This window comes from Patella vulgata, chromosome 8, assembly GCF_932274485.2.
Source record: "Patella vulgata chromosome 8, xgPatVulg1.2, whole genome shotgun sequence".
In the NCBI taxonomy this organism is placed as follows: Eukaryota; Metazoa; Mollusca; class Gastropoda; family Patellidae; genus Patella; species Patella vulgata.
The window spans coordinates 16529424-16587434 of NC_065886.2; the positions used below are offsets into that span (position 1 = coordinate 16529424).

Genomic DNA, 58011 nt, shown 5'->3' on the forward strand with positions numbered 1-58011 from the left:
GAATTACGTGCAGAAATTTAATAAGAAAAACGTGTACGATCAAAGGGTCCAAACGAGTTGAGCGAAGATTCGACTTATATGAATCCGACTTATGCGAGGTTTACTGTACCAAGCTTTTTACATTTTTGTAATTTTTCTACATTAATCAATTTATTTCTCCTTTAATATGCAAAATTTTCTAAACAACATAAAAATATGTCCCAAAATTTTTTGTTAAAAGATTCTGTTAGATAGAGCAATACCAGGAGAGTGAACTTAAAATACAGATTATTACCAACAACAATATGTTCCTACATAAAACATTGTATTAAAAAAAAGAGACGACAAAATAATTTTTAAACAAATTTTTTCTCACAAAAACAAAACAAAAACAAGACAAAATACCATAAATAAAACATAACATACATGTAGCCCAAAAGATGATTTTGAAGAAATTGGTTAATCAAAACTTTATTAGATTGACAAACAGAAGTAATGGTTCACTCTATGACTGGAATTCTACAATCTCAATCCCCAACGTATAAATGAGGACTATTCTTTCCCCATACGATTTTTTTTTAGAAATTGCCCAGACCGTATACCAACACCAATCAAAACAACACATTAGATCAGCACAATTCAACACGTTATTTTTAGTATCATTTTAAACATAATCATCAAATCATTTTTTAGATTTTTTTATTAACTTGCCAAATCGATTTGAACTTAGTGGAGATATCATGTGACAGTATAGTCATTTCAAAGGACTTAGATGAATTAGTTAAATGCGCCGATTAGCTGTGAACAATTCTTGTGGCTGGACATAGTTTGATAAAAAATGTAATCACCCGATAAAATTGTCAAACTGCACCTAGCGGTGATTTTGCTATTTGTGGTAATCACTTTGGAAATCGGTGTCGATAATTTGTGGATTAGGGTAATCAATTTGAATTAGATTGATGTTAAAGATGAAAATGTGATTGAATGCAAATCACTTTGGCTAATTAGTGGCCGATAAAAATGCCTTTAATTTAGTATCATTTTAAACTCATAAGCATTTCTTATTTAGTACTATTTCACACATTATCATCAAATCATCATTTCCAATTAGTATCAATTTAAACATAATCATCATTTCTTTATTTATCATCCTTTTACACATAATTACACAATCATTTCTAATTTAGTATCATTTTACACAAAATCATCCATTCATTTCCAATTTAGTATCATTTTAAACATAATCATCAAATCATTTCTAAATTAGTATCATTTTACAAATAATTAACTAATCATTTGTCATTTGGAATCATTTTAAACATAATCATTAAATCATTCTAATTTGGTATCACTTTACAATTAATCACCCGATCATCATTTCTAATTTGGTATCATTTTACACATAATCATCAAACCATCATTTCAAAATTAGTATCATTTTACAAATAATTATCCAATGATCATTTCTGTTTTGGTATCATTTCAGACATAATCATCTAATTTTTTCAAATTTAGTATCATTTTACACATAATCATAATCAAATCATTTCTTAATAATTATCATTTTACACATAATCATCACATCATTTCTAATTCAGTATCATTTTACAAATAATCACCCAATCATCATTTCTAATTTGGTATCATTTTACACATAATTATCCAATCATTTCTAATTAAGTATGATTTTAGACAAAATCATCAAATTATTTCCAATTTGATATCATTTTTTCACAAAATCATCCAATCATATCTTCTAATAAACAAATTTTCCAATCATATCTCCTTATTTGGCATTATATTAACTCAAAATCTTCCACTCTTCGATTCTAACGCATTTTGTTTGGATGTTCAATTGTTAAGTATTGTCTTTGACTTAGGTTTAAATAAAATAATTGTAGCAACAATTCACATGATAATATTATCCTCTCTCATCTATATGAACATTTTAAGACAATTTATCATAGAATAATAAAGCCAGCTGATATCGAATAGTAAAAGCTACCATACTGCAAAATATCTGAAAAATATAAAATTTATTTTATTTTAGCTGGACCCCATAAAAATGACTGTCTTGTGGAATTCCCGAAGAAAAGTACAAGTTGTGAAAAACACAAACTATGCTAATGATGGATTGTCTGATTGTTTCATTGTCCCTCAAGCTTACAGGGTTTTAAGTCTACCTGTAGAAGTTAATGCAGTGTTCTATGAGGTGCTGCTCTGTCTCATATTTTGTTTTCAAACTGTCAGTAGATCTTTAACATGCTATCAATGGTATACATTAGACCCATTTTTGTCCCATCAATTAACTAGACACCTATCTTTGCCAAGCCCTCCATCCTGAAACCAAGTTGGAAAGATCCAACCTAATACCTCCTGGTTAGTGAGCCAGTGCCACACTCACCGAGTTACCCTCCACATTGATTGAGACTCACCTGAAATACTATTATTATTGAGACCAGAGTCCGCTCATGTAAGGGTCCTAGAAATCTTATTATAAGATTAATTAACGTGAAATTATTACACTCCATATACTGTTTATCTTCTCCTTTCTTTTCCCATACTTTTATAACACCAAATGTTTTATATATAGTAATAAATAATTTCCCTAAAATACTCAATTCTTGATATTTAAATTTTGTGATGCTCAGTTCAAGTTTGTCTGTTGATGAATTAAATCTGAAAAAGAATAAAATATATATATATATATGAATACATATGTCTCAATAAAACTTTGTCCTGTAGCACTGACTAGGGGAACAATAAAACTCTAATTTGCTTATTTTGTGATTTAAAGTTAAAGCAAAGAATTGACTTTTGAGATCTGCTGGCAAATAGGGTCATATACTGCAGCACATAACCACCAATCCCAAACAAAATAATTTGCAATGTCTATTTTAATATTTACAGCTTATAAAACATTTAGAAATTTGAACTAATCCTTATTCATATTATAAATGCTATTGATTGGTTCCGGGAAATGTCAGGAATTATCTACAGATTAATCATGGGCATGATGTTTAAATTACTGTGATTTCATGATTATATTCATAGGACTGCTACATTTTGCTTATTGTATCTGAATAACTAGACAATTTTTTGCTAATCTTGGAGATATTGTCCAAAAACATGTGAGTCCTAATTTTAAGATCAGATCAGACCAGTGTTGGTTACTTACTTTGGTAGCCTATGTCTTGGACATGGAACAAACCTAAACAACTGAGGCACAGAATAAATAAAGTTGAGAATTTGTGGGATAAAAAACAATAACATAGTTTTACTAAAATGACCCAAGATGGCAACCACGGCAAACGTCATTCCAGCAAAATAACAAAATGTATCACCAACAAAAACCTGTGATGGATACCTGAAAAAAAAAAAATATTTTCAGATAATTAATGATTTATGTACTGTCATGAGAATCTAAAGTTTAATAACAACTTAAAGGGACAATAACACTCTTGCTGGCTTGAAAGCTCCAGAAAATAAATAATATCTCTATCTAAGTACTAGATGTTTAAGTGTCCTACCTGTTGTGTAAATTATCCATTACATCCTATTTTACTTGTCCAGAGGGTTCGAAAATATTTTTAAATCGAAGTTTCATTTGAAAAGGTTTACGTTAGACGTTTCAAACCATTATGTTGAATTTAAATAAGGTGTGTTACGATGAAATTTGCATCATCAATTAATTGAAATATTCTAAAATAGTACAATTTTTTGACCAGAATAAAGATTGGTACATATTATCCAGTTACAACAAGAGTGGTATTGAGCCTTTAAGTGAGAGAGAAATGAGATATAGCATAAATGAAATGAACATGAAATGGGGTTTAATGTCCTACTGTTCTGCTCCGACTAAGCTAATGAAGACAGAGATACGCCATACAGTTTACTATCGAATTACAACTGCCAAGGGATCTGTGTACACAGGATCTACACCACTGACAAGGATGAACCACGCCAGAAAATCTTTCTTGGCCAATAAAAGGTTCAAACACAGGACATCCAGGTAAGCAAACCAATGTCTTACTCACTGAGTCACTGTGTTGTAAATACTGACATACTCACCAATTATAATATAATAAAGCTGTTGTTACACTAATAAATGGCATCATAAAATAGCTAGAGAAAATATGGGCTGCTCTCTGTTCACCTTTAAGAAAATAAAAAAATATCATGTTACATGTATGTTGTTTCAACCTTTTGCATATTATATAAAGTCATGTTAAACTTATTACCAAAAGATTGATAAACAATTATATATTTGCATTTGTTGGCATTGGAATTAGGGTAGACACTTTTTATCACTTGAACAATCCATTTCCAGCAATTTGGTATATCAGATTAATGACATGTAAAATAGCCATCTTTATTTAGTAATTTTGACACCTGTTTACAGTATCAAAGTATAACTAAGGCGTTAACTTTGCATTTAAGCATATGCATTACAATTAACACATTATTAGTCACTGCTAGTCAGTCAACCAGAAGGGGTTTTATAAACTATTGTGAAAATTGCAGACAATAAACAGTAAAAATACCATACCTGAGAGCTCGATGAAATTGAAGATGAGAACAGATATACCAATTACCCAAGATTGCCCAACCTCTAAACCATTTACACCAGCCAATATATTAATAGCATTTGTACAGAATACAGCCAACATTCCCATATACACATAGTATAAAATACCTGTATCATAATAATAATACATGTAATCATATTTATAAAGCACTTCAACTCGACATCATGGAGGAATTTAAAAAAAAAAGAAAAAAGCACTAATGAAACCGGGCTTATGAAGACAGGCATCTGCCATATATAGTGTCCAATAAAGATTTTTTTTCCAAGACAACAGAATTTCTGACAGCTCTTCAGTGAATTGAAATTGTCAAGGACTCTGTCTCAAATTTGACATCCAATCTGGAGCAGAAGGACTTTGAAATAAATGTGTTTAAATTATGTTTGCAGACATTGAGAACTCTTTCTGGAATAAAGCTAGATACAAGATCTTTCTCATTTGATCAATGACCTGGAAACGTAATGATTTAAACTTGTTTTCCTCTGGAATCTAAATACAATGAAGAGACTTGATGATAACATGTAAGATAATGTTTTTTATTATGTGAGACTGTCAACAATCGCAAAGCAATGAGTTGGTTTTTCTGTTGTCTCTAGATAATCGTTGGACACACATATCAATCCAGAGAGAGAGAGAGAGAGAGAGAGAGAGAGAGAGAGAGAAATGGGGTTTAACCTCCACTCGACACAAACTAGGCCATTTCGGGACTAACATATGGTTTTTAATTTTATTTCAATAATTCGCTTGTGCGTAGGGGTCTTTAGCAGTGGGAGGACCCGGAGAAAACCCACGAGGCTGGACAGGCGACCCTACTCCTTGTCACGTATAACCGGGGATTCGAAACCACGCCAGTTGACTCAATGACAGGTCTTATGATACAGCACGCACGTGCTAACCATTCGGCCATCCAACCCCCCGTATCAATCCAGATGAACTAGAACCAAGAAAGAGACATCAGTGGAAGCAGCATAAAAGCTGTTCACCTTTTTATAAAACAAAGTCACGGATTTTAATTTCAAAATCAGTGCAACATACACTTCCACACAACCCGTGCATACATGTATATGTTTATTTAATCTAATGCTTGTAGTTTGTACACTCTTTAAACATATTTTGTAAATAGCATATTGCTCTGTATCTATACCTTTGTATCTATGGAAAAAGCTGATATAGGTTTCAAGCCTGTTGCTCCATCCCATTTGTTTATGAATTAAATATTGTTTAAATATAAATTTCTGGAAAAAGAATATTGATACAATGTCCCACTACAGTTAACTTGAGTGCCTACCTTGATTGACTAAGAAATTTGTGTGAATTCCTTTTATAACCTGAATATTCAAGATTTCTCACCTGTCAAGACATTCTAATCCCATTAATATCGACCTATGGCATGAAACAAACAGTCAATCTGTGTAATTTTGATTCTGGAGGATGATAAGTGAGCGTTACTTACCTAAATTAAGATCAAAACCAAGCAGAAATCTCAATGGATGAGGTACTATAATGGTAGTAGAATTAAAGTTAACAAAATAAACCATTAACAAAGGTAGTGATGCCATGGTTGGTAAAAGTAATTTGTGGCGCCATCGTAGATCGAGAACATCATCAGCAAAACCAAGAAATACCATGCAACATATTGACAATAGAGCAGCCAAATATTCCACATACTGCAATATACAATATAGTAACATTAATATCATTTAAGTTATATATCATTAAAGACACTGATCGTCATTTGCGAGATTTTGAAACCCTTGAAAACTACAATATTGTGATAAATGATGAATATCTACTTAAAATATCAGTTTAATTCTGATCAGTATTTACAAGTACAAAGATATAAGATAAAAAACTGATCACATTCCATTAGTTTTAATAGACATCAAATCAATTATGAATACTATGTTAATGTTGTTTTTTTTTTTAACTTGTATTTTTATTTCCTTTCCCATATGGTATCCTTGTAAAAGTGGCACAGAGCAGCTGTTCCAGCTCGATTCCAGTGTTATAAAAGTTAAATAAATTATTATGAATGATTATTATTACATAGCTCTGAAAAACTATTTGAATTCAAATACATGTATATCTGAAAGAGATTTGGATCAGGATGACATAGCCAATCAAACTAATAATAGTAATAATAGCTCTGGTTTGTCCATGTCACAAGGAACTTTATAAACTGACCTCCAACAGAAACTACACAAAGAACTTTTTTGAAAACTCTGTTTAATTAGAACAATGGAAATGAAACAGTGAGCTAACATGTCTAAATACAACCAAGTCCCATGACTTAAAACCTATTCCAGTTTCAAATTCCATATCTTTTCAACATGCAATATGCAATTGAAATAGCTTTAATATACACACCTTATCATGAGGGAAATCGTTATTATTTTCAGCCAGGTGTTTGTAAAATGGAATAGGAATAAACAGAAAAAGTATCATTAAAAAAACAGCTCCACAGACAACTCCAAGTGCTTCTGGTCTGCAAATATATCAAAATAAAAATTATACACATTTTGAACAATTTATGAACTTTGAAGAAACATGTTTTATGGTTCAAATTTCTTTAATATGAAAATGTACCATAAAGTAAGTGTATTCTAGTCAATTTTTAAGTTCTAAATTTCATTTAAAATTTCAATCATTTCATTTCCCAAACAATTTTAATATGTATGAATGTACAAGGAATCATGCTACTGCCGTCCGTACTTACTTAATATCTCTATCGTGATAGATCAATGTTAATCACCTGCCACTTAGGTTAACATATGGTATCCATTGGTTCTGACTAGACTGGTCATGCACATACTGGAGCTGTTTATCAAACAATCTCCAATGCATGAGTGGACAATTTTTGACTTGTTGCATTCAAGCTACCGGTAGTAGTTGCATTATTATAAGGTGAGCTGCTTTGGCTTAGTGAGAAAGGTGCTGGCTCGCTAACTTAGCGGTCAAAAGATGGATCGAGGTGCTGGTCGAGAAAGTTTCCGACGTGGTTTTCTCCTGTCACTGGTGCAGAGAACAGCAGCTAGACCAGGCTTCGAAATGTTTATAAAAAGCTACCTGTCGTACCAAGGGACAGGTAGCTTTTCTTCAGACCTGTCGCTTCAGTAAATAACCTGTCACTCTCAATTATCAAACTCAAAGACTAATCACATCACACTGGTGACTTGGGGGTGCGTTTTAATTTATTTAGATATAATACTGCACAATGCTATAAACTAGTGTGGTGAAGCAGATGAAAACAAGCGTAGATGGGGTGAAATTCATTGTTATAAAATTGTCTACTTCCCAACTGTGTGAGTAACTGTAGCCTACGACAGAGCGAAATGTCAACAGTGCAAATGGCGGCTTTTCGCGGTATTTCCGTGCTTAATTCTTGCATTTAGAAACGAATAATTAAATGTATGTATTGTGGTCATTTTACTAAACATCAAGTAAAATTTAGTCCCCCTGTCGCAAGTGACGGGTAGTTTTATTTGCTACCTGTCAGACTAAAAAATTGCCTGTCGGCGACAAGTAGACAGGCAAACATTTCGAGCCATGAGCTAGTCACTCGGATGGTACAAAACCCGAGGTCCCGTGTGCAGTTAATAAACCTAGTGAATGTCATCCATAAAGCTGTCTGTTATTATATATCACTTTCACTAAATGCCTTTCAAAGACAGTGTACTAGAACCTAAGATATTTGGAATTCAAAATATGAGTAGGCCATAGAGCTACTTCCCGATTGGAGCAGAAAAGTAGGACATTAAATATGATTAACAATATTAACATATTTCATTTTCCATTATTATTCACTGTTCCCAAAATCCAAACAAGTGTAATTTTTATTAAATTATTATTAAATTGAGTGTAAAATTAAATGTTCAATTGTCAATATGCTATTCCTGAACTGTTTCAATAATAACAAAACATGATGCAATGATAAACTAAATATAAACCTGGATCGACAGCCAAGGCAGCTGAACTTACACTTTCTTTTTTGTAGTTTTACTCATGTCGACTCCGAACAAGTTGGCCTTGATAAACATGTCTTTAAACTTTGGTATTATACTCATACAGATCGCAAAACCTACTGCAGACATTGCAGCGTTGATTAAAAGTGTTGTCTTTGTTTCGCCCAGTTCCATTTTAACAATTAATGTAAAACTAATCCCTGCAACGATTACAAAGAAGTCAAATGTCGGCCATGTCTCTTCACGCGAGATCTAACGAGATATTCGGAGGTCTCGTTCATTTTCGTCGTATAGCCAGCTCTCGATTGTCGGAAAGAACTCGATTTCGCGATTGAAAAAATTGTTTGAAAGAATTTTGTCCTGATTTGACTTCGTATATATATTTTTTTAAAACTACATGTAAATGCACCTGAGTATATATCAGTTTTAAACATTAATAAACACATTATCTTACAATGAATCACTTTTGAATTCTTTCATTCTTGAAATCGAGCTTCTTAGCAAAAAGTCCTATAGAATCCCACAAACTTCTATAGAAACCTGTACTTTTTCTATAGGACTTTTTCATAAGGAACATACCCCAGTGGTCATTTGCATCTGTTACACGGGTTGGCTCGGTTCTTGTGCATTAGTGTCTTCTCAGTTCTCACGGTTATGAAACGCATTTTCTAACACCCGAGAATAAATTTGTCACGATGGCTTCACTTTTTCTTCACTTTTATTGGAACACTTTTCTTGAGATCTTATTTAGATATTTTTGATTTGATGATGTATTTCTTAGTTCTTTAAATAGTTTTCTGTATATTTACTTATTATGTTTTCGGCATGTTTTGAGTAATGTATTGTATAGTATCTAAGGCTAACATTTGACACTAAAGAAATGTCAATGCTAATTTAAGGCCTCTTTATTTTAAACGTGTGATCATGGGATTCCTCCGTGCGCCAGTGCTATCAACATTTTGTTCCTTTTTATTTTTCCTTTGCTGACCCCATTTCAGCAATAAAAATGATTTACTTACTTACTTATTATTTTGGATTAAAGACATTTCTTTGATTTGTCAACTACAAACCAATCTTCCAATCAAAATCCGTTTGACCAGCTCAGCAAATCAAAAAACACTCAACGATCGTGGAATAAACCAATACAATCTCGATTGGTGTCTACCAATTTAGAGTTACTTGAAATACATTAGATATCACCATCGACTAAAGGAAATCGAAAGCTTTGTGGATTTATTAGATATTTATTATTTCATCTATAGCCTAATCATATCGATCAGGCCCGTAACTAGTGGTTGGGGGTGCAACCCCCTCCCCCACCCCCCGTGACAAAAAATGTTGACCATAAAAACAATAGATATACATTGTCCATCCATTTTACAGCACCACTGAGAACATTTCCCACCCCCTCGTTGCTCTGAGCTAGTTACGGCCCTGATATCGATGAATTAGAAATATATATATATACATTATTTACATAAATCATTCAGTAAATGGACATGGGTATGGTTATCTACCCTTATAAAAACGAAGGCGAAACGACTGGTTTGTAAACTGTTTTTTGATTGGTTCGTAGACTTTAGCTACAATTAATGTGAAATCGTGGAAACCCTATGGATTAATCCAGGGTATAGTCGAGTAGAACGGAATGAGGACACTGGGGATACCAAGGATGAGAACTACAATAACGATGAAAACCAATCGCCATTCCTCGTTTAATCCGGATACTCGAACGTGCTTTACCTAAGATCCAGGCGCATGTCAAGGCTATAACATGATGGTTCATCACAGTGATGTCTCCCGCATTCCGGGATCTGATCGATTATCAAATATATGAACAATCTGAAACAGCTTTACGTACAATTAGTGGAATCCCGTGTACGAATACTGTATATGAGAGAATGGGAGTAAGTCAAGAAAACCAAATGCCAACGAGTCAGCAAATACAATAATCGAATGCAAAAGTCAGCAAATGTAATATAGACAACTAATTCAAAAATAAAATGCCTTCAGATGTATTAATTAGTAACTGCTTAACAGTTGTCAGGCGGAGTATACAGCAGAGTTCCGAATTTAGTAAACAGACAGTTTTCTTTGGAATTCGCAATTTCAAGGATGTTTTACACATGGACACACCCGACAAAACATGTTGAAGATTTTATTTCCACAACTCGAAATACATTACGAAAATTAAAGATACATTAGTTAAGAGTTTTATAAAGAGTTGGTCATTCTTGCTATAATACATGTAATTCAAAAATTGATGATAAAAAAAGAAAATGTTGAAAATTTCAGTCAAATTACTTTGTTCTGAACGGAATTGTCACTGTTGGAAGTTGTGTGTCTGCACCGTCTATGAGAATTGGCGATCGTTTGATTGACAGACGATAACTCCACCCACATATTCTCAATTATCAAGTAACATGCTCAATGGCTATGGTAGACTCGCTTGACAAGCTTTTCCTCACCAGTTTCCGGTAGTGACATCAGAGACTAACGTTAAACGTTAGCGTGGTCCGCCATTTATTGATTTAATTTTAAATGGACGACTGTTTAAATCCAAATTGTATCCATGCCATCCGGGGGTCTACAGAGTTAATATTTGAGCTAATTAATAATTTCTATAACATCTGAAGCCTAAATAAAGACTTGCGATAGGCAGATTTAGCTCTTGCATAATATATGTTTAGCAAATTCCAATTTTATACTTGACAGTAAGAAAAAAACTACAATAATAAAGTACAACTTGAGCCTATATACTTGTAACCTCACAGCCACAAGTTACATGAAATGAAATGTGGTTTAACGTCCCACACCATAAGGTAGAAGTTAAACCTACCACTAAAAGCAGTCAATAACAATGACTGTGAGTGTGGTACTTAGATGTCTCTAAATGGTCTGTTCTTGAGGTAATTGGCTATCTTTGGTAGAGCTTCTATCTTCTTTCTGTGTTCTTTAATAACTTTATAGGGTGTCAAAATTGACGGGTCACGTGATATGATGTCACACACGTCCATAAGAACCAGATCTCCCCACGTCATCTGAAAATATAATTTTAAAAAAAGATATACAAGAGCTGAAATACGCTAAGCCAAAAACAATTTCACCATCTAAATTCAACAAAAATAAAGTCTGATAAGGTGTTCTTTAGCGCAATGGAGTTCTTCGCGGGTCGGTGAAAAAGTAATGTTGAAGTTGACCGGAGTTGACTATCAGTTAAATATGGCGGTTCGAATTAGATTGTAAAATTAGCCAAACCAACTTTCAATTGATGGACCGTGCCAAGGATGTTATTCTAAATATGATATACATGTATGTAAAATTAATTACATTTATTTTATGGGTAAGGGATTCTATCCCCATGTTGCCGTAGTTCCCCCTTCTCGGTGATGCAGTCCAGTGTCAAACACGTTGGCGTGCACGTGAACTAACCCATTCACAGTTGGAATTCAAAATAAGAGTAGACATTAGTACCGCTTTCCGGACAGACGCTTCACCATTGTACACTGTATGGCGTATACTCGTCTTCATTTAATCTGTTGATGCAGAAGAGTACGACAATTAGCCCCATTTCATTTTATTTCATTTAATGGCGAGAGTGATAACGCATCTTTAATCGAATCAACATTTTCATTTTTTACAAAAGTCAATTAAAGTGGTTAATAATTGACGTGTTATTAATATTCACCACAAAGAGTGGGTATTCAAATCAGAGGTGGTGTGACCGCTGGTATGCATGAAGAACACAAAAACTAATATTTATATTGTTAGGGAGTGTCCAGAGGGCTTCTGTCCGAGAAAATAATGAGAATCGGATTCCATCATTAGCATTGAAAATCGAATTGAAATCCTGTGATGTTTTTCCATTTGAGAGGAGACGGGGAATAGGGCACAACAACTCTAAACCCATGAGGAAAATCGAGCCATTGACAATTGTATCCCTTTCACTTAGCGCCTCCTTCAAATCAAGATTCAAAGAGAAGACGAGATAAACAAACAATAAAAGAAATCTCTAACCTGATCACCAACCACAAATCCACTTCCGGTGCTATTCCCACTAATGACTTTTTCAACATAACCAAATATTCTGGGCAACGTTTCATCTTTAAACTTCCTGTGCAGTTCAGTCTGTAAAGAATTAAAATATACAACTTGTATATTATAATGTATGACTATAAATCAATGTGATAAAAAGGTCACTGTTTCTTTAGTTAGAGCTATCATTTATTGAAAAAGACATAGTCTAGAAGCTCCCTCGAGTCTACTCCCGGTCACTCAGAACCTCCTAGTTTTCAACGTACATTTGTAGAATGTTCGGAGGAATGATAGCCACAAGACCTAGCCTTTCTTCTGTGACTGGAAAAACAAGAATACAACAGATTACAAGAGTTACAACACTTGATTCTGCAACACATGTTCTAAGCACAGGATAGTCTTTCCTCTTCCCACTCCCCAAAATAAACCACTAGCTTACCTGTTTGGGCTTGTCTTCCTCAAAATGAGCATCACAAAAAGCTTCTCGTAAAAAGACGCACTGTTCTACAAGAGCATCTATCTGTAAGTTTTCTAAATTGGTTTTACCCTGTAAACCTAGAAAAATAAAACACATTCATTATCATGATAACAACATTAATTGATTATAATAAAATATATTCATAAAAATGCTAATTTTATCACTTAACATTTTTAGAATGGTAATGAAGTCTAGAATTAATTAACTATTAATTAATTTTATTTTTGACATATACCACACACAATACATGGGAAATATTAATTAGTTATACATTATAACTGTACAAGTTACATTTTAACTTCATTACCATCTACGTGGCATCTGTATGGCATCAGCTGAAAATTAACTTATTCTATCCAAAATGCGCCCTTTTGATTCCTCGCCTCTGAATTCAATAAAATACTAATTAAAACAAAATATCATATAGCAGGGTATGGGTATGTCAAAGTGTAAACAAAGACTTAAGAAAGGATTAGTGTGCATTATAGCTTCTGAACTGAAATAGAATGTGGTATAACGTCTTACGCGACGACACGCCATAAAGTGTGCTTGGGTGGGTTGGCGTTGGGTGGGTTGGCGTTGGGCGGCGGGGGGGGGGGGTAGCCCTGACAGCGACCCTACGGCCTACTATAAGGGGTTCATTTATGTACACACCATCTGAGCGAATAGACACTGTACCCTGCCAGACCCCAGTCGTACACCACTGCAAAGGGGTAACCAAGCCTGGATATACCGGAAAACTTTCTCGGACAACACATGATGAATTGAAACTTCCCAACATTCGGCATGCACTGTAAACGATAAGAACAAGCCAGCAGCAAATATACGTGTTGGGTAAACCAATGTGACGAACCCCTTGGTCATCCCATTGAATCGGGAGATGAACTATCGTTGATAGTTTGTTTTTGATTCAGTACATTTTCACAACCAGCGGTTATAAGCAGCATGTAACCCATTATGTCGTGAAACATACTGTTATTTAAGTAAGCCGGCCATCATAGGCCATTTGCTAACATCGGGGGTGGTGGGGTGGATGGCCGAATAGATAGCGCGTGTGCGCTGTATAATAAGGTCTGCCATTGAGTCAACTGGCGTGGTTTCGATTCCCCGGTTGTACGTGACAAGGAGTAAGGTTTCCTGCCCAACCTCGTGGGTTTTCTCCGGGTCCTCCGGTTTCCTTCCACTGCTCATTATTGAAATAACAAAAATGAACCATATGTTAGTTCCGAAATGATATAAATATTAGAAACGTACCGAATTCTGCTGCCAAATATCTGGATATAGAAATACTCTCTGGAAACGGTTTACCATCGATCTCTAATACTGGTAACTGTCCAAGAGCATGATCTATAAAATAATAATAATCTTGTAAAAAAACAAATCCCAAAGATTTTAAACGCATGTTTGCTTGAATACTACAGATATGCACACGGCATCGAAATTTGAAATTAGATTTACCGCTTTGGAAATTATGCTTTACCACCTGTTGTTACAGCCAAATTTACCAAAACTACGTTTACTGTATGAACGTATCAAGTGTAAACAGGGCTAAACTTAATCTAACGTTTCTTTTTGTAAGAGGGAGAGAGGGGTGGAGGGTGTTGATCCGAGACGACCGTTTGCCAAGTAGCCCTATGATCTGGGTATGATGCTCGTCACTGCTTGTACCAACATATTTATGAAACGTGGTGATATAACGGAAATACTACGAATAATAAAAGGGACTTACTGGGTTTTTGTGCCGGCCAATCAGGTAATTGCACGACATTTTCTCCGTATTGAACGCCACCAGCCGCAAAGAGAAATCTAATGATCTCTCCTCTTCCCTTCATATCAAAATAATGTAAGAAATATTTAGGCATCTTGGTTGATTAGTATTCGGTATCTGGAAAAACAAATAGAACGAGGATAACACGAAAACGTTTACATAAATATTTAAAAGTTTACTAATAAATAACAAATGGTTATAAGAGACAGAGAAAAATGAAATGAAATGAAATGGGGTTTAACGTCCTACTGTTCTGCTTCTAAACTGGGCTAATGAAGACGCCATACAGTGTGCTATGAGGGAAATTGTGCCCGGGCAGCGGCACTACGGCCTACTCTTATATCGAATTCCAACTGCCAAGGGATCTTTTACGTGCACGCCAATATGTACACGGGACATCGGTTTTTCGTCCCATCCCAACGACTAGACAGCTCTCCTTGTCAGGCCCCCTGCATCACTGACAAAGGAAATGAAATGGAATGGGGTTTAACGTCCTACTGTTTTGCACACTGACAAGGGGAAACCACGCCGGAAAATCTGGATGAACTTTCTCGGCCACTGCAGGGATCGAACACCCGACCTCCAGGCTAGCGAGCCAGTGTTACGGCCTACCCTTATATCGAATTCCAACTGCCAAGGGACCTTTTACGTGCACGCCAATATGTACACGGGACCTCGGTTTTTTGTCCAATCCGAACGACTAGACAGCTCTCCTTATCAGGCCCTCCGTCCTGCATCACTGACAAGGGAAAACCACGCCGGAAAATCTGGATGAACTTTCTCGGCCAATGCAGGAATCGAATACCCGACCTTCAGGCTAGCGAGCCAGTGTCTTACCCACTTAGCCACATGATCCCCCAGAGACAAATGGGGTTAACGTTTACTTGACACCAACTACGTCATTTCGGGACTAACATAATAAGGTTCAATTTTATTTCAATAGAAGTAGGGGGTCTTTAGCTGTGGACGGAAACCAGAGGACCAGAGAAAACCTACTACTAGTCACATACGCGGGGAATCAATTTACTCGATGACAATCTTGTGATCATACGCGCACGCGTTAAACCATTCAGCCACCCACCCCGCTGCCATGTCTATCTTGCACATGGGCCCTCAACACAAATCCAATAACACAAATTATAGTATTGTGAGGGGGTGAATTTGCCCCGGCTTTAAATTTTAACAGCGACTAGCCTTGTTATTTCGTCCCACCGACGGGGATCACGCGGCTAAGTGGGTAAGACGCTGGCTCGCTAGCCTGGAGGTCGGGAGTTCGATCCCTGTATTGGCCGAGAAAGTTCATTCAGATTTTCCGGCGTGGTTTCCCCTTGTCAGTGATTCAGGATGGAGGGCATGGCAAGGACAGCTGTCTAGTTGTTCGGATGGGACGAAAAACCGAGGTCCCAGTTGTTCGGATGGGACGAAAACCGAGGTCCCGTGTACACATTGGCGTGCACGTAAAAGATCCCTTGGCAGTTGGAATTCGATATAAGAGTAGGCCGTAGCGCCGCTGCCCGGGCAAAATTTCCCTCATATAGCACACTGTATGGCGTATGTCTGTCTTCATTAGCCAAAGTTAGGAGCAAAACAGTAGGACGTTAAACCCCATTTCATTTCATTTCATTTCATTTTCGTCCCACCGAACAACATTTGCTATCAGTCGCACACATCCCTGATTACACCGGATTAACTTAGTATCTTACTTCGCATAGTTATAAAATAAGTAGATATGGCAAGGTTTGGGGGCGTTTGGAAAAGTGGACCATGAAAAATTGATGAAATATTTTCTTTTTATTTTGTGGAACAATAATAGTTTATCCTATCATCTTGTAAGATGTGGGGAAAATATATTCTACAAAATTTTATTCTGTGGAATGTATTTATTTTCAGAAATCCAAAATCTTGTGGAACTCTTGTGACCCCCAAACCTACCATATATAAGAGTTCTACACTTTAAACATTAATTTAGCAAGTCAAATGACAGTTGTACATAACAAATAATACAGTATACACCAGGTGAGTAAAGATAAAGAGACAATGAAAAAAAATCATGTAAGAACGGATAGATCAATTCTCAGTCGTTATAAATTAGGTATCTAAGGTTACCGAAAACGTTTCACCCGAATCTTGTGTACAAGGGACCGAGCGAAACCGGGTACGGCATCTAATACATATGAATATATAATAATGTATCAAAACTTGTATAAATATACGTTAACATAGATTAAATATCGAATCTTTGCGTTTTATATAGGCTACTCTACAATTACAACTTGGCTGATATTTAATATTAAAATGTGTTTTAAGTAAATATATCGTAAATTCTTGATTTAAAAATTAACGATTTGTATTCCATGAGGCGAAAACAGTAATCTAAATAAATGCCATCTCTTTTAGACGCTTAAATATATTTGAATATATTGAAGTATATATATATAAAATGAAATAGGTTATATACTTACTATACCTGCGTTATATATTAACCTCGGAGGTGGTCTGCACTATTCGTTCGCTAGCTCTACAAGTACTTATTCTATAGACTATGTCTATTGATCATGTATTCCGCGCGCCTTCAATAACCCGGGCTTTATATACGTCCACTGAAAGAGAAGTAGGTTGAAAGTTCATTTGTTAAACAAATGGCTGTTATATGAACGCCAATGAACGACTCCACCTCACATCAATTACACTATGGATAGTGAAATCCACCAAAATTATATTTACTAAACCTACGTCTCATCGACACATATACCAAGCAAGGACTAGTATGGGACTTTTGAGGCTGTCTGTAGGTTGTCTGTAAATACTAAAGCTACGTGTGAAATGAGAGGGTGGTGGTGGTATGGGGCGTTAGAGTTTTGAGATTTTCATGGCGGGTGGGCGTAGAATTTTGCTCTGGCGGTCGCTATATTTCCTACAACCTTGTATCCATGTACTGTGGTTAGCATTTTGCCAAGGCAGTATTTGCACCCCCCCTGTATCCATATACTGTTGGTAGTATTTTGTCAAGGCAGTGCATATGGCAGGAACAGATATGTTGACATTGTAATGACTTAACAAAAAGTGGGTATTTTGTCAACGGACAAAGAAAGAAATACCAAGCAAAAGCCTCATATTATAACTAATAACGAAAGTCTTGCTAGACCATCATTACATACACTAACGTTCACGTAAAATTATCCTTAACATCTGGAATTAAGTTCCAGGTGGAAACGCTGGTCCCCAGGTAAAATGTTCAGATTTCGCCATTGTACACTTACAGAAGGAAGGGATTGGACGTCTTACTTTTCTGCACCGACCGGGGTAATGAAACCCAAATGTGTCATTCAGTGCGCTGTGTGGGACATTTTCCCCAGACAATTGCGTTTCTGCATACACTTCATCGAATTCCATATGTCAAAGGTACGTTTACGTTCACACCAACGTGTACATAGGGTCTCGGTTTTTCGTTCCGCACGAAGGACTAGACATTTGTACCAGCCAGGCCCATCATTCTGCAACAATGTCGATGTACATAGATATTAAACTATAACAACAATGATTAGTATCAAAATGGCTTAGGTAAAGAATCTGCGAGATGTTATGTCCTTTTCCTGCTAAAATACTTATGGCGGTTTTAGCAGCCCATACTTGTTCTGTTGCTATAATAATTCTCCGAGTCAGACCACTTATGTTCATTACAGTCTTTATGTTAATCACATGTGAACGGCAACACGACACGATTTCCATTGATCATATTCACAGTTATTCAGTGAGCACATTGACCTTCCAAAATATCGGTTAAGCGTTCACAGTTACTCAGCACATTTACTTGTTAAAATATTGTTCAATCTAAACATGTTCATGGTTGACTTGACACTCGTAACCTAGAATAATATAAGTACGCAGTGACCTTGGATGCACTTTAAAGAAAGGTTTTAAAGGTACAACAAAGCAGATCATCGTTCACGTATAGCTCGAACGTCAAGATATTCTGTAAAAAAACACACATGAGTATAGCCCTGGACCTAGCCCTAACCTTTACCCAAGGCAAACCCTAACCCACAATCTCGTCAACAATCACGTGCTCTAACCTTATTTACATCTCAGTTACCTTGACGAAATCTGTAGGTGGCCTTAAGAAGTAGATCTAGTCAGAATATGGCGGTCTTCGTCTGCCTGGTCAGTGCAGAAACATAAGTCATTAAACGATTATGGTAAATAAATTTATAATATAGATTTCATGTTTGTACCGAATGAACGTTCACAGGGTACACTGAACACGTGCAAGCTTAATAATAAACTTTAGTTAAATGTCTTTTCATAGCGTACTTGTATAATTTCTGTTTGCTTGCATATACGCCTGCCTGTCAAATTAATAACCGAATGTAGGCCGTGTTTATTCACTGACTAACTACAAGCGATTTGACGTCTGGTGCACCTGGATGTGGGTGGAAACAAGTTTTACTTGCCTTCATAGGCGTACGGGCTCGATGACAGTTAGGGGGGCAGAACCCGAAATGCCCGAAAACATTTCGGGTTTACAGACAGCGGCGTCGGTCTTCCTCGAGAGGTGAAGAAGCAGAGCTTACCTTGCACGGACCCCCCCCCCCCCCCCCAAGAAAATTTTGGAATATTTGACGGCTGCAAACACGTTTTCCTGCTATTTCAGTCCTTGAACAAAGTGGTCTATTATAGCCTAATTAAGATAGCTTTACCCGTCTGCCCGAAAAGTCAGCTTGACCGAAAGTTAGGGGGGCGGCTGCCCCCCCCCCTGCCCCCCTGGCTCGTACGCCTATGCTTGCCCTTTCTATTAATTTATCAGATGATTGAAACAGGCATGATATCCAGTTTTAACCCAATCTGATGTCAATAGCTTTGTGTATCACATGGTGGCTCAGTGATTATTAGTCCTGTCAATCTGGGGTTAGACCCAAAACAAATTGCAACAGAATTAATTTCACTGAGATGCATTTCAGTATAGTCCCCTAAACAACAGCCAAAAAATGATCTAAAATCGTTTGGGTGAAAAGATGTCAAATTGTGTAGTATGTAATAATTAGCATATTTCATGATTAAAAAATTATTCATGTTTGATGAAAATTGTGTATAAACGCATTTCCTCGTGGCCATGGAAGCAAATAAACACATTTAGAATATAATCATGACTTCATCACATAATTCACAATAGGCAAATTAACAGCCGCCATCGGTGCAAAACTTATTTTCCCTCCTACATCTGGAACTACAACCATAATATCAGGGTAAGGGGGCACTAGGAGAACAGTGCAGTTATATTGCATAATATAGAATTAATGCAAACTAGACGCCCCAGCTATTACTAAAAAAAAACACTTTTAGTCCAAGCTCAAAAAACATTTGCAATAACCTGGAAAAATCAAGTTCCCACACCGATTTTACCATGTTCAACGAATGTAATAAAAGCATCCGTACCTCACTACGAACATTTACTAATTGCATTAGTATCACAGCACTGTTGTCACAGGGAGGGGGTGGGGTCACATAGCACTGATGGAAACAAACAAGTTAACAAAAATTAATCAGAGTTGTCTAATACTAGCTTCGAGGAGTTGCTACAGCTATGTCCCTTGCAGTCTGCACATTATGTGCAGTGAATTCGATGCTGTTTTTTTACAAGTGCACCGATCTGTACCTCACCCAGTATTACAGTCTATATAAGGGCTCTGCAGGTGCTGCTGGCTGCTTTCAGGGTTATTAAAGTACCCTGGATGTTTTTTCTACAGCATTTCTTAGCCTTCGATGTCCATTCCTGAACCTGAAAGAATACCCGCAAGCTATGATACCGAACAGCGGCAGACGTTGGAGGCGAGCTGTTTGCCTCGTGGTAGGCTTGGTAACCTTTTCTCGAAAAGTTTGTACCGAAGTGAATCGAAGTCATCGTCTGTATTCTCTCAAGTTGATTATTTCATCTTGAGCACCATTGTGATGGTAATGAAGTAGCACCAAGAATACACATTTACATTTGGAATGCATTGGTTGCATTGGGTTCTGGTCTGCTTTCCATAGCCAAGTCTGAACAGAACAGTGGGACGTTAAACTCCATTCATTCCATTTCTAAAGAAGACGGGCATACGGAAATTTTGGCCTATGGACAGCGTCTATTGGAATCGGACAAAAAACCGCGACCCTGTGTATACATGTGCATGTAAAAGAACCACCCATTGGCAGTTATGATTCAAAGGAGAGTAAGCGGAAGCGCTGCTGTCGTGACAAAATTTTCCCCATAGCATAAACCCTGGTTACTTAAGCTAACCCTTTCTGGAACATCTGGTACCACACTTTAATGGACTTATCTGTGGTATGTTCACCCTGTTAATTATAATTCTTAATCATAAGTCGTTCGGATGGTACGAAAACCGAGGTCCCGTGTATACATTGGCGTGGACGTTAAAGATCCCCTGGCAGTTGGAATTCGATATAAATGTATGGCGGAAGGCCGTCTTCATTAGCCCAGTATAGAAGCAGAAACTCCATTTCATTTCTTAATCTATCTTGGGCAAGTTGGGCTTCATCACATGCACCACAAGGCTCTATAATTTGTCAAACGAAAAGTTACCTCCCTTGACCCCCAATAAAGTCAGTAAATAGTATGTCCTGTATTCGATCTGGTGGATTTTGTAAATTTCTTAGAATTTTTTTTTACCCAGGTGCACTTGGCACGCCATTTACTGAATCCGAAATACCATGTAAATTAAATATAGACTAAGATCCAAAAGTATAAATGGCAAAATGATTTGCAGGGATTCTCGAACTGACTTCTCTAAATTCATTGAAAGGCGTCCAGCCCTCTTACACGAGAATTATTGAAGAGAAATCTGTTTTCGGAAAGAACTGATACTAATTCGATTCTACTCGTACTAAATCTGTTTTAGGAAAGTACTGTGACAGGACTTAATTCCATGTTACTTTAATGCAATTCCATCAATTCGGAATGTTCCAAAAGGAAAATTGAGCCCATGACAGCATGTCAATTTGAGCAAAGATATATCGGCTGGATTTAATTCAATTGTTACATCTCAGTTGACAAACTGTGACAGTGTGAACTCTTGTAATTAATTAGTAGTGTTGATATCGTGTGGAAATAACGATGGTCCTTAAACATACACATTATACCAAAGGCGCTTGATAATTCATATAAAAAAGGACCTATAGTACTCCGTTTCACTTAAAGTTACAATTTCATATTTTTAAGTTATATTTTTAAAATGTATTAAAATAAAGCCCTAAAATAGATGGTATATATAAACAGTCCTACGTTGTTAAAGAATAATCCTATTAATCCTATAATTCACTATTGCCGGTTGAGAAATTGAAAAAAATATCATTTTCAACTTCAAATTCAAACGTTTTAGGATAGCTATTCCATGGTGGGGAATAGGAAAACAAGAGAGGTAATTGTTAGGTATTTGTGTTATTATTTCCGGTGTGAAGATTTGTAAGTGTGAGAAAGATAACCTATGATCGTATAATATTTAGTTGACAACCTATTGAGCAAAAGACATAGATATAATTATGTTTTGACTTTCTTAGAAAATATGAAATTGGAACTTTAAGCAATCTTCTCAAAATATATGATCCAAAGCAAAGAAATCCAAGTTAAAAAAATTTCTATGTATTTATTTGTTACCAGTAAATTGTTCAAAATTACGGACAGGAATCACATTAATCTAATCTAAATGTTAACACTTTCTGAACACTTACAAATTAATGATATATTGATAATTCAAACGTTGACTGTTTTTTTTAAATTTTTTAATACAAACACGCAATCGTTAACTACAACAGTAAAAACCTGACAATATCCCTTAAATGCAGGTACTGGGTTTCGTCATGCGCGTGTCATTAGGGGCCTTTCGCATCGATACGAAATCAAATACGAAAACGAAAACGTCCTCGATTCGTGTGTACTTGTGAGCATATGAGTGTTGGGCCATTGAAGACCGTTACTCGTGTAGAGCTAGATTTACGTAGGTATCTAAATGAAAATGTTTCTTGTCTCATATATTGAATTTTCCATAATTTTTCGAGGCCTTGTGTATATTGTTGATATATTGGACTCGGATTGCGAAACCGCGTGTTAGAGGATACGAAAACTTGAATGAAAATGTGTTCGTGTACGTTTTCGTACCGATGCGAAAGATCCCTATTGGCACGTCCATATTCTAACAACGTTTTCCTTAACAGCAGCCCATAAAAATAATTATAAGATGGCACAGTTAACTATTCCCCATATTTCTTATTTTGCGTTATCTTTACCCTTCATTTTGGTCCCTGTTACATTTTCGTAGAGGTCCAGCTGTTCATAAATGTTTGATTGTTGATCTGTAGTTTGTTTATCCAGCCCTTCATATGTTGATTCTGGTGGCGCATTGAGCTCTTGGTAAATGTTATGTTGTAAGTTAGTAGCTTGTATATCCAGTACTTCATATGGCGAAGGCGTTGTCTCCGAGATAATATGATCGGGATCAGTTGGGTCTCTTGTATTTACAGCATCAGTATCAACTATTTCATATATAGGTGGGATTTCAGATAAGGAGATGTTATCTGACTTTGTTTGTTGATTTCTAGCATCATCAAATACTGTCTGATCATTTCCTGAAATCATTAAAAAACATATACTACTACTTCTTGTGGTTTAGTTTAGCTCACCACGAATTACTGCAAATAACTAACATTGAAATCCAGTTTTTATGTATAATGCACCGTTTATTGATTTGGAAATTTTAACTCAACCAGTAAGAATATTATATTCTTTAATATAGCGATGAACTTCCCGTCTTGAATGAGAATCACGATTCTATGTCTAATGCGATTTATTAACTCAATATAACTGTTACCTGTTTTTTTTTGAAAGCAGATTCTCCTCCCAGTTCTCATAAAGATGATCCCCAACAAAATGAATAGGATGATACCCAGACCAACACCTATACCGATACCAAGCAGGGTATTATTACTACCATGTACATCATCATCGCTAGACAATAATACAGCCATGTTAAATACAATAGAAATTGTACCAAGACTATTATTAACATAAACTATATATTTTCTACCATCATCAACTGTAACATTTTGTATAGTTAATGTTGATGATAGCCCATCATCTGTTTGGTTACATCTAACATCTATAATCGGTCTTTCACTGCCATCCTGTAGTTGATAATACCAGGTAAATTCAGGTAGTGGATAAGCTAAAACATGGATTGACAGTACACCTGTTTCTCCACGTGATACAGATATGCTGGTTTTGGTATCTTTGTTTGGATCAATAACCGGCCTGCCTAGAATAAAACAAAGCAACTAATAATAAGGCAATTGCGACCCAATACAATGCAAACGACCAGACGACTGTGGACGAATATAAGGTACAACCAAGTACGATAGGTATATGGATTAGGAACTAAGCATGGCACCATTTCGTAATTGCGACGAACAACACGAACAACAATTCCTGGTCAAATAAAGTAATGACGCGCCATTGAGACGCCTTTGTTTTAAACCGTTTAAAGGGAATACACATGTTTTATAATCGTCTAGAGAAATGACTATTGAATATTTTGTTATGGAATTTTGGATTCGGTGTTTTATCATACATACCAATTGTTCTATCTACAACCACTCCATCAGAACAAACTGGTAGAGATACTTCTAAAGCTCCGTTATATGCTACCACGGTGATGTAATATTTACCATCAGACGGTGCTGTCCAAGAAGCATGCGTAGATGTAGTCTGTTGAATATCCTAAAAGTATAATAGTATGAGATGAGCCCTTATAAATGTCCGGGTCGGTTCTACCATTAAAGGATAAATCTTACCAAAGACAAATACATTGACTTTAATAACGATTCATTGTATTTGTTTCATTTCATTATCCTAGATTACCCGACTATTTGCAAGATTCAGTTGAAATTTATTGTTTCATTTCATTTGCGTAGATTACCTGTCTATTTGCAAGATTCAGTTGAAATTTATTGGCACCCAAACAAGACGTAGAAAAACCATACAGATAAAATTTCACTCCACTCTCTCTATCAAAGAAACCTCCCCAATGTGCAAATAGTTCTAAATCTGACTGAACATCTATTTCCGGTGTATCATATTTACCGTCATGCACCATCCCTTGGTGCGGTGAACTAGTATCAACTGTAATCTGAAGTTAAACGAAACTATAATGAAAAGACACAATTAATAATTGGTGTATTTACCAGATGCAGCTGTATATATTTTCTAAAGTAAATTTTAGTTTGATAAAGCCAACACGACAGCAAGCCTTGGCAAATTAAATTATTCTACATATGAAAAGGCAGTCACCCTAATAAGATAAATTTGTTGTCATTATATATTCATAACAATGTTACACTGTTTAATTATCGCGTAATCATAATAAATACAAACAAATCTTGCATGGAGCAAGGAAGAATGTAGAGTGTGAAACATTGTAGTGCAGTGATTCTCAACCAGTGTGCCGCGAAATTTTGAACGGTACACTAAAAACCACGTGATCCTAATTGAGTATTCACTGGTGTTCTACTGGTAACTTCATAGCTGCGTTTTTCTTTATTTAATTTGAGTCACTCTATGTGTCCATGACGGTTGTATGCCGTCTATGACTTGTCATGTTTTTATTTTGCAAAATTCAAATATTTTTCATATATATTTAGCCAGGTGTGACCGTGTGCCGCTATTTTTTCATATGTTCCAAGGTGTGCCGTTGGCAAATAAAGGTTGAGAACCACTGTTGTAGTGTATATTTGGTAGTCAAAGCTTCATTTAATTATCACGCAATTAAAAAAATCTAATACATGCCTGTTTAGTTAGAGTTGTTTTTAATTTAGCTTGGTTCATCACAGTAACCACGATACGATAATCATCATCATGCGTACCAGTATTTTTATTGTTTAAGATGCCTTCTCCTGGTGTAGCAGTAGTAGGTGGTTTTATTTGAAAATGGCGATGATAACATGTGCTAGTAGGAATGCAATAACAATTGGCTCCTCTGGCATTATTAGAATATTTACTTTGGCATTCTCTAATGTTCTGAAAGATAAAATCAATACAAAGTTATTAATAGTAGTCACGGAGGACTGGTGCATAAGGAGTTGTCTCCCCTGTTGCACTGTGGGATTGCTGCCCCCTCCCCTCTTTTTAACTAATAATTTGAAGTACAAAATATTGTTTAATCTTTTATGTACAGTAAAGAATTTAATAAGCAGTTCGCGAGAAGATATTCACGCAGTTTCCCCATTGGTATATAAAACCTTTCCTTCAGTATCGCATACTTACCGTTGTTTCGCCTTGCGGTGGAATACGATGAGATCCATGTTCTACTTCAGTTAAATGATCCAATATCTTCCATTATACCGTTTCTATTCCACTATGATCATCATAGGCTATCCATTCTATGCTGTAAATTATATGACATTATACTATCACTATTACCTATCCTATAAGGTAACAATGTTCTGCATTATATAATATCAATACAGGTATGCCGACAACTTCAAAAAAGAAACAGGGGCCTGTTTCACGAAATTTTAACTAAGATAAAATCCACATTTGAGTAATTTGATTGGATAATATTAGGTTGATTTTAGCGCTTAGCCAATCAAAATTGAAGTATCTACTTAAAATTGGATTTTATCTTTAGTTAAGATTTCGAGAAACAGGACCCAGGATAAACTGAATGACAAAATACAAAATGTAATGGAGGTATTCTACATGTAAGGGAACTATTCTGCCTATTCCAGGTGATACCTAATTTCAAATCACGAGTTTTTATTCCAAGGCAATATGACTCATACGTTAAATATGTCTTAAGTACTTAGTCTGTTACTTACACCATTTTATCAAGTTCCTCAAAACCATGAACTGCTAGATTAACCTCATCACCTTTTGTTAACCATAGATTTTCAATAACAGGTGGAGAATTATCAAAATGGACAGTCAACGATTCTTCCTTGTATTGAGATAAAATATCATAAGCTCTGATAAAATATCGTAAAGTATCGCCATCTTTCAGATCCGGTGTTATTGTCACTTGTTGATCAAGTCGTAGATCTACGAATTCATTCAGAGAAGGTTGGTTAATCGAACTTCCTCCAGTGTGGTCCACTTTATATATGGTTTTTATACTAACAATTTCTAAAATATTAAATCAAAATTATCTAATATAATATTCAAATGTCAAGGATAAGATCACATAATAGGCAATAAAAATTGAACATTTTCATAATTTTTAAATGCATTTGATATAATAATAGGACGTAGTTATCAAGGTCCAAACTGTTCGGACTGAACTGATTGCATCTTATTTCGCCATTTAAGGGAGGGACTGATTTATCAATATCATATCTGGTAAAAATGTTTGACTGCCTACAGTCATACCTTCAAGCCATAATTAAACCTGTTACCTTGTACATTGCTGATTGGCTGCGTTGTTCTAGACCCATAATTATCATCATATTGAGACTCTACACCAGGTTCTGATTTAACAGCTGCTAGAAAACGACCATTATGATGTACTGTGTTGATATATCTATTAGTCCAACTGATTGTAACAGAATTTAAATTAGTCTGCCATTTGTAATTGGTAGTGGAAAGAGCAGTTGTCACTCTAAGCACACTCCCAGACGTCGTTGTTACAGCAGACGTGTCATCAAATATTACCAATCGTCTGGCCTTCTTATAATTTCCAGCTTTATCATAGGCTGATAAAATTATGGAATATACGGCGGGATCGGGGAATGTAACAACAACCCTTTTCTGAAAGAATAAAATGTTAAATTTCGCGATGACAAGCATATTAATCTAAAAATACACCTTTATCTTTATCTTCCAGAACTGCATATTTGCACTTCATTTTGTAGTCCTATTTACTATCATTTTAATTGTTTCGGTTTTATGTTGTTGTCGTTATTAGGTTTTATCTAACTTTGTCAACAATTTCATTTTTTGCTTTTATTGCATCTTTTATTCCTTATCTCCCACAAACTGGCTTTCAACTACTTTTTATACACACTGTTGGTAAAAAAGAAAAATGTTCTCTAAATGATGCTCTGTTTAATGTATTGGAGTCGCTAGCTACAAGTGACAACGAGAACTACTTTGCATTATTCTCCAACTTTCTTAGACTGACAGTTTATACCCCGACGTAAGTTACTGGTGTCCAGTCATCTCGTGCACAGATTAGTCCAATTAGATGAACAATGTTCATGAAAAGGGCTGCTCAAATGAAACACTTACTTAAATATGGTATTTGCCGGGCCCTAATAGCTAACGTATCTGTACGTTTTCTATATATTAAAGAGCGCGGTTAACTGTACTTCAGACATCATCGGGGCTTCTTAGAAGGCATACTCACAGCCTCCTCGGTTTAGAGGCCAGGGTTCAGACACCGTTCCATGTTCCTCGGGAGAACATACGACGTTCCTGGAGGGGCGTTTAACCTCCCCGGCTTGGAGGCCGGGATACAGACATCATGCAGAGTTTTTAGAATAACATATTCTCTGCCTCTGGGTCGAGGCCGGGATAGAGGCAATATGTAGGGTTTCACCCTATGGATCCGATTCCTACGGTTGTTAAACTCGGACTGTAGATATTATAATAACTCATAATGTATTATCATAGATGTTGTAGTTTCCTGTAGTTTATATATAAACATAGTTTTAACCACACAGTGTTCCAGAGTTAATTGACCATTGAAGTTTTATACAAAACGTGAAAGTCCTAATTAGAGAAGTGTCACCATAGTGACACATACTGGGGTTTTTGGAGACCGCTGCTAGGTTAGTCGCACAGTTCACTTTTCGATGTCTTGAAGAAGGATTGTGTTACTGGCCGTTTTCTAGGGATATGGGACCAGGATAGTGTCACAAGACTACTTTATTGAAACTTTGATGCCGGAAGCATTATTTGTCATTGTAAACATTGTATAATAATGATACTCACTGAGGTAGTTCTCGAGTCCGACTTCCTCGCCTTGACACCAAGTTCATTACCAACACGATGAAGTTCAAAAAGTTCATACTCGTATTCTTTAATCCCAGCATCTGCATCCACCCAGCCGTCCCATGAAAAACGTTTAGTACGCTAGACAATAAATGATTTATGATTAGATGATTAGAATACTTTATTCTCATGCCATCCTAGTTGATATTATATCGCCGTGAATGGTATTTAAATAAAAGAAATGGTCTTCTCCCAACAGTCTAAATTGATTTCAGAAGTAACAACGTCATCGACGGAGAAGTACTTATGAAGCATTAGCCTGGGAGTAAAAATTATAAAGTGGCAAATGTTCCACTAAATTGCTCATAATCGGGTTATTCCGCACTTACTCTAAAGGATGCATTTGAAGCTGTATAAGGTAAGATAATATGTGGATGAAATAAATAATGCATCGTTGGGAATTTGCAATGATATGGACCTGAACGGAAAGTATTTCTTAACATAGTAAGTAGTGAGGCAACTGAACATCTACTCTGAGTACTCTCCACGCGCTACTCCCTGATTGAGACTCTGGTATACACTAAATCCATTCTATGCCTCCGCCACCCCGACCATCCTCATCCCAGCCATATGCCCAAATGCTGCAAATTCTCTTAAATTGTTCTTTGAGATCCCAACATCACAAAGCACGTCTAAAGGACATCTTCATGGGGTTACAATGAAATGGATTCACACGGAATGGATTGTGATATACAATAATATGTGTCTTAGCTGGACAATATTCTATTCAAGGTCTACAATAATATTGGTCTAGAGTATATATGTACCTGTTTAGATAAGTCTACATCAGAGAGCATATCTAGAGAACATCCTGACTGGGGTTTACAATGATATGGATCTACACTGTCAAATGTTATAGAAAATGTATTGGTTTGAGTCAATCCTTGTAGGTATGCAGTTTCCACCAAGTTTGTTTCTTTATTTTCGATCTTAACAAATCCACCATTGGCAACTGACATCGAAAACGAGAGTCTAAAATGTACAACATTTATTTTAACTGCAGAATATCACGTACTGGGTTTAATATCTGCATAAAAACATCTGTCAACAGTGTAAATTCACCAACCTTCCTTGAATTTTTAAAAAGGAAATACATGTAATCTTAAATAGAGAAGACAATAACTTTATCAGAGGCGGATTCAAGGGGGGGGGGGGGCCCTAATTTTCATCAGTGCCCTTTTTTACTCCTGAAAGTGCCTTTTCTCAGACCCAAATATGTCCATTCCCAACCCGTTTCAGGGATCCCAAATGACTCAAACCATCGATTCAAACACACCAGTCTGGTCTAATTAATGCTTCCACTTTCAAACGAATTCTTGTTGTTTAGCTGACGCATGAGTGCAACTTGATGTAGCATTGTTTCATGTGTGGACAGTACAAAGTACAAGTTACAAGGCTTAAATAGTGAAGTGGCTAGGGAATAGATTCGTCTTTTTTCCCATCATAATGCCTCGCTCGCCTTGACAATTTTCGAGTCGCATGTTCAACTGGCTTTTCTGCTCGATTTTAAGGCTCTTTTTCAACGATTTCCGAACGTTTACTTAGACGAAAATATCAGCCAAATAGCTCTTGGAATGGCTACAGATGCAAGGAAATGACGGATAATTTTCTTGCCCCCCCCCCCCCAAAAAAAAGAAAAGCCCTCTCAGCGGCGTGCCCCGTCTCCGCGGTCAGTGCCCTCATTTTGCGGCGCCCCCCCCCCCCTTTCAAAATTCCTGGATCCACCCCTGTTTATCCTGTATTGCCTTCACAAGATTCAACACATTTAAATATGTCTGGCAGTTATTATCAGAATTATTTCCAATCTACCCTGCTATATGCAGTTACATAGAACTGCATATAGGTAGGTACTTTACCCACGACTTCAAGCGCTTAAGACTTTTACTGTATTCTACCCCTTTGAGCATAATAATTAGTTACACGGGAAGTAAAGCGCATACACATTGTTATGTTCTTGTTATGTCAAAAAGACCGAAAAACATTTTAATTCGTTCGTTCCTGTGTTGTGTTATATCATGCTAGTTATTTACGAAAACTTACACATCCTTGTGATTAAATGGTAGAGATAACTGAGATAAATCTGTTAATGTCTGTTCACAGGTAAACACACCCCGGTTAGGATTACTTCGACTCTGTGTTCCACCACAACGATGAGAAATAATATTATTGACATCTGAAATAGAACAATTATTCCAAGAACAAATGACTGGCATTAAATAAATAAAAGTTGGTTTCAATCGAAAGGTGTGCTGTTAACAAATGCATTACTAAATTATGGTCCATAGGACATTGAGTCATAGGAATAAGAATATTAATGCTAATGGAAACAAAACCAATAAGAAATTACAGTTTTGTGTTGGATTAAAACAGAGGCGAGAGATGTATTTATGAGTTAATATTACAACGACCTTTACCCCTTTCCAGACGTAAACTCGCACTTATAATGCCAACTTTAAAATCCTTGACATACGCCTGTCGAGAAGGCACAACTGGTTGGTAATCCGCCGTAAATCTGAAGTGAATATTAACAGGATTAACCATATTAGTCCATACAGTATCTTGAACTGGTCCGGCATTTGTATTTCCTGGTGCATGAGTTGTACCGCCAGTATTAGCTGCTGTCAGACTTAGTATATTCTCTTTAATTGACGGCTTTTTGGTTACTAAAAAGATAAATTGTCTAGTAACTGATTTACGTTTACGACCCTCAATAATACTATACAATAGGAATTTGTGACTAGTCTTATTTATAAGTAACTTAGTAACTGCTGGTGGCTGCTAGTGTAAATATCAATGCTGTATAATCGCAATATGCAATGCTGCAGAATAAACAAACCCAATCAGTGGTGAAGAGAAGAGACCAATTTTACTGCTTAGCAACACGACATCTGAATTATTTACTAATGAATAATTCGTTATTGGGACCATTATCTGACTCAGCAGAATAGTCTTTTTATTCAAGAAATTGGACACAGAATTGTGGAGCAAGCTTGACCTTAGTGGAATATACTATGATATTTTGTTTTCTTAAATCGATGTCGACAAATATCAACTACCGGTTTGTGTGATTATGCCATTATTTTTTCTGTTGATTTTAAATGGCGGCGACACTTACTTTTATCGCATTTTGATCCTGTAAATCCTGACGTACATATACAATTTGATACAAGTTCATCAGCACAGCTTCCGGGATAACATGGGGTACTATCAGATCGCCAAGAACACGCCTCTGAAATAATAGGAATAGAATTATATTTATTCAATTACTAGGCCACTGCTCTCTGCTAAATATAACGACACATACAAACGTCAAAGAAGAGTTATTCAACTACGTGAAATTCTCAATTAAGAAGAAATGATTCCATTATGTTCTGGAACTGGTAAGAATGCTCTTATCAAGCACGTAACCCGTCACTACATATTGTTTGTCATATATTATAGAATATTGATACCTGTACATTAAATACTAACTTGTACAACGTTTTTTATCACTGGAAATAAGATAGGCTCTGTAGCCAGGTTTTTCATCTCGTACTCCTTCACATCTAGAACACCTCTGGTTTGATGATGATGTACATGTTTCCAGATTACAGTTTGTAATAGCTGAGCACACTATAAAATTTAATGAAAATAAGTTACCGAATCATACTATACCATCAATAACAAACTTTAAAAATAGAAGGAAGATACTAAATCATACTACAGGACCAATGACAAAATTTTACAGTATCTGTTAGTTTATCTCACATTTTACTTTTCATGCAATCTGTTGTAACTGTTGGGATTCGTATATGAGAAGACTATAGATATGTAAATTAATATCTGAAAGTTAATTAACAACATTTTGACCATTTAATTATATATTGCCTTTTGTTCGTTGATCAGAACAAACACTGTTGAAATCCATTACGCTTATTGAAGGAGATGTCTAAGCTTTCCTCGCTCGTTTATATCAACGTGATTATTGAATATTAAAGCATTAAAAAAAAAACTCAAAAAATTAACAATAAATGACAATTAAGAAAACGGAAAATTATGAATACATACTCTCACACGTCTGGCCAGCTGAATAAAAACCATCTTTTGGACAGCGACATTGTTCAGGATTTGGACATGTACCATATATATATTTTTGAATACTACCATCACTATATTTTATATGGGAGCTGGGGAAATAGTTATTACAAGCTGATGGACCAATCTTGTTATCACATACAGCTAGAATATAACGTACGCACAGTTCAAAGTGTAATAACCATATTGTAATACTAATCGGGGTGATATATTATAGTTTAATGTCTGAAAGACCATAATGTAATACCAATGGAAATTCCAGATAATGTTGTACTCTTAATCCCTATACATCTCATTTCTTCGTCTGTGACATTTCGACCACATTTTGATATTTTTAACGTGTCTAGACTAGGGTTTATGGGTAGTGTACAAGATATTGGCAGATTATCAAACAGAAAAAAATATGTTTGGAGTATAAACGGAATACATGCCTATCACGCGCAATAAATTGGAGGTCGTCAAATTAATTGGACACAAGTGTTCGTTCATACCCCCACCTTCCCCTTCCCCATTAATCCCCACCTACCAATTACGTGATAAGCCAATACACCCACCCCCTCTGTAACCATGTCCTTCGTGTAAAATTTACCCCCCCCCCACCAACACCTTTTCTGTTACAGTAATGGGTCTTTATATCAGGTTCTTGACGACAACACTGGTTTAACTTCAAAAATACTTTTATTCTTCTTTCAGCTTATCATGTGCAAAACTTAGAACTCCGTAATTAGCTTGTGTTGAGGGAGCCATGGTCCTAGCTTGGCTTGGCACAGCGTGCCAACCCCCACTTACTTACATGGCCACTGTCCGGTCTTAACTCGAGACCTGCCTGGTCCAAAGTTAACTTCTAGACGTCCCGGCCTAGCCTCCTCTGCTGATTCGTTTGTATTCTGGGTTTATAAACCCTTCCAGACAAAGGATCTCATTACATATCTGGCTACTGCATCATATCAGATTTAACATTCAGTACAGTTTGCTTATAAGACAAAGGAAGTTAAATAAAACAAGCCAGCCACAAGTTGATGTTACATAATGACTAATGAATGTCATCAGGACCACGAAGCATCTATAACATCTGTCGCTACGTAACATTCCGCATTAATCCCGACCTGTCAATTACGTGATTAGCCAATACACCCACCCCACTGTAACCATGTCCTTCGTCTTCGTGTCAAAGGTAATGCCCCCTTCCCCCCACGCACACACACCTCCGGCATCAATCCCCGGCTACCAATTGCATATTATTTGTAAATAGTTCATGAAATTAAAAAAAAACCTACTAAATTTCAATAATTTCTCCACATCAAAAGAAATTAAAAAATAAAACATATCGGATTTCAATTAATTTCTTGTTAAAAAAAAAATAACGAATTAAAAAAAAATCTGCCAATTAATACATAAACTGTTTCCAAAACCCGTAATTTTAACAATCTAAAGAGCAAAACCATCGAATTAAAACTAAAACTATTCTTCAAATCAAATTATACATAATTACTAGAAATTAAGTAGCTTAAAAAAATTAAAATTGAAAAATAATATCTGCGAATTAAAACATAAATTTTCCAAAATTCAGTAATTAAAAAAAAAAAAAAAACCACCAATGAAACAAATCAAACGCATTATTAATTATTCCAACATATGTCAACAAATAGTTTCTTCAAATTAGAAACGAAAAATCAGAATGGACGGGTGTTGGCGCGTTTTTGGATCCATGTACAGCAAGGTTGCAGTAATCCTGTAATCAACAACACCCTTGTACCAAATGTAAAGCGGCTGACACGGCACGAGTTCATGTGATCGCGAAGTTAAATGCCCCCTCCCTCCCATGCGAACGGTTAGATCTATTTGATAAGGCCAACTTCAAGTTTGGTCAATGGTCACGAGATGTAAACAGGGCTAGCGCTAATCCCAACCCTAACCTTTCTAGCCTTAACGCTTCCACTAACCCTAACGAAAATTGAGTTGTCCTTAATAAATAGATCTAGCCCATGCGGCGAACCATAGACAAGAATGGCAATGCCCCCAATTGTAAACAACTACGTTCATCTTTACTAAGGGTGCTTAACTCTATTCTTTGTGCGATAAAGCACAAGTTTACTACTGACAGATAATACAGATATAAAATATATTTACCATGATCACACGCCAGATCAGAACCAACAGATCTCCAACCAGTGCAGCAAAAACTTCTAGTCCTATATAGTGTTCTAAAAAATACATATTTCATTGTATGTATGTATTTCTATCTTTGTCAAACAAGTAAGTTGGCACGGTGTTTTTATTCCAGGAGTTTAAACTTTATAGGTGGAACTCCCGGAACAGACATTACCGTACCAACTTTAATGTTTGACAATGATTGAATTACATACATACAATGAATTAAAGTTAGAGCGGTGCATACACCAAGTCAGACTTCAGTCAAACTTCGGATAAAGTATTGCCGTATACAATCCTAAATCTGTTTCTTATTTCAAAGTGTAGGTTATGATTTAATTTAGGTGACGCGTACATCTGGCTATGGTTACATAATCATGGGAATCTGATACTGCTTTACTATTAGCTATTATGATTTTGATAACACGCATATATGAAGTCCCTCGTATCATTTCCACTGGCAGAACTAGTTCTGGGTCTTGAAGGATTACTATTTCTAGAACAATTTGTTAAGCTAAAATACAATCACCATCTCAGTAGCTTACCTATGTCTTGTGCATCGACTCCAACCCCATTTAAAATGATACATTTTATAGTGTATCTCTCCTCGTAGGCTACTTGCCCTGTACAAATATGGCTACTACAAATCAAATGTAGAAAAATATATGGATGAAATGTAGTAACAAATCTGAAAATGATCAAGATCCCGCCCTTTTTTTCTAATAAAGTTATAAAATTCTTCTCAGGTTTTATAACATGTCAATTATACACGTATTATGTCATAGATATTGTGAATAAACAAACATGATAAGACACAATAACGTATATCATTTGTAAACAGAATATATATGCGATATTTCTGTCTTACACCATGATAATTGTAATAATGTATCATTATAATACTATCATTATAATACTATCATTATAATACTATACGGCCTATATACTGTATAGGTTATTTGGGTTCTCTAAATGATGCCCTGGTTAATGTAAATAAGTCGTTAGTTGGTACAAGTGACAACGAGAATAATAATAATACTTTATTAAGTGATACAAGGTCATAGACCCATAGTACATAGAATATAACATACATATACATATATGTCTATAATAAATATTATTATTCTGTTATTGAGTATATACATGTATATATCAATAGGTAATAACAAGATGGGGTGCCATTGGAGTTAATAACGAATAACAACTATACCTGTCTAGAACACAACGCCTCCTCTATATACAGTGCTATAGATATCAATAATGATCTATCTCTAACAGTGCATAACTTATATAGAAGATTTACATCATAATAGTCTCTAATGTAGTCTGGTGGAAGGTATTTAACTCTTAAATCGGTCAGATTGTTACAAGTAAACATAAAATGGTATAAATTTTCATTCCCTTCATTACATAAAGGACATATTTGGTTCTTAAGAACACCTCTTTTAAATAAATTTGCTGAGAGTGGTAACAGGTTTAAGCGTAATCGTGTGATATTACGCCTCAGCTTTATTCCCACATTACAAGATAAATAGTGCTCTTGTCTAAGCTCAAGTTTAAAATTACTGTATTAAGTAAGACTATCATGTGATATTAACTTAGCTGACCAATCTTGAATATCAATATCCTTAAGCCTTAATTTCACTGATTGTATAAATTTTCTTACATTACCAATACTTTCAGAGTAGAATATAAAACTAAAACCAAGTGGGAATAACATCATTCTCAAATGAGTAACCCATGTCTCCCGGCCCAAATTAAAATCTAGATTTTTTAAACATTAGATACACCTGTTTTGGATAACGGTCTATATTCATATTGATTAAAGTGCACCAATATTTTATACAAGACAGTATGTAATAAACACTAAGGCTATGTCGTCCACATTCTCCTACTGCTCCAGCACTGGTGGAAGATTTATGTATACCTAACACAAACTTACAAAAGTTCGTATGAACACGTTCTATATCAGGTCTGTACTGAAATCCCCAAAGCTGTGAACCGTACAATAGAACCGGCTTGATTATAGCATCAAATATTTTAAAGGATACCTTCGGATGAGGGTGACCTGTTTTTGCAATGAAAGACTTAATAGGAATAAGAGCTTTTTCGGCTTTAAGTGACAAGTTCAGAAGACATTTACCCCAGTGCAACCTGGAAGAAAACAAGAGACCTAAGTAACTGTAATATGTGACACAATCAACCTTTGTCCCTTTAAAGTACCACTTTTCACTTTTCTTTATTATGCCCCCATTTCGGAAAACAATAATTCTTGTTTTATCAATATTTTCAGACAGTTCAGAGTACTCACAAAAATTTTCTAAGACATTGATTTTCTTTTGAAGGTCACCAATTGTGTCAGCCACAAGACTGAGGTCGTCTGCATATAAAAGAGCTAGAATATCATTCACGTCACTAACAGTGAATATTCCTCGTACATTACTTTTCTCAAGCAATTCTAATAACTGATTTATATAGAAGCAGAATAGGATTGGGCTTAAAACACACCCCTGCCTGACACCAGTATGACAGTCAAAACAAGGTGTGGTTTCACTGCCTAACTTGACAGATGAGGTCGCTGATTTATACATATTGCATAGCGCTTTATGCATATTACCTCGAATGTCCTTCTTGAGAAGTAAATTCATCAATTTGACCCGATTTACGCAGTCAAAAGCTTTAGAAAAGTCCACGAACATGCAGTAAAATCTGCCCTTGGATTTGGAAAGATACTTCTCAATTAGGCCATTCAATGTAAATATGTGATCAACAGTTGAGTAATGTGGTCTGTATCCAGCTTGCGCTTCCTCATACTTATCAAAACACTCCGACCAGTCCTTTAACCTACAATTCAAAACTGATGCATAAATTTTACCAATATTATCTAATAGGGATATACCCCTGTAATTACTGGTTACAGATTTGCTACCTTTCTTATGTAAGGGAACTATCAAAGCATTTGACCAAGAACTTGGAAAATATGAATCTGAATTAAATACAAAGTTGAACAGATTTGTCAAAATATCTGAGAACAATAATGGACATGACTTAATTAAATCAATACAGATCCCATCTGGTCCAGGGGCTTTCCCTGACTTCATTTGCTGAATACATCTGAACACCTCATCTTTAGTGATAGGCTCATTCAATACCTCATAACCATCATTATTCCTATCAACGTCATAGTCAAGGTCATAATGACCTCTATCATGGGTATCACCAGCATTATTATTTAGTAATTTTTCAAAATATTTAAACCATTGTCGTGGTGTTATCCCAGACAGAGATGATGGCCTTGTTCTAACATTTCTAAGAGTTTTCCAGAATTTTGACTTATCTTGAATATCAACTAACAGATCAGAATAAATATTTTGAGTATCCTCGTGCTTGAGTAGCGATAGTAGCTGTTCACCTTTAACAATAGATTCAGGGGAAGTAATTTTAAAATTAGAACAACTCTTAAGACAATTGTGAGTGACAAAAATTTTATCAACTGCTGCTTTACCTTTGCACTTTAATGGGTTGGATGGCCGAATGATTAGCGTTGTATCATAAAGTCTCTCTCTCTCTCTCTTTTGCGCTCACAGAAGTAAGCCGACCACTATCCCGTGATTCTCTGTAACAGATGATTGTTTCGACACTTGACGTCACGTCACGTCAATCATTGGCTCAATGGCGCGTGCATTGTTTACACGTTACTGATTCGGGCTAAATGGTGAATTTTACTTATTTTAATACCCATTTATACTAAATAGGAAATGATTTTTACCTACAAATAATTCAAACGTCTTTATTTATTTTTCTAATATACTATTCAAAAAAAGTAGGGGATATTTGATTTTTAAGTGTTATTAAAGTCACCTAATGAAACTGACGAAGAAACAAATGACAAAATGAAATGAAGTTCACATTCATCGATTTATTCCAAATGATCGTTAGACTAAGTAAGGCACAGACTGACCATTATAAGGGTAAAATGATACCCGGGGTCAAACAGCAAAGTTACCACAGCATCACAACCAAGTCAGTAACGGGTAAATCCTCCTCTGTTTGCCAAACAAGCATTGATCCGACGTGACATACTCCTAATGAGACGTCTAAGGTCATTTTGGTCCAGATTGTCCCATTCCTGTTGCAACGCAGCAGCAAGTTCTTGGACATTGGCAGGACGTTGTTGACGTTGACGTAACCTCTGTCCAAGCATGTCCCAGACATGCTCGATGGGGGAGAGATTGGGACTCAGTGCTGGCCAAGGTAATGTGGTGATGTTCTGTTGTTGGAGGTAACCTGTAACGATCCTGGCCCTGTGACATCTTGCGTTGTCATCCTGGAAGATGAAACGGCGGCCATGACGTCGTGCGAACGGCACAACATGGACTGCCAAGATGTTGTCCCGGTAGTACTGGCCTGTAACACGCCCTGCAACAACATGTAAAGCCGTTCTTCCAGCAACAGTGATGCCTCCCCACACCATAACAGAACCACCCCCAAATCGATCATGTCTGATGACGTTAACGTCTTGGAAGCGCTCGTTTCGACGACGCCACACCCTCCTACGTCTGTCCAAAAAATCAACAGTGAACCTTGACTCATCTGAAAACATCACATTGCTCCAGCGTCGATTATCCCAGTGTTGACGATCCCTACACCAACGACGTCTTGACTGAATGTGATGATCTCTCAAACAAGGGATCACGCGAGGACGTCGGGCGCGAAGGTGACCCCTATGCAGTCGATTCCGAATCGTGATGACACGATTTCTCAAGGCCAAGGTACGGATAAATCGATCCTGGGCTTGAGTTGTCGCCCTTGGTCGACCTGAGCGTGGTCTGTCCTGTACAGATTGTGTATCACGGTATCTGGACCATAGCCTGCTTATGACAGACTGAGAAACATTCATCGTCCGCGCCACAACCGCCTGTGTTGTGCCGATCTGTAGCATGCCAAGGGCACGTAACCTTTCATTTTGGGTAAGCCGACGCATATCAAAATTTGTTTTCTGGTCACTAAAACAATTAAACTGATGTTTCCACCCTGGAATTCAATGCCACAATGACTGTAACATTCAAAGTCAGAGTCGTGCAAATCTTGGGTTGGACCCCCATGATGATCCCAAGCATCACCTGCATTCCATGCGGTAGCTATTGGTGCGTTTGGGCGTCACATGTAACTGGAAATGTTTCTTCTGTTAGGTTCTATAGTGACTTTTTTCGTAGTCATTTGCATATTTTAGTATTATGCCCCCAAAATCAAATATCCCCTACTTTGACGGAAAAACAGTTAATATTTGGGACTCATTAATTCGCATCGATGTCATCCTTATCAGTGATTGTAGCGGCCTAGCGAATATTCACTTCTGATCAGTGTGGGGGATATCATGTAGGTTTGTTGGGAAAAATCGTTTAGGTTGAAGAGCTACCATCTGGATTCATTCTTGTTCCCGGTAGACAAACTTTTTAGCGGCTGAGATAAAAAATGAATACACTACGTGAGTCCTAGCCAAAGGAAGAGAATTACCAGCGGCTGCCAGGCAGGATACGCCCACATTTTCGAGAGATGGATAGAGAACAAGCTAAAAAGAAAGTGATTTTTCCTACAATCAAGGGCCATAATTCAGGAAATTACAATTCGATATGCGTAAAAATCGAAAGGAACCAAGATCTTTGTGTTATAAACTTACATTTCAAGTTTCAACAAAATCGGATAAAAATTTTGACTTCCATAGGATCCAAAACCTTGATATACCATATTTTTACGATATTTGAGAACGAAGGACGGCCATTTTGTCTGCCAGTTTTGGGCCGATTTTCACAAAATTCGAACGCAGCCGTCCATATGGTGTAACGGTGATATAAAAATACGTTGTTTTTTTAAATCGGATAAAAATTTCGACCTTTATAGGGTCCACAAGCTAAAAACGCGATTTTTCGTACAATCAGGGGCCATAATTCAGGAAGTTACGGTCCGATATGCGTGAATATCGAAAGGAACCGATATCTTTGGGTTATAAACTTCCATTTCAAGTTTCAACAAAATCGGATAAAAATTGTGACCTCTATAGGGTCCACTACCTTGATATACCATATTTTTACGTTATTTGAGAACGAACGGCGGCCATTTTGTCTGTCAATTTTTGGGCCGATTTTCACGAAATTCGAACTCAGCCGTCCTTAGGGTGTAACGGTGATATGATAATACGGTTTTTAAAATCGGATAAAAATTATGACCTCTATAGGGTCCACAAGCTAAAAACTCGATTTTTCGTACGAACAGGGGCCATATGCGCGAATATCGAAAGGAACCGAGATCTTTGGGTTAAAAAACTTACGTTTCAAGTTTCAACAAAATCGGATAAAAATTGTGACCTCCATAGGGTCCACGACCTTGATATACCATATTTTTACGATATATTTGAGAACGAAGGGCGGCCATTTTGTCTGTCAGTTTTGGGCCGATTTTCACAAAATTCGAACGCAGCCGCCCTAGGGTGTAACGGTTATACAATGATACGTTTTCTTAAATCGGATAAAAATTATGGCCTCTATAGGGTCCACAAGCTAAAAACGCGATTTTTCGTACAATCAGGGGCCATAATTCAGGAAGTTACGGTCCGATATGCGCGAATATCAACAGGAATCGAGATCTTTGGGTTATAAATTTAGATTTCAAGTTTCAACAAAATCAGATAAAAATTGTGACCTCTATAGGGTCCACAACCTTGATATACCATATTTTTACGCTATTTGAGAACGAACGGCGGCCATTTTGTCTGTCAATTTTTGGCCGATTTTCACGAAATTCAAACTCAGCTGTCCTTAGGGTGTAACGGCGATATAATAATACGGTTTTTTAAATCGGATAAAAATTATGACCTCTATAGGGTTCACAAGCTAAAAACGCGATTTTTCGTACAATCAGAGGCCATAATTCATGAAGTTATGGTCTGATATGCGGGTTATAAACTTACATTTTAAGTTTCAACAAAATCGGATAAAAATTATGACCTCTATAGGGTCCACAAGCTAAAAACGTGATTTTTCGTACAAACAGGGGCCATAATCCATGAAGTTTCGATCCGATGCATGCCAATATCGAAAGCAGACGAGATCTTTTGGAGATAAACCTATATTTCAAGTTTCGTCAAAATCGGATAAGAATTGTGACCTGTAGAGTGTCCACAAACAATTGTGGACGGACGGACGGGCGTCCGGACGGACAGGGGCGACGACAATATACGTCCACATGAAAATGTGGGCGTATAAAAAATATAACCAGAGACAATACTAGACAACCACAAGACTAAAATAATGTGTAGCAGGAGAGAGTATGCGTCACACATTCGTTGTGAGGAGTTTTTGGCACGTGGGCTTTCCACATCTAACCAGCGACGCATATCGTTACATTACTTTAATTTCGAATAATCTAAAGTGTAATTTGTTTTTCAAAATTTAGTCAAAATTTCCATCCGTTGCATAGACATCGGATACTTAGAATGAAAGTATTATTGGTCGTATCTTAACAGGCAGATATAAACCTTTACATTAAATTATTAGAGCATGTTGTCTACTCCATGCAAAATATACACAAATAGTTTAATACCCGCATAAGTGAATCAAATACAATAGCGTTCGCAAATAGTTAGATTTCATGAACCTACGCGTTGTTTAGAGTGTGATCTCTCAAGGTTAGACAACCTAAGGAAATTCGATGAGTAAATCTGTTTCATGGGTTTATAAAAGATCGAATAGGTATTTCGTTTTAGTAAAAGCTAATTGCAATCAATGATTAAATTCATTGGTGAACTTATTTGACATGTACAAAGTGTGAAACAACACGTTGTGTATTAAATTGGATTTAGAAATGGGCTTAGAAATAGAACTGACACATGCAAGGATTTTAACTTTTTAACCCGATATTGAACTTGGTCTGCTTGCAAGCAATTGTAAATTGTAATTACTAAAAAAACTGTCCTACCCAGTTCATCTTTTAGCGAACTCATGGCCAGGGATGCTAAATCCAACAACTTACACCGTGTTCCACAGTGTAATGTGAGGCGTGAAAAGCTCGTGGGGGCGGTTCGACCGCAAATCCACGCCTCGACAGTCCCGAGGAATTCCACCCCGGCCATCTCTCCTCCTCTTCTCGTTCGACAGTGCGATGGCGGCTTCGGACACCCTGAGATTTTACGGGTTCCACGGGTAGAATGGTCGCAAGGCTGAAACTTGAAGGAATTGACGGAAGGGCACAACAAGGAATAGACCCTGCGGCTTAATTTGACTCAACACGGGGCAACTTACCCGGTCCAGACATCATCAGGATTGATAGACGCTCATGCAGTACTTTCTCGATTCAATAGGTGGTGGTGCATGGTCTCTCGTGGCTGGTGAAGTGAAAAGACTGGTTTATTCTGCTAACGGACAAGGTCTCGTCCTTAACTAGTCCATTTCGGGTTCTCAAACCTTAGAGCAGGAAGAACATCGGACGAGTCGATGCAGTGTGAAATAGCCGATGGTTACCGATTGGGGTCAAGGGCGTCTAATTATGTGACATGAATGATAGCAATAGGCCGACCAAAAATATTTATTTTACTTTTGAGTAAAAAAAAGTTGATTGATAGCGATAGGCTGACAAATATTTTTTTTTTCTGTTTCACTTTTACTTTTGTTTTACATTTCAAATTCCTTTTTAAAAAAAATGATTTTAGTTTCATTTGTGTTTTGATTTTAATTTACATTTTGGTTTAACTTTTGATTTAACTTTTACTTTTGATTTAACTTTTTCTTTTGATTTAACTTTTACTTTTATTTTTTGCTTTTGATTTGATTTTTACTTTTGATTTAACCTTTGCTTTTGTTTTAACTCTTGCCTTTGCTTTTACTTTTGCTCTTAGTTTTACTTTGGTTTCTATTTTACTTTTGATTTTGACTTTGTTTTTCATATAGTTTTATTTAGGTTTTTAAAGACATTTCTTTAAATGTTTATAACCCTCTTTGACACCAGTTTAACGACTTAGCTCGCTTGAGACTGCTTTGGCTTATATGAATAAAGATCCCCGTCTCTTGAACTATTTTGGAAAGAGATCCAAGTAATCGATGTAAGTAATCTATTTCTAGAGCAGTTCTCGGGGTGTCAGGTACCTGAATGTTTTAAACCTATATCTCGCTAAGTGTGTACAACGGGGCTTTTTTTTCAAACGGCCTGACGTTTTGACTAGAGTATTTCCGGTCCGGTGGTGTCAGAAATAATATAGACCACGGGGTGTCATGTTATCGGATTCCCTTCCGAGAACCGTTTTTGGGATGTCAAGTGGCTGGATTACTATCTAGAATAGTGCAAGGAATTTCAAACGGCCTGACATTTTAAATAGAACACCTGGCGGTTTGAAGCGGATGTAATCTCAACCTTAAATAGGTCTTTGTTTATTGAGACGTGTTAACCCCTAGGAACATCCTTGTAAAGAATTTGTGTGCTTTTATCAATGTTTTATTTCTTCGTCGGACGTGACATAATTCAACAAATATCAGCGGTCGTGAATATATGACACTTCATGTATTATGTAAATGTTTACTTACTTACTTTTTTACTTTTGAAAATTGTAAAAACAACGTCATGTATTTTCGTGAAATAATGTTGACAACGTTTATGTCATATCTATGCTAAATCTAAAGCCAGTGTTACAGAACGATCGATAAATTAAACTAAACCCTTTCTAGTGAAACCTGTTTTACATGGTAAACTATCGATAACTTAAACTAAATCCTTTCTATTGAAAGATGGTTTTACATAATAAACGACCAACAATTTCAACGAAATTCTTTCTAATGAAACAAGTTTTACACAGTAAACTATCAATAATTTAAACTAAATTCTTTCTAATAAAACAAGCCTGGTTTGTCACAGAACCGATCCACTAAATCCTTTCTAATAAAACAAATGGTAAACGTTTTGAAACCGCCATTGTGAAGTAAAATGTTATATTTTTCTTAAAGACAATTCAAGTCGAATCTTCACATATAATGTATATAATACCATATTATTTTCATATTATTTAATTATATCTTGTTGATGTCGGCTGTGTCATAGCTTTGTTTGATAGAGAAACGAGTTTTTGTTCTGTGTGATTTTATGTGTGACGGACTGTAGCGTATTCTCGGGAAGACATTATATCAATAATAGACTCTTAAATAGCACATCATTTACATTTCAAATTTATAAGATACTTAAAATCTTAAAACTTGAAACAAAAACCCACACAATGATAAATAATAATATACTAAACTAAACAGCAAAAAAAACCCCAAAAACGTCAGTACGATTTCAAAATCAGAGAGGTACTTTAATCAAATCATTCTATAAAACGACTTACTCAATGGATCAAAGCAATTTTTTGTGAACAGTATGTTGACACATTAGTGCTTAATTCATCACAATTCCAATGCATTACGAGAAGGTTTAGAGCCTGTACACAGTCTATACATCAGTCGCTGAGCTATTGAAAAAAAATAATGTCAAATCTTATGAAAATCTTCGACTTTAGAAAGTTAATACCCCTTTGCCATAGAATCACATCCTTTACAGATTTGCAAGGTGCACTCCCTAAATTTAGCAGGTAGATCAACCAGCATGCAGAGAGACAGACAGGAAAAATATGAAAATTCCGAGAAAAACTCATCAAAAATCATGATTAAATTCCAGTCTTTATTTTAAAAAATCACCTAAAATAGACCTTCGTGTTCTAGGATACACATAGATTCATATAAAATGCAATAGTATACTTTCCACTGAATTACCGTCTTGTCTATAGATTTAAGTATTGCAGGCACAGTGCTTCTACTGTGAGGAGTCCTATAGGCAAAACGCAACTCCTTATTTTTTTTTTATTTTTTTTTTAATACCTTACTTATGAGGGGTACACTACTGACAAATGACAGAGCCCGATCCCTATTTGGCATTATCTTACTAACTACCATGTAGGCTGCCTGGAAGGAGGGGTTATGATAATTCTTAAACACGGCTTTAAGCCACTGTATTCTACTTAAGAGGCATGCGGACGACCTCATATGACTACTCGTGCCCTTCAGATATACTGTCCCCCAGTGTTTCAGACAAAGTAACAGTTGGGACACTTGTCTCTTACGGCAAGGGCCGGTAACTCAGTGAATAGTATACTTTCCACTGAATTACCGTCTTGCCTATAGATTTAAGTATTGCAGGCACAGTGCTTCTGCTCCGGAATCATTTTACGAATATTAAAACTAAGACAATGACAACAATACGAACTTTATTAACATCCAATACTATCTCAACTCACAACTCACTTCGCCCCATAACACACTTCGCCCCATAACACACTTCATCCCACCACATATTTTTCCCGTTTAACCCATTTTTGGTAATCTCGGTCAATTATTCCGTACATAAGGCTTTGAACTTTTATACATTCTGTTCCCATTTTTGAATATCTTCGTGGTTTCAGTCCCGATAATTTAACCACTATGATTCTAGCTAAATTTTAATGCCCCAGATTAAAAAGGTCATAATGGCTATTATAGATGACTACCCAAATCGCTTTGCAACCTTTCTTTGATTTCACACAGGTAAGCCCCCTTAAAAACTATGCTTCCACACAGGTAAGCCCCTTAATCTGCTTCTACACAGGTAAGCCCCCTTCCACACAAGTAAGCCAACTAATCTATGCTTCCACACAGGTAAGCCTCTTAACCTTCCACACAGGTAAGCCTCCTTTTGCTTCCACACAGGTAAGCCTCCTTTTGCTTCCACACAGGTAAGCCAACTAAACTATGCTTCCACACAGGTAAGCTCACTTACTTTGCTTCAACGTGGCAGGGAAGCCATCTAAACTATGCTTCCACACAGGTAAGCTTCTTAATTCGCTTCCACACAGGTAAGCCCCATTTAATTTGCTTCCACACAGATCAACCATCTAAACTGTGCTCCCCTTAAATTGCTTCCACTCAAGTCATCTAAACTTTGTTTCCACAACTTTCACACAGGTAAGTCCCCTTTAATCTGCTTCCACACAGGTAAGCCCCCTTAATTTGCTTCGACACAGGTAAGCCCCCTTAACTTTGCTTGCGCAGAGATAAGCCCTCTTAGTGTATGTTTCAGTCTCACTGAAAGTTATTAAAGAAAAACATTCACTTTACTACTTGCCGACACAGAATAAATAAATTAAAACAACCTTAGTGTATGTCCCATGTTAGATTGTGGAACAAAAAGGCTGAACAGTTTCACTCTAATTTAAATTAAAACAACCTTAGTCTCTGTCCCATGTTAGAAAGCGGAACAACAAGGCTGAACAGTTTCACCCTAAATTATTAAAGAAAACATTTGCTTTACTTCTTGCCGACACAGTTGAAATAAATTAAGACAACCTTATTTTGTGCTCCATGTTAGATCGCGAAACAACAAGGTTGAGCACGACTCGCCCAAATTATTGAAGAAAACATTCATTACTTTGTCTACACAGTAGAAATAAATAAGACAACCTTTGGTGGATGCTCTATGTTATAATTATATTGCGGAACAACAAAGCCGAACAGGCTCACCCAAAATTATTAATAAAGACAAACAGACATTTAATACATCCTAATCAATCGACCACAGCTAAACACAAAAGACGCGTGACGCATGCACGTGCGTGACCCATATCAACGTTTTTCTTCAAATATTGATATACATATAATATTATTATGCTATTACTATACCTTCTAGATTCAGATTCAGATACTTTCATGTCGAACACTTTAATAGCCGAGAACTAATGCCAAATAATCCTCCATTCTAGCATCCAAGATTTTCTCTGGCCCGTTCATTATCAAAGTTTATGTCAGTCGCAAACCTTTTTCGATCTACATGTATTGCATTAAAAGTTTTGGTATTTACATCAGGTACAATATTGGTCAATATCTTCGGGGTGAACTATTTCCTCTTAACGCCTTCAGAAATTTATTTGCAAAGGGTTTACTTTCCCGTTCCACGCTGTTTGCGACATTTCAACAGATCGTAAACTTGTGCGCGAACTTGACTTGACTACTCAAGTGTTTCAGACAAAGTAACAGTTGGGACACTTGTCTCTTACGGCAAGGGCCGGTAACTCAGTGAATAGTTCGTTTTAACATTTTATATCAAGCACTCGATTCATAGGTTACAAGCATAGATTACAATAAAAGTCATTCTCTACTCTCTCAACCCCACCATTTAGCAGAACTAGTTTACTGTCGGGCTACCCACATCATATTGTCTCCTACGACCGAGCGGGGCATTCTGAATCCAGATGGTGTCTCTTCAGCCTTAACGGCCTCTCTCTACGGGTCTAAATGATCTCTCTCTCCCTCTCTCTCTCTCTCTATTACGTTATTGATTATGATGATTTGTTACTAAGCCTAATGACGTAATGGTAATTTTCCCTGTCATAAGTGATCTGGACCATAAGAATTTGTCCTAGATCCCATTTCCTGTTATTTTCATAATATTTCATGGACAATTTAATTTGCGTTTTCAAATAAACTCATACCAAAGTTAATATTTGACAATGGAGAAGACAGTTAACATATGTATTTATCAAATCATAAATCATGTCCTCTGGTGCAGTTATATTCATTCACCTAATGTAATTACTCTGCATAAATTACCCAATATTACTACAACGCCTCCCCTCTTTAAGATTTATGCGAAATTATCAGGTACGAGACTCCTTAAAAACTTCCCATTTGCTAAACCATATACTTATATAAGTATTCCCAATTTCTAAACATTATAACACTGCACTTAATAATTATAAAGTACAGTTTTCACTTTAAATTCTGTCTCAGGAATTCTCAATTTGGTACATGGTAAACCATTTCCTCGTCTTGGATTTCTATTGATCTGTTTCAACTACCATAAGTCTCACAATGAAACCTTCCCTTTGTTCAAAGCAGACTTTCTCGTTAGTCACAAGTCTTCTGATTTCTAAGAATTTCTATCACTCTTCTGTGATGATTGGTTGGGCGGACATTGCCATCAGATCAAGAACTAACTATTATTAATTTAAAACTTTGTTTTAATATCAATCGGTCATTAGTATATCCCAATCCTTTATTATTAATTATTATTATTCTTCATCATATGTCTTTAAAGTAACTTTGACCTCATGAATTTAACTATCGCATTTCCAAGTTTGGATTCTGTTTTGTATAAACATTACCCATGTTACATAAACATCTATTACTAGTAATCTTAATCTAACCTTTTGAACTAATCATTTACAATTTTATGTAGAACCATGAGTCTTTCGTCCGACGTGGAGAGCGGAACTTCTCAAACCGGTCGCCACATCCTACGTACGACCCATGCATCTTTTCTTACTACATATTTTAGTAGCCTTGTGATCGTCTAGTATTTTCACCTGTCGTCTTTCTTCCCCTCCACGTTGTGCATTTACTTCTTACTGTTTTCTTAAGACGTTTGTCTTTCCAGGAATAACAATGCAACAGTTCGTGTTTACATTTTATGTATCATAGCCGGATACATGGATACAAGCATAGTATAGATTACAATACTAAAGTCATTCTCAAACACTAGCCAGCCAGGCTCACTGGGCGAGTCTGCTGATAGAAACTGCTACGTCTTTTCCCTTCCAGAACCTGTCTGCTGTCTGGCGATTGCTTACAAATATGACAGTTTTGTAGCTAGGGTTTATGACCTTCAATTATCTAATTGGTCAAATATGATGTAAATAATTAGAGAGATTGGTTAATTGAGCCAAATGACGTCGAAACCCACCCTTACATGCCAATGGAAATTTACTGGAGAAACTTCCCATGAGATATCTGTTATCAACCTAGAATTGAATGTTTACCACATTATAACTCTTTTTTATGTAACCATCTGTCATTCATTCGCTAACTTGATTTAATCACAAATATGTGAATCAACTAACTTGCCAGAGATATTAATTAATACAATATAATGCTATCATTAATTACAAGAGCAAAAGTTCTAGCAATATTAATACATTCGTCACTCTGTTAAAGACTTTTTAATCGGTATTAGGTAGAGTTATATAAGTATTCATAAATGTAGCAGAAATCTCGAAAATCGGCGTATATAATTATCACCTCCCCCTCTCTAAGATTTATGCGAAATGATGAGGTAGGAGACTCTTAAGAGTGATTCCATGAGAAAACCATGCAAAATCGTGCCGAATCGGGAAGATGGGGGGGGTCGGCAGATCGAGTTCATCTCCGGGGGAATATATGCACTCGCCCTGACTACTTCAGAGCCCGAAGGGCCGATTTCAGAATTTCACCGTTATTGAGAAACAGCCTCAGGGTGGGTTTTGGCCAATTTTGCCATTTTTCAGGTCATTTTTGGTCAATTTTCAGTCAGCTAGGGTTTGAATGAAAATGGTGGTGATTGGTGGTGTTAGTGGGGGTCTTCCTGTGCCCCAATGTGAAGACCATGAAGTCGCATCTATTCTCTGGGAGCAATGATCAGCAAAATTGTAAGATATGGCGAATTAAGCCGAAAATACACACCTGCGAAGATTAGCTCTATTTTCTATGATGCGGGGGTAGGTCAAAATATCGAAATGGTTTTATGCACTGCTCGACTCCCTCTATCGATATAAGAAATAAAGTCTCTGTCACCTCTCTTCAATCAATGCGAAATCATAACTCAAAGTTGATGAATTTTCCCTATTGTAAATCTCTCATTGTCTATGAAATAGCCAACTACTTTCATTCAGGTTAAGCCAGCTCTCTCCGTTTCTTCAATAAATCATTCGCTCGCGCTCACTGGTAGCAGCTTGAAACCCCCTCGAGCAAAACTAGTTTCTTTGATGAGGCTTAAATTGGTATCCAATCCAAGATGGCCGTGCCCGAAAGCGCACAAAATTGCGGGTTTTCCTCATGTTTGGCCATTAAATGTGGTACATATCCAAGATATGAGCAATGAAATGACTTAATAGATTGAAAGAAAGAGTGTATTAAGGACATTAAGGCCCGTCCTTTAGCACATTACATAGCAATAAGTGAAACTGAGAACCGAATGGGGACTGATAGGTGGCTGAAAATTGACCAAAATGACCTGAAAAATGGCAAAATTGGCCAAAAATCACCCAGAGGCTGTTTCTCGAAAACGGTGAAATTTTGAGATCGGCCCTCCTGGCTGTGAAGTAGTCTTGAGGAGTCCATAAAATCCCCCGAGATGAACTTTAAAACTTCCATGTACTAAACCCTATAATTATTTATGCAAGATGCACATATATATGATTACTATATAATTAACATACAAGATTACATATGATCACAATCTGCACCAATCTGTTCTAAAAACATAAGTATCAATGAAAACACAAATAAAAACCAAAAATCGCATGCAAAAGATCTGTAAAAGTTCATCACGGTATTGCAAAGTCCTATGAAAATTCAGTAAGCCTAAACACGGAAAACACAATCTTCATGTGTCCTAATTTCAAAACACTATAACACATGATTTCTAATTTATAAAGTTCAGGTTTCACTTTAAATTCTGTCACTGGCAATCTCAATTTGGTAAATTGGTAAACCATTTCCTCTTCTTGGATTTCTGTTGGTCTGTTTCAGCTACCATAGTGTCAAGTTGAAACTGTCTTCTAAGTATCATTGGTTTGAGACAAAATACAAATTTTATCCGTCAATCAAACATGTCATTGCCATCAGACCAAGAACTAACTATGCCTAATTCCTGTTATTTATAATTAAAATCAAACTTCATTTAATTATTTATAAACTTTGATGTGTCTCTTTAATTATAAATCTCCAAACTAACTTTGACCTCTTGACCTTACAATTTTATAATTTTAATTTCCGTTTCTGTTTTAGAATTCCGCCAAACAATTACATTATTTTATATTTCCCCGTCACAGTTATGTGACCTTTTGACCTAATCATTTAGAATTTAGTATTTTGGTTTTTTTTATAAACATTCCCTAACATTACATAAATATTTCCTATAAGACTGACACTGACACAAGCTGAGCTCAAACGTATGAAAACACTAGACTATAATTTATTTAGAATAGAACATTCCCCACAAACACCAGTCTATATTTATATTAACATGACATACCTAGCTTTTAATTACACAAATAGTTAACTATATCCTATATATTAACGCATCACGTGACCTTCACACACGTCAAATTTTACACAGTGTGAAAACTATTGTTTATAATAACCAGACATAATGTCAAATTACTCATTCGTAATCACCTCGCATAAACAATTTAAAGCAAAATTTAATTAATGACCAAATAGCATTTAGCAAATATATATTTAACGTTTATATTACGTTTCTAAATCAAAAATTAAATACATAAAATTATATACGGATACAATTTACAGTTTTATCTCCCACATTTCTAAAAAGTGTCTTATTCTTACCTTAACCCCGTATTAATGACTTTGCGATAATCTCACAATTTAACGAGCCGTTAATTTTAGTTTGTTTTTCAGGAAAACTATACCTACATCCCTAAATTTACATAGATTTTAACAAACCCTAACTTTTTATTCAAAAGTTAAATTACCATAATTCTGAAACCTGGGCTAAGGGTCTCAAAATTACATTAGGTCTACTTATCTAACCACATATATGGACGACACAAAAACACAAATAATAGCAATTCAACCTTTTATTCAAAAGCTAAATTACCCAATTTAGTCTTACTCGACTAAAACCATAATTTTGAAACTTGGACTAAGAGTCTCAAAACTATATTAGCTTTATTAGCTAACCACATATACGAACGACACAAAAACACACATTTTAACGAATCAAAGCAGAAACATGCCAACTCTATTCTTAGCTCTGCCATCTTCCCACTTTGATCCGGAGACAACATTAATTCCTTATTTTATTCCTTATTCCGTTTCTTTTTAAACTACCCCACTTTAATTTCAAGTTTACTACAGGTCATGTTAACCTGATAATATACATACCTAACTAATGATATTATATTTTTATAAACCTGTCTATCAAAATATTACTATATTATTCTCTATACAGTTGCATTTTAACATTTATTGTATTTTAATCTTATCTTACTATTATCTGGTCTGTAAACAAATTAACAAATTCAATTTGCCAGACAAAATGTATTTAAATAATTCTGCGAATATTTCCAGCAAAAAAAAAAAAATGTTCTTCCACCAGATTTTTTCCACCAATTTGTTTTCCCACCAGAGCTTTTGGGTACTGGTTCTACGGATTTCTTCTTCCAGATTTCTTCGAGGGCACTCGATCTTTTAGTCACGTGCACCAAATCAAATATGTATTCTTCTAGATTCCCTTGAAGGTCGATTCTGGTCACAGAAACCAAATCTAATATGTAGCACCATGGGCCTTCTGTCAGACGAGGAGAGTAGAACTTCTCAAACCGGTCGCCACATCCTACGTACGACCCATGCATCTTTTCTTACTACATATTTTATTAGCCTTGTGATCGGCTAGTATTTTCACCTGTCGTCTTTCTGCCCCTCCACGTTGTGTATTTACTTCTTACTGTTTGTCTTTCCAGGAATAACAATGCAACAGTTCGTGTTTACATTTTATATATCATAGCCGGATACATGGATACAAGCATGGTATCATTCTCAAACACTAGCCAGCCAGGCTCACTGGGCGAGTCTGCTGATAGAAACTGCTACATATTTTCCCTTCCAGAACCTGTCTGCTGTCTGGCGATTACTCACAAATATGATAGTTTTGTAGCTTGGGTTTTGGACCTTCAGTTATCAAATATGATGTAAATAATTAAAGAGATTGGTTAATTGACCCACCCTTATATGGTAATGGAAATTTACTGGAGAAACTTCCCATGAGATTGGTTAATTGACCCACCCTTATATGGTAATGGAAATTTACTGGAGAAACTTCCCATGAGATATCTGTTATCAACCTAGAATTGAATGTTTACCACATTATAACTCTTTTTTATGTAACCTTCTGTCACCCATTCGCTAACTTGATTTACGTACAAATATGTGAATCTATTAACTTGCCAGAGATATTAATTAATTCGGACTCCAACATTAGTGGTACGTAAACATTATTTAGAACTATGTCCCAAGCAAACGACTACAGTTTCGTTCACCAGGACATCAGTCTATATTTTATAAACACGACAATCAGAACATACTGTATTTTCATTTATGAATGGGCTGTAATGAATTTCGCCCAACACCCTTTACATCTGCTTACACCCTAATTGCTTTACGTTATAGACTGACCTTGGTGCCAATTTCCCAAATATAGAATAAACATCCCCAATACCCCGAAGACCGAGGGGAGACCATTACCTGATTTGGTCCACCTAACACATTTCATGAACAAGAGAGAATTTGATTGACATTTTGACAATGTAAATGACATAATCAGTGTTTTTATTTACCAAATTATCACTGTTTTTATACATAAACCTATCACTCATTCAATTTGCGTGCGTGAAATATGACTTCTCTAAAATATGTGAAACCAATAATCAGCTATAGAGACAATATGGTCATAGAGACCATATTACGACATTACTAGACAGTCCATGGTCACTGACGAATGACGAAAAACGATTTTAATTATTTGAAAATGGTAAATATTACAAGATGGTGGTATTTTAGATAGATGCTCAACTTACGCTGCTGCAGTCCACCGACGTTTTATACACGGATGGTACCTTTTCAACATTCTCCTTGTTATGGAACCATCTGTGCGTTATTCATGCTAGAGATGGAAATGTGATGTATCCACTTGTGTTTGCGTTACTTTACTACCAGATCGGTGAAGACAAACTGCTGCCGCCTGTTTGTAAAATTGAAGTCTTGTGTAGAAGACTTGTTAAATCAACCTTTAACACCAGCCACCATTCAAACAGATTTTGAATTACCTGCAACCCAAGCTGCTACTGTAGAATTTGATGTGGATGTGAAGGATGTTTTGTTTCATTTTTCGCGGTGTATGTGGCGTAAAGTCCAAGCTTTAAGACTTGCAGTACAATACAAAGAAGATGAAAAAAGTTAGGACTTGGATTAGCAGAGTAGTAGGTTTAGCATTATTACCAGCCCATTTGGAACAGGAAACCTGGATGTCAATAATAAAGGAAACTCCAAACACCACCAACGCCTATGAATTTAATGATAACGTTACCAATACTAGTTTTCTGTTTGTATATTCTGTATATAAGTAAGGATAATAAAACCACCGAACGTATAACCTGTTGTTATAAAGCTGTAGTCGAAATGGGAGGGTACCCGCTGGGTTCATCGCACCTTGTCTGTTTAGATCATCGGGTCATTACCTACAACTGGTCGACAATTGGATTTGGGATTAATAAATGCCAAACAAATTGAACTTGCAAGTGCCATACTATATATAAAATTAATATTTCTAAATTAATTCCACGAATGAAATAATAAAATAAATCAATATAATTTTATAAATATTCTGAAATAAAGTCATGAAATACTTACCTGGCATGAATTTCATTAAAATAAAAACATAAAAGTGAACCCGCGAATAATCCTTTTATAACATTTGCCATTATTTACTTCGGTTCATTGTAGCCTTCAATTAATAAATTGTACTTCAGTGAGTTCAGAAGAAATACATAAAGATAGATGTCGTTCTATGATATAATCTGAATGGACCAAGCACAAAAATTTGTATTCAGTTTAACTGAATGCCGAATGCAATATGATTTCATAAATAGCAACGCCCATGCTATTAAATCAGTTTTCTATGAAAAGATCGGTTCCCTGTGTATCAAATAACATGACATTTACTTAAAGATGCATTATGTAAGATTTACATAAAATGAAATGAAATCTAATGGGGGTTAACTTCCTACTGTAATTTGTGCTCCGACTGGACGAATACAGTGTGCAATGAGGAACATTTGGTTATGACAGCGGCGCTACGGCCTACTCTTATATTGAATTCCAACTGCCAAGGCATCTTTTACATGCTCGCCAAAATTTACATAAAGAGATGGCCATTCTTGCTATAGTGGTTTTGAAAAAAAGATAATGAAAAATGAATATGTTAAAAAGTTCATTGAAATTATTTTATTCTTATCGAAATTATCGGTGTTGGTAGATGTAGCGCGGATCGTTTATTATCGTAGCAACGGGACAGGACATTCGTATTTTAATCTTCTAAATCTCCGCCACCCGATGTCCTAGAGTTTAATATAGATTTATTATGCTAATAAATGCATAAGTAATAGTTCATATATCATTTGAAGCGAAAAATAAAAGACGCATTATAGTCAGATTTAGCTTTTGGGCCTAGAAATTGGCACAAATGGGTCGAAACACATATAATAATGTAATATGAATTTATATAAACTTTTTTACATTCAATCGTTTCCGTTTTACTGTGAATTGTCATCAGTTATGTTCGGCGAAATACGCCAGAAGTCTCAACGGAAAGACTTTCTAGCGTCCGGTTATTCCAGTCAACACCGATAGTATATTTTGCGCATGCTCTCCAAATAAGAATATGGCATCACCGTTTGACATGACTTGTGGAATATGTCTAGCCTCATTCTTCGAGCAACTTGTTACAAATGGCGCTGAAACGCATTATGGTACACGATTCGTGTACCAATGGTAAAATGTTTATTTTGTCTTAAATATTGGATATCAGAAGCCCATCTTTTCCAGGTAAGACCACAACACCAATGCTGATTTAAATTTTAAAAAAAATCGTGTTTTCATTGTCGAAGATTTTGGATGATATTGAGTTTCATCACTTCCACGGGAATCAAAACGTATCGAAATGGACTAATGGATTAAGATTCATAACTTATAAAAACAATGTAAAACGGTGTCTAGCGCCTCTCCAGAGCAGTCACCCTGCTTTATGCGCTACATTTTATTTAGAGCAACCAATTCTACTACCTTAGTTATATTCTCATGATGACGTAGTATAAACATACCACATTGAATATTCAGTTTAAAACCAGACACTATCAGGTCCAAAAATTATTCATATTGATAAGTTAAGTTCTAACCATTTCACATATTTGATGCCTTAGATAGATATAGATCACCCGGTGGAAGCCGACGTTATAATTTTTACGTCATATAGCCAGCGGTGGTGTAGCACCATAGGTCCTTTGTCTGACGTGGAGAGCGGGCGTAAATGTTGGAAAACCGGTCGCCACATCCTACGTACGACCCATGCATCTTTTCTTACTACATATTTTCTGTAGCCTTGTGGTCGTCTAGAATTTGTCTCTAGCTGTCTTTACTTCTGCTTCACGTTGTGTATTTACTTCTTACAGTTTCTTAAGACGTCTGTCTTACCAGGAATAACAATGCGACAGTTTGCGTCTACATATTTTATATATATATATAGCTGAATACAGGTATACAAGCATAATAGATAACAATACTAGCTAAAACCATTTCTCTACCCTAGCCAGCCTCGCGACTGTCTAGGAACTCAGATGTAAGCTCTCTGGAACCTAATAGAAGTCTGGCGAATTCTCACCAGTATCCTTATTTTGTATCTACTGGTTTTGGACATTCAATTATCCAATTGGTCAAATATGATGTAAATAATTATAGAGATTGGTTAATTGAGCCCAATGACGTCGACAACCCACCCTTATATGGTGGAATGGAATTTTACTGAAGAATATTCTCATGAGATATCTGTTAACATGTTGTTGACATAGAACCAGTTATGTTATGGCTCTACAAGTGTTTTTATATCACAATATGTCATTCAAACCCTAAGTTGATTTAAATATTTTAAGTACATATCACATATTATGCGAATATGTTATTTCTCGAGCAAAAATTCTACTAAAAGTATTACATTCGTCCCTTTCTTTAAGACTTTTTGCTCGGTATTGGGTAAAAGATCCCTTGAATCCTTTACAATAACCATACCAACATCTG

At 36.1% G+C, this 58011-nt stretch overlaps 4 protein-coding genes across 4 annotated transcripts; all 4 read right to left on the reverse strand.

The window, feature by feature from the left end:
* Nucleotides 1-329: 329 nt before the first annotated feature.
* On the reverse strand, nucleotides 330-8771 carry LOC126830067 (UDP-N-acetylglucosamine--dolichyl-phosphate N-acetylglucosaminephosphotransferase). The gene is made up of 8 exons (XM_050560281.1): nucleotides 8544-8771; nucleotides 6933-7050; nucleotides 6019-6232; nucleotides 4529-4675; nucleotides 4051-4135; nucleotides 3158-3346; nucleotides 2415-2658; nucleotides 330-1999 (listed from the first exon to the last, which is right to left on the reverse strand). Exons 1-8 carry the CDS (start codon nucleotides 8699-8701, stop codon nucleotides 1928-1930), a joined length of 1227 nt encoding a protein of 408 aa, XP_050416238.1. The 5' UTR covers nucleotides 8702-8771; the 3' UTR covers nucleotides 330-1927.
* A 1898-nt stretch (nucleotides 8772-10669) lies between these two features.
* Nucleotides 10670-17493, reverse strand: LOC126830195 (glutathione S-transferase). Its single transcript, XM_050560530.1, has 6 exons — nucleotides 17271-17493; nucleotides 14770-14925; nucleotides 14295-14387; nucleotides 13002-13117; nucleotides 12545-12655; nucleotides 10670-11568 (listed from the first exon to the last, which is right to left on the reverse strand). The coding sequence occupies exons 2-6, from the start codon at nucleotides 14900-14902 to the stop codon at nucleotides 11407-11409; spliced, it is 615 nt and encodes a 204-aa protein (XP_050416487.1). The 5' UTR covers nucleotides 14903-14925; nucleotides 17271-17493; the 3' UTR covers nucleotides 10670-11406.
* A 4937-nt stretch (nucleotides 17494-22430) lies between these two features.
* On the reverse strand, nucleotides 22431-26888 carry LOC126829741 (uncharacterized). Its single transcript, XM_050559855.2, has 7 exons — nucleotides 26668-26888; nucleotides 26114-26234; nucleotides 25637-25867; nucleotides 24771-24980; nucleotides 24427-24571; nucleotides 23667-24110; nucleotides 22431-23424 (listed from the first exon to the last, which is right to left on the reverse strand). The coding sequence occupies exons 3-7, from the start codon at nucleotides 25673-25675 to the stop codon at nucleotides 23066-23068; spliced, it is 1197 nt and encodes a 398-aa protein (XP_050415812.1). The 5' UTR covers nucleotides 25676-25867; nucleotides 26114-26234; nucleotides 26668-26888; the 3' UTR covers nucleotides 22431-23065.
* Nucleotides 26889-27208: 320 nt separating this feature from the next.
* On the reverse strand, nucleotides 27209-32996 carry LOC126829740 (uncharacterized). The gene is made up of 8 exons (XM_050559854.2): nucleotides 32885-32996; nucleotides 32309-32449; nucleotides 31953-32066; nucleotides 31252-31500; nucleotides 30878-31010; nucleotides 29605-29809; nucleotides 28778-28918; nucleotides 27209-27592 (listed from the first exon to the last, which is right to left on the reverse strand). Coding segments are annotated over exons 1-8 (1368 nt in total). The 5' UTR covers nucleotides 32886-32996.
* Nucleotides 32997-58011: the final 25015 nt, after the last annotated feature.

Bases quoted from the DNA above. Each gene is read 5' to 3' on its own strand.
- LOC126830067 (XM_050560281.1), bottom strand. From the start codon at position 8,701: ATGGAACTGGGCGAAACAAAGACAACACTTTTAATCAACGCTGCAATG. The intron at 4,676-6,018 runs GTAAGTAACGCT...ATTATGATACAG, and splicing joins TGGTTTTGATCTTAATTTAG to GTATTTTATACTATGTGTAT. The intron at 3,347-4,050 runs GTGAGTATGTCA...TTTTTTTTTCAG, and splicing joins GCTTTATTATATTATAATTG to GTATCCATCACAGGTTTTTG.
- LOC126830195 (XM_050560530.1), bottom strand. From the start codon at position 14,902: ATGCCTAAATATTTCTTACATTATTTTGATATGAAGGGAAGAGGAGAG. The intron at 13,118-14,294 runs GTACGTTTCTAA...TTATTTTTCTAG, and splicing joins ATATTTGGCAGCAGAATTCG to GTTTACAGGGTAAAACCAAT. The intron at 11,569-12,544 runs GTTAGAGATTTC...TTATATTTTCAG, and splicing joins GATTTGTGGTTGGTGATCAG to ATGACGTGGGGAGATCTGGT.
- LOC126829741 (XM_050559855.2), bottom strand. From the start codon at position 25,675: ATGAACCAAGCTAAATTAAAAACAACTCTAACTAAACAG. The intron at 24,111-24,426 runs GTATGTATGATA...GTTTTATTCTAG, and splicing joins GGTTGTAGATAGAACAATTG to GCAGGCCGGTTATTGATCCA. The intron at 23,425-23,666 runs GTAACAGTTATA...TAATGATTTCAG, and splicing joins CTGCTTTCAAAAAAAAACAG to GAAATGATCAGACAGTATTT.
- LOC126829740 (XM_050559854.2), bottom strand. The intron at 32,067-32,308 runs GTTAGTATTTAA...CTATTATTTCAG, and splicing joins TGATAAAAAACGTTGTACAA to AGGCGTGTTCTTGGCGATCT. The intron at 27,593-28,777 runs GTGAGTATCATT...TTATTCTTTCAG, and splicing joins CGGACTCGAGAACTACCTCA to AAAAGGGTTGTTGTTACATT.